This window comes from Henckelia pumila, chromosome 3, assembly GCF_033568475.1.
Source record: "Henckelia pumila isolate YLH828 chromosome 3, ASM3356847v2, whole genome shotgun sequence".
NCBI classification, from domain to species: domain Eukaryota; kingdom Viridiplantae; phylum Streptophyta; class Magnoliopsida; order Lamiales; family Gesneriaceae; genus Henckelia; species Henckelia pumila.
The window spans coordinates 30065723-30137811 of record NC_133122.1 but is presented as its reverse complement, the minus strand read 5'-3'; the positions used below and the strand labels follow the sequence as shown (position 1 = coordinate 30137811).

Below are 72089 nucleotides of genomic sequence, written 5' to 3'. Positions count from 1 at the left end.
TATATATACAGAGTAGCTAGCTAGCTAGCTAGTTGTAGATACAGTGATTAGGTCATATTTTAAGATGTAGACAGGCATGATTGGCGTGGGTTGGATGATGATGATGGCCTTGTTGGAGGGTTGTGAAACTGAAGAAATGGGAACAATTCCTACCATAAAAAGGATGAAATATCCACGTATGTAAAGGAAATCACATTTTTGATCGTGTAACGTGTACGTTTTTCATTTTTTATCTTGTTGTTCGTCAAATTACAATTTTATTTCATTCATTTGTAATTTTTTTTTCATTTTTTAGTCATTTTTGACTGAAATCATGTTGACTACATGTCATCAAACACAATCATGTCATGACACGTCATTATTTTTTGATGTTATGTCATTAATTAAGTTCTTCCAATGAAAAAAAGACAAATCTAAGGGGGGAAAAATATACAAATTAATGACGTTAAGTTCATGCTAGTATAACTGTATAAGAGTAATTTTTTTTTGAGAGAAACTGTATAAGAGTATTACTCTTACTCTAATGCATGATCCAACTATCAAAAAATGATTTGGACGTGTATATCCATATATAATGGACCTAACATAAGCATATTAAAACTTGATAGTTAATGTAGTGCGAAGATACTATTCTTATGGTAACATTTTATTAATCAGTTAGTGGACTAATTAAGATCGTGAATTGACTCATAACATGATTAAAAATAAAAAAAATGGACGTTACAAAACGAAAAGATATGTATATGTGTATAGTATGGAATGTTATATTAATATAAGGTGACAACTGTAGAGAATGTGGTGTAAGCAAGAATTGGTCAATAGTGCATGCATGTGAGCGTTGGAAACATGCATGATGGCCTAAGATGAGTATGTCTATATATTTTCCTTTTTCCTTTACAAATTTTTATTGTGAACAGCTCCACATTAAAGATAATATAACTCACCCTATAATTTAAGCACGTGATATATTATCGGTCATGACCCAATGATACCACCTAGCTCTTATCCACATTGCAACTCATGCAAGTCAATTTTTCAAAGATATTATGCATATCCAATCATGATTTCAAAATGTCTCTTTTTCTCTAAAAAGAAAAAAAAGAGTAGGTTAAACTATATATAGTTTAAACATGTTATCGATATTATTTTTAAAACGGTTCGATCCAGGGGAATTTTAATATTTTATGTATCGAATTATTTTTATACGTATATATACGGATAGCTCACCTCGTTGAATACCATCTTATAAAGAGCTACATGATCAAGCTAAGAAGGTAAGGACCATAGGTGGTTGGACATTAATAAAATTCTTCAGTATTTGTAGGGCTGATGCAGTCACCATGTGCTATTCATTTATGTATGGTATATATATTATATATATATATATATTATATATATATATATATATAAAGATTTGTTGAGGAATTTATCCATTATATAATTTGATATATATCCAAAATTTATAAATTCCACAAAGTAAGTGGATTTTATACTGCCAGAGAGATCTGATTTTGGGAAGAATGTGAACGTTGTATTTCAAGATTTTGAAATCTATCATGATTACTAATACAAGTGATTAGTTTGATAGTGAATTTGAAGTTAACAAAATCATGCTAACAAGTCAGATGGATCCAAATTAATTCATCATTTAATTTACGCTACAAAATCGCCGGTGGAGATGGGACTAGCTAGTAACACACCACGATTCAAAATCTTGAATAAAATTACTCAAGTTTAGGATTGTTGATTTTTTTTTTTAAAGTGAGTCTGAAAATTTAAATAAATAAACATAGATCCACCTATTTTTGGGCTGATTTGAAAGCAGCAATAGAGTCTGTGGGCTATCAACATACCATTTATTTGTTTCCTGTATTCGTTGGGCCCCAAATGTTTTGGACTGTTGAGACTTTTTGCGCCCACGTATTAGGCACCATAAGGATTACAGATCTTCGGAGGCACCATAATTCTCACGTCATAAAATATATATATATATAGAATGGTAAAGCAAAAGCTGATCCATGCTGAAAGCCCATATTGAATCGTATGATTTATTTAAATTATTTCTTGGAAAAATGATAAATAAGAAGAATTAAACATAAATCAAGGTTAAACTTCGAATTGACGAGGTTAAAACGACGCGATAATTAAACACTCTCTTGAATACAGAGAAGTTCCGATACCAATTGAAGGAAAATACAATCAGATTCCACCCCTTTTTATCCAGATAGTATTTGACAAAAATGGAGTCATTATTTGTACATATTATTACAAGATGAAAACTACCTACTCATGTCAAAGGACATGATCTCCGATCTGAACTAACAACCTTAATCTTCTAACCTAAAATAAATCTAAGAAATATTCCTGATCTAATTATAATTTGAAGCACAATTAACCATGCATGTATATTAATTATTAACATCAGCATGATGCATGGATCATATGTTGACCCATTCGGATCCATCGATGAATGTAAGAGAAATAAAAGGCTTGGCTTCTTCGTCGGTGAGCTCTCTGGACCAAGGCACTCTTCCTGCATGGTTTGCCCCTGCTCCCGTGCACTTGTATTGCCCATAGAACACAGTCCTGCAACCACCCACTCATATGTTATGAATTTTATAATCATTATTATACAAATTAAAACAACTGTCTCAAGAACGCAATTTATGTGTTACATCAATCAATTCTTGTTGTGTTTGTGGAGAGACAAAAATTGAACATTGATGTGATGAAGAAAGGGACACATGCCAAAAACTAATTGGTGTAACAGGCATTGTTACTGCACCAATTTGTTATAGAAGATTTTCGCTCCGAGAAAAGATATGGACAAGAATTTGAGGGGTTTATTAAGGATAATTTCATCCAACCTTTACAGGTATTACTCCAATGATATATGAGTGATGGTTTATCAATATTTGTGGAATCCACTGAAAAAATAGTATGAACCCATATTAATTAATTGTAACCAACTTTGTAAGATTTAGTTCCAAATTAAAGAAACTATGGACATAGTGACAAATGATAGATCAAGATTCGAGAATCATATCCTTTCACTTTCACGGGTGGAGATGAGTAGATAACAAACACCATTCAATTTTATTTCTGTTTTCAACAAAATAAAATAAAATCATATCATTTTCATATAACATATCAAAGAATTACATTACTCAGATTGTTATTTTAAAAAAAAAGAGGAAATGTTTTTTTTTATCGAATAACTTGTCCACTTTTTTATTTTGGTTCATTAACTTTTCAAAGTTTGATTTTGGTACACTAACTTTTATTTTTCAATGATTTTGATCTAATTGCTTACGTAGCAGCTAGACACATCATCATTATGGTGTCACGTCAGCATTTTTCGGTGTCACGTCAGCAGTTGGATCAAAATACCCAAAAACTAAAAGTTAGTGTATCAAAACCAAAATTTAAAAAGTTAATGGACCAAAGCAAAAAAATGAACAAGTTAATGGTTCCATAACAAAAATCGTCTCATTCGATTTTTCAAATCTTTGACAACCGAATTTCGATCGAAAATCAAACAACCGGATGTTTGCTGAACCGTGAGATAGCATCACAAGATATGATCTTGGTCAAATTAGACAAAAGGGTGCCTATATATTAATTTGTACGTATAATTTCATTGAAGGGAAATATAAACAAAAAACTTACATTTCTCTGGAGGGATCTCCCCAATTATACCATCCTTTTTGAAGGATAATATTGTCCATATAAGTGTAGGCGAAGACCACCCTAGAGAATGCTCCCCATGCTCTGCCCAGGTACAGTGCGCCTGATCCAGTCACTTTACAGTTCACGAACGAAAACCCACTGTCGTCTAATATGCTCTTTCTTGCTTGTGCTGTCACTGCCCCTATCGCCCCTGCTATTGCATGCACCGCACAGTTCTGCACCGTACGTACGTAACCAACATTATTAATTTTGTTATTCTTCAACCATATACATATGCATCATATACAAATATTATTAGGAATATTTTTACTCGTGTCGACTAGCTTCTTGATTTCAAATTTCTGGTTTTGACACATGGTACATAATGAATTAAGTTAAAATGTGACTAATGGGATAATGTACGAATATATATAGTCGCAACTCGCAAATCATGACCACCTATATACATGGTTCAATCAATAATTCAATTATATATGTATATGTCACGTGAACGTGACAAAATTATTTGATTTTAGGTAATGAATTAATTTTACCTCGAACATGGAGAGGCCATTCCCAAAGATGAAGTCGACGGAGCCTTCGATATAACAATCTTTGTAATAATGCCTTCCTAAATGATCATATAGTGTGTCCTGTGCACCCAAGAACTTGCAACCAAGTAACGAAGCAGTGTCCGCGGATATTCTGAACGCCACTGCTTGCTTCCCCACCGCACCCGGCGGGGGAACCGGTGCCGTATTCTGCAATAATCATTATTATTCGTGTAATCAAATTTCAGTCTTAGAATTAATGATAATAATATATAGTAATCATAATTTAAAATATATAGGATTTAGATAATTACCTTGACTGTAATATTTTTGGCGATGAAGTATGGAGAATTGACAGCAAAAGTAGCGGAACCAAATGTACCGAGAGGCTTGCCGAGGGGGCCAATAGTCTGGGCAGTATCGCCCCATTGGATGATTGTTTTGTCGGCTCCGGCTCCTTCTATGCTTATAAATGATTTGGTCGCTGGTATTGATACCTTCTCCCTGCACCAGTAGTACTCCATCAAATTAATCTCTCTCTTGCAATTAATTTGTTTTCTATTTTTTTAATTGAGGTGACTTTAAAGACAAAATCAAACAAATTTGACACACTGTTTTCCCCATCCTCTGTCCCCGTTCAAAAAAAAATACAAAGAAATTAAATATGCACGTGTAAAAAGACAAAAAATATATATATATAAATTTGACCACATCAACTAATAGTGCATGTGGATTGTGGTGTGTGATGTCAAAAACAAAGGGTGCGGTATTTTGGGTTTTGTTTGTGGCCTTGATGTGATACGCATAACTAAAATTGTAAAAAAAAAAACAAAAACAAATATAATCTTCTAAAATTAAAATTTAACATTAATACATATGATCAAAATCGCAAACAACAAACATACAAACAAAAACATAATTTTTCCATGTATATATTACCGTAATTGATGAAAATGGAACACACATGAACAAGAAGGAAGGCGAGATTAATAACATAGACAAATGAGGATATATACTCACGTGTAAACTCCTGCATGAACCTTGATGACAACCCGAACAAGATTGATGATGGGCAACGAGTCGATGGCGTCTTGGATGCAAGTAAAGTCCCCGAGCGCCGCGTTCTTATCGACGGTGAGAGTGTACGAAGGGTTCACCCTATTCTTGGCAGCCTTGAAAGTGGTGTGCTTCAGCTTCCCAACAAAGCTCACCCATTTCATGAATTGTTGCTCCGTGTGTTGCGCTTGCACCTCCACTTGCGCATTGCTTTTCTTCGTTTGCGACGTCGTCTCGTTCACTTTCGCGTGATGATCATCGCTCTTCTTCTTCGCGGGGAACGGCTGCTTCAAGTGGCAAAGCGTGTGGCTTGCATTTAGAAGTAGAACGAGGAAAGTGAAATACGAGATTTGCTTGAAATTCAACATTTTTATTTTAATGGTGGTTTTGATCAATTTGGAGAAGTTACGTTGTTGCTTCAAGTGGATTGGGGGAGGGCTTATATATATGAGATTGTGGTACACTAACTAAAGATTGGTTATCCGTATATATTTATTGAATTGGTCGGTATATATTAGATTATATTTATAGAAGAAAAAGATGGCTGAGATGAAATTGGTTTTATTGAATTTTATTGGAGATCAAATTAAGCTAAGGGATTATATATATTGTGAGGTGGGATAGAGGGGTCACGGGTGGTGCAAAAGTACGTAAATGGAAGTGGGGCGGGGGCTTCGCACGAGTGCACTTTTGAGAGCTTTTATTTGGCGTATGAAAAGGGTTTGGTGTCGTATATTTTGCCTTTTGTTGTTGTGGGTTTCAGTATCACCCGTGACTGTGTGTGGTGTTTGTGTGCGGGGGTGAGTATACTCGCACTTGGAGGTTATTAAAAAAAATTTATTTTATTTTTTTGGTCTTGTAATTGTGGGTTTTTAAGTTTTTGGTTCTGGTGTGAGTCAATTAAGTCTTGCCACTCACTCTTATTCTCTTCTCAAATTTTTTAATTTTTTAATCGAGCATAACATCAGTAATCACATCAGCATTTTTCGACGTCATAAGAAATGATTAAAATAGAACAAATATAATTAATAGACTAAAATCGTAAATTGACTACAATGGGACAAACAATAAAAAAAAAATTCTCTTTAAAAAAACATACTAATTATTGGACCAAAAGTTTTATTTTCCCAAAAAAAAAAATTAGTTCATTTTGTGAACTTGAGAATATAAACAAATCAGAAGAGACTCAAAAAGTGAAGATATGGTTATTTAAAAAAAAAATGAAGATATGTAAGGAGCTTGTGTTTATTGGTGAACTAAAACATATTTGACGTAGATTTGAATCATGATGTCGTAGGAAAAGGACTAATTTGTTATTTTTTGAAAATATAGGTATAATAAATGTTAGATTTAATATGTTTAGAAATTAAAAATGTTAAAATATATAGGAACTAACTAATCTATACTTGTAAATTAAATTTGAGTCATGAAAACTAATCGACTTTAATCAATCAATGCATCACCGATCTAAATGTACATTTCTAGTTAGCCTCCCTATTTTAACTAAATTACTAATACAAATATAAAAAAACAAAAAATGGAACTACTAACCACCCTAAAGAAGAGGAAAAATATTATTCTCTCATATCCTCATTAACATATCTCGAAAACCATTACATTAAGTTTGAAAAAAGACCCAAAATAATATAACACGCGTCGTGTGTGCTGATCACTGGTGATAGATAACAAATATTAGCACCTTCAGCACAAACACATTAAGGGAGTGTTTGGTAGAGCTTCTACAAAGTGCTTCTTAGCTTCTAGCTGTATAGAAGTGCTTTTGACTGTTTGTAAATGCTGAATTCTGCTTTAGCTTCTACAACTTTTACCCAAAAACATGCAAGAAGCTAAAATTTGATTTTTTTTTAGCTTTTGCTTTTTTGTTTAATGTACAAAAGTACAAGTTGACATATATATCAGTAATAAACCTGTCATATTACATATCTTTTTATTGTTTTTTTACAATATTATTACAAACAGTTTTTTTTTTTAAAAAAAATTTACATTATTATTACAAGAATTTTTTCAAAAAAATATTTTTTTAAAATTTTACATTATTATTATTACAAACATTTATTTAAATATATATATTGCATTTTCATACATTTTTTACATATCTTGTATATTTATACAATTTTTTTTCATTTTTCATTTTTAATATTTTTATTTTTATTAATCTTATATATTTTTTCAAGTATATATTCATCTTATAAAAAATAAAATATTTTTGATACAAAATTCATAATGTAAAATAATATAAAAACTCATTTTTTATAGTGTGAGTATAAAAAATTAAATAATCAAATAAGGATATGGTTGTCATTTAGTTAAAAAATTAAGCTTGCAAGCACTCCAAACACTAAATTTTAGCTTGTATTAGCTTTCAACTTCTATTTTCAAACACTCCCTACTTTATCTTCTCACCAACTTCAAAATAATCTCTACTAAAATCACTTTTAAATAAGTAAAAGCTCTCAAAAACACTCCATAAAACCCCCACAAAAGTTTCATAAAGAACCATCTCCATGGGATCTTGCAAAATCATAGAAAATAGCAATTAGCCAAGTTCAAATGATTTATTATTTGTCTTCGTAAGACCATGCCAGTCTAGATATGGTCATATATATGGGACAATTCGAAAAACATGCATGTACAAATCAGATGCGTATTCTCTGTTTTGATTTTTTTATATTTTGATAGTGTTTGGAAGAGTTTTTAAAAAACACTTCTCAAATTTTTCACAAAATTTTGAAATTTTATGAATTTTTGTTAAGGAAAAGTTGAAAAGTGCTTCCTAAAAACTCTCCAAACACTACATAAATATTGTATGTGTCACATAATTATAAATTTGATCAAATTTGGCAGTATCATCCATGGTTTAAAACATGAATATGTGTTTACATCATCAACATATATCGATTGTTGATAGAAAGCACGTCCATCCCCATAGATGAAAAAGTATAAGTAGATTAAGCCCACAGGGGCATAGGCGAGTTGGTAAGGCCTGATGTGACGTGGAAAGAAATTCCCCAGCTTTGCGGGTTCGATCCTCGTGTGGAGCATATTCCCTGCTGAAATATTGTGGGAGGTATGCTTTGGGAATTGGGTCATGTGCTCCCTCCTTCAGATCCCTGTCGCTCGTGCACATCCCTCGATTTACCCTCCGCATGAGCCAATGGGTCTCTGACTTATGTGGAATGGGGTCCCCTTCGGGGACAACCTTTTTAGAAAAGTATAAGTAGATTAACAATTAGTGATTCCATATTATACCCTTTTCAAACATAAATGGTTAAAATTCGAATGTGTCTAAATCAATTATAGATTACATGTTCAGATTTGACTGAGAGTCGAATACTACCCTATATATACTTAAGCAAGCAATAAGGACACAAAGCAAATCATTTATGTTCCATCTGTCTCACTCATTTGAGTTTGTGTATATTTCACATAGAGTGTAACAATTAAAAGGAATTAGTTCAATCTCTATTTGAGCTTAAATTAGCTACAATGAAAGAAGAGTTCTTTATTCTCCATGGGAGTGAGTGCCTCAGCATCCACTATTGGTTCAAGCCGCCGTAAGTTGTGATGTAATTAGAAGAACAAAAGTTTTAGAATAATAAATTGGCAGCTTTCGGTATATACGTACATAATTTGTTTATATGTTTGGGATTATGTCATGTGATGATAATGGAGTGGTTCTTAATTTGGAGTAGGGTCGGATGCACTGTATCAAGCTTGAGTATCGACCCGATTTAGATTTTTTCAGTTGGAACTCCATCGAGTTTTAGTCACGATTTCGATCTCAACTAGTGAAGATATCGATTTATTTGAGCTCGTGCTTAAAATGCTCAAAAATGTTCACAATTTTATGATTTGAATTTTATATTTGTATTGATAAATTACCCTTAAATTGCATATCTTCTAAGAAAATTAATATATAATAATTACTCGCATATATCGTGTATTACTTGACATAAACAATTAAAATTCGAACTCGAATCCAGTGAGGATTTGATCTCAGTCAATTAAGCTCGAGTCGAGTTTTGAACAAGCCGCTGACGAACTCTCGTGCACCCCTAACTTGGAGTACATATGTATTGTGCATTTAGCTACATCAAATAAAAAAATTAAGTATGAATTTTGAAAGATTGCATGCGGGACAAAGTGCTACATGAAGGGAGTCACCTCTAGATCATTGGTGTTGGTGGATCAAGAAAGTGCAACATGAAGAGAGCCACCTCTTTCGAACCTGGTGTTGGTGGATCGAGAAAGTGCTACATGAAGGAAGTCACCTCTTGAACCCGTATGAGTCACCTCTAGATTCCCGGTGCTGATGGATCGAGGGGTCAGGTCACCATTAAGTGTCCCCCTTATAGAGTAAATAACTTATGTCGTTCTCTAGTTTATGCTAGAGGGTAACTAGGATTAAGGTTTGCGCCGAAACAGGGTTGGCAATATGTGTATACTAGATTAGATCTTATACTTTTAATGAAATTCAAATATAATCTTATCTGCACGTATAAAATCCTATGAAATAAGGGGTTTTATTCTCTTATTTCTATGCCTTTCTCCTGCAGATGACAGCTTGCAAGGCGCAAAGGTGTCCTCTCATGGTAGGAGTGTTCTTTCCTTTGGTACCAATGGTAGTGACACATGTTCCTATAAGATGGGAGCATATCGTTGGTCAGATATTAGATAAGTACATATGATAGGAACGTATCGTCAGATAGGTACCTATTGTAATTCTTTGAATCTTATAAGGGATCCTTTTGTGATTCCAGTTATAGAACTAAACCACCTTTTGAACCCGTGTGAGTCACCTCTAGATTTTTGGTGTTGATGGATCGAGAGGTCAGGTCACGACGAGGATGTCGCGTTTTGAAGGAGGGGTAAAATGAATTTCGTAAAACGAAGATGGATACGAAATAGTTGTTATAGGAGCTCATTATACAGTCGTACAGGTGCGAGCCTAATTCTAAAGCGTGGGAGTAAGAATTCTTATTTCAGAAATCGTAGAGAGAACCGGAATGAGTGGTCATAATGTAATTATAAGTCAAGGGGGTTGTGACTTGTGAGTCACTCGTGATGCTGCCAAGAGATGGTAAAGACATTTTCCATATGATCAAAGCCCGTCAAAATCGGTTAGTGGGTGGGTCAACTTTCAACTCACCTTTTGGGTGGGCTTGAAAATTATCAACTCAATTGTCTATTTGGTTTGGGGACTAACCCAACATAGTTAGTTCATTTTGACACTAATAATAAGAAGAAATTTACTCTTCACCACTAGCCATTTGGTTAAGTGGTATGTTGTTACTAGAGCTGTGAAAATAGGCTAAGACTTTTCTGTCTGGCTCGCCTCGCCTCATAAAACTAGAGGTTAGGTTTTAGTTGTAAGACGGAACGCGACGGGCGGCCCACCAATTCAACAATACATAAATCATTATAAATAATATAAATTTTTCAAAATTCATCGATAAATCATTATAAATAATATAAATATTTCAAAACTCCCAATCATAATCATTTCAAATAAAATAAAATTTCTAAATTTTCATCAACGTTCAACCATACATAAATAGAAACAATATAAGACAACGTTTGGTTCAATATATATGATAATGTATGGATAACATGCATTGAGCTTATTGAAAGGATTTGATAGGATTACATTAAATAATGATGTGTTTGATTGAAATGATTAATATCGAGATTGAGATAATGATAAACTAAAAAATTATCTTTTTACCCTTATCATTATAAAAAAAATTAAATATTATATTAATTATTAAATTTTCATTAATTTTAAATTCAAACCACAAAAAATAATTTAAAATATTAATAAAAATAGAAAATAATAAATAATAAATTTAATAATAATATAAATATGAATTTATTTTGATAACTAAAATATTGATAAATAATTTTAATATTAATTTTAATGTTAAATTTAATTAGTAACAATTACAATATTAATTAATATATTAAAAATTATTATTAATTAAAATATAGTGAATATTAATTATATTAATTATTAAATTATTTATATTATATTTATTATTTATTATTATTATATTCATTATTACATTTTTATTATTTTTGTACTAAAAATAACTAAAAATATTAATTAAAATATACAAAATCATTAAATTTAACGATAATATAAATATAAATTTATTGGAAAATAATAATAATATTCTGAATATTAATTTAACGTTAAATAAAGATTGATAACAATATTAATATTATTGTTAAATAAATAGTATACTAATAATTATTAAAATACGATGAATATTAATTAAAGTATTATTAAATAAGTTATAATTTGCCCTATTCTAAATTTAAATATTATTAAATTAATAATTTTTATTTTTATTATAATATCACTAATTTTAATTTCCAAATCACAAAAAATTACTAAAAATATTAATTAAAACATAAAAATAATTAAATTTAATAATAATATAAAAATTACTTTTATTTATAATTAAAATAGGAATACTAATGTGAATATTTATTTTAATGTTAAGTAAAAATTAATAACAATTTAAATAATATTAAATGCTTTGGGAAGATGGAGGACAAAGGGTATAAATGTCAAAATCTCATAAATTCTCAACACGGTAGACATGAGATTTCTAATACCACCTCGGTAGTGTGGATTGTAGTCTTCCAATTTTCAGATGGCACAGTAATTTAATAGTGGGCCCTACGTTATCTTAGTTTTAGTTGAAAACGTACCAAACATGAGATTATAATGCAATTCTTGTTTAATCCAAGCTACCAAACATTGCCTAATAATTTTTGTTGGGTCAGCCAGACCCGTATCCAAACCGGTTGTCCAAATCGTTACCCGACCCCTCCTCTCCAGTGACGGGGCGGAATGGCACCCAAATTATTGATAATTTAAGGAAAGCTAGTTTGTTCTGAGAAAAATGAGAATATCGTGGTTCAAAACTTCCCCCATGCGAGCATTTACACTCTCTTCCGAGAGCTAGGCCCGGACTTGAGACATACCCCATTGTCATAGGCCTAATCATTTTGGGTTTGGCCCAAACAATCTAGGTTTCTTTAGTTTAGTTAAGGCCTAGATGGTTTGTTTCAACTTTTAAATCTCACTAAAGTAAAACATACATAGGGCCCAAAAATATTTTGGCTCACCCATGTGCCCTAATTTGTTCTTCTCCGGTGAATGTATATGAATATATCATGGTCGGATAAATAACAAACTAGCAAGGACTTACTTTCGTCTTCGTAATGAAGGTTTCGTTTCTCTTCAAAAAAAACAAAAAACAAACTAGCAAGGATGTAATTGAGCCGAGTCAAATTTTGAATTCTTGGATTTGATTTGTTTATAATCGAGTCGAGTTTCAGCTATATTTAATAATATATTCATGGTTTGAGAGTTTATACGAGCTTTTATCGAGGCTAAACGAGCATAATAAATATAAATTATAATTTAATATTCTTTAAATTCTTTACAAACTTACTTTTATATTTAGAGAAAAGTATAATATTCTTATTAAAACTTGTAATGGTATTCTAATAAATAATTTAATATATTTTTATATATTTTTCATAAGTAAAAATGTAAGAATTAATGAATAAAATATTAAAACTATTATTTTTCATTTAAGAACTGACTCACAAGTCTAGTAATAAACTTGTTTATAAGCTAACGGATCGAATATTGTAAAGTTGAGCTTGATTTGTTTGTCTTAACAAGATTCATGAAAAAATTCAAACAAGCTTTCATTGAATCACGAGCAGTTTGGTTCATTTATATCCCTGCAAACTAGTATCATAAACGTGATTCATAAAATAATTAAATGTTTGTTAAATTAGAGATTTTAAAATGAAAATAATCACAGACTAGACAATAAATGTTTTTATAAGTAGATCGATAATCGATAAATCCTTAAAAAATGATTCAATCGATCTGACCGATTCAACCGAATTGGTTTAACCGAAATGTTGGACCAGAATATTGTTATATATTATATAAAATAAAGTATAATATAGTAGTTGATATATTTTAAATTTTAAAAACTTTAAATGCTTATATATATATAATAAAAATATATTTATCAAAGTTTAAAATCTAAACAACATATATAATCAAAACATCAAATATGATTATTTATATATTTTATAAACAAAAAAATCAAAATAACTTAAATACTATTTTTTTTAAAAAAAAATTAAACCAAGTAATCATGTATATATAACCAAAAATAAATTTTTTTAATTTTGAATATAGAAATATTTTTTTTTTGGAAGATATATAAGAAACTATTAAATTTTAAAAAATAGGTGAATCGGTCGAACTGATTTATCGGTTCAAGGCCGATCCGACCTGTCCTTGATCAGGTTTGACCAAAAAAAATGATTTTTGAGCTTATTTCGAACTGGACCATGACCGTTTTGGTCAAGTTCGATTTTAAACACATTGGTCAATAATAAGCTATTGTTGGAAGTTCACCGGAGCTTTGATGCTATTATCTGGTACATTCCGAAAAAAAAAATAAAAAAAATCATGCATAAACCATCGATTGGAGCAGATGAAAATTATGAAACTAGTGGATCTGATTATTATTATTGGTTCTCAAAGAAATCTCCAATTATTATTATTGAATCTCTACACATGGTTTTCGTGTAAACAGTGACAACTACAAAAACAAAAACAAAAAAAGGTGTACAATTTGGCTTTCCATCAAACTTTTTAGATGTAATAATCAACAAATGAATGCATGAAGACAAAAGAGTATCTATGGAAATCTACGCCTCAATCAACCCAATCCACACCCAAAAAGATCCCAAGAAAGATCGAAAGTAACCCCACAAAGCCACCCCAAAAACCCAACATTTTTCCTACAACCTTCGACTCTGTACTATGTTTGGAGCCGCCATAGTTTCCAGCTCATTGGCCATAGCCACTTCCATCTGTTTCCTCTTCTTCTCCACCCCACACAAATCTTTCTACCACTCCCTCTTCCTATCTTCCACGTTTTCCACCAACGAATCAATCTCCAACCACCTTTACACGCTCACTAAACGGCCCCACATCGCCGGCTCCGCCGCCAACGCCGAAGCCGCCGCCTATGTCTTGTCCACCCTCGAGTCTTACGACATTCGATCGCATGTTAGGCCTTATTACACCGCTTTGACTTACCCGGTCCGCCGTTCTTTAACACTAGCTACCACCGTACGTGATCCGCCCATTGAACTTCGTCTGGAGCAGGAGATTTACGAGGATGATCCGTACGCGGATGTGGCGGATCAAGTCACGCCCACATTCCACGCTTTTGCAAAATCAGGAACCGCAGTTGGGCTTGCTGTGTACGTCAATTACGGGCGGGTAGAGGACTACTCTGTTTTGCGAGAAATGGGAGTGAATGTTTCGGGTCGGGTTGCGTTGGCGAGGTATGGGAAGATATACAGAGGGGACATAGTTCAGAATGGGTATGCAGCGGGCGCCATTGGGGTTGTGATATTTACAGATAGGAAGGATTATGGTGGGGATGGAAAATGGTTTCCTGATGAGAAATGGATGCCTCCTAGTGGGGTTCAAGTGGGATCCGTTTATAGTGGAGCAGGGGATCCGACTACGCCTGGATGGGCTAGTACTGAGGAATGTGAGAGGATTACAGATGAAGAGGTGGAGAAGTCCGGGGACGTGCCGTTGATACCGTCTTTACCGGTTTCTTGGGAATCCGGGGATGTGGTAATGAGGTCGATTGGTGGAATGGTTGCGAATGAGGATTGGCAGGGAGGAGAAGGTGCCCCTGTTTATAGAGTTGGGCCAGGACCTGGAGTTTTGAATTTAACTTATGAGGTGAGGAACAATGGTCATAGGCCATTTTGAGATGCCTGATAATTTAAACGTTTAGATTTGCCATGTTTCCTCTAACTAGGAACATTGAAGTGGAAGCTTTTAAATAAAGAAAATGTGTACTTTTGTGATGGCTGAATCATGTTGCTGGCTTTGCAGGGGAAACAAGTTATAAGCACTATTGAGAATGTGATTGGGATCATCGAAGGAGTCGAGGAACCGGATAGGTATATTCTTTTTTCATCTGTGATGAAACTGGAACTTGATTGGGTGTGAGGCGAAAATCTACGTTTCTAAGTTAATTACTGCTGCAAATACTGTGGTTACATGTTAGATTGCCTTGTCATGCAAAATATTACATGAAACTAGGAAGATTTCAGTTGAAGGCCAAAGAAGGGGAGATGTGCAAGTCAGTCATAAATGTACTTCCCTTAACGAGTTCTTTTCACTAGCTAAATTAGTTATCATTGCTAGATATGTCATTCTGGGCAATCATCGGGATGCATGGACATTTGGAGCTGCTGATCCTAACAGCGGCACAGCCTGCCTTCTCGAGGTAAATACAGAGTTATACAAATACATCTACATCATTTTACAAGCGAGTGATTTCATCATGTTATGCATCCAAACTGGTTTGATGCCAAATTATTAGGTAGCAGAAAGGCTGCAGAAGCTGCAGAAAAAAGGATGGAAACCTAGACGAACGATAATATTGTGCAATTGGGATGCTGAAGAGTATGGCTTGGTCTCTCTCTCTCTCAAATGCTACTAGCTAATAAGTCCAATTAGCAAGTAAATACAGGTTATAAGTTTATTTGCTGTTTGTAGATAGGATCAACAGAATGGGTTGAAGAGAATAGACAAATGCTGGCCTCGAGGGTTGTTGCTTACCTGAACGTCGATGTAGCAGTTTCAGGAGCCGGATTTGAAGCATCCGCAACTCCACAGCTTGATGAACTGATCATACAAGCTGCTACACAGGTACTGCATATGGTGACACAATCTGTTTGTGATTGTGAACAATAAAACACAGCATATGGCAGCATAGTTATTGTTCAAAATTTCATTTTTGAAGGTTCAAGATCCAGATAACTCATCGCAAACAATCTATGATTCTTGGATTAGCTCCACAAATAGTTCTTTGGTAAGTGCTTTATAATACCGAAAAAAGAGAAGTTACATTTTTCCTCAGTTTTACAGCCTTTCACCTGTGATGCTCCTGGTTATCCTTTAAGGTTGGGAGACTAGGAGGTGGGGGATCAGATTATGCAGCCTTCGTGCAACACATAGGTGTTCCATCTGCTGATTTAGCCTTTGGAGGAGGCAAGTAAAAAGCTAAGCATCTCTAGCAATTCATACATCGTCTGGATAATCACTTGACATCCTCATATGTGATGTCCACGAGTATGTATGCTTCCATTGAAATAGTCCAGACTATAGGATTATAATGCAAAGGAGAAAAAGGCGGTAACAGAATCTTGTAAAAATTTACTATTCATGGGATTTAAATCCTTTTCTTCTCATTTCATTCAAGCATTGAAATGTTATCATATAAAAGCAGAAATAAAATTTTACAAACAATTGTGCTTGTTCCCATTCTAGTTTCTCTGTTGGCAACAATCAAATAATTGGAAACAGATGTTGGAATAACCTTTCTCACTAGTAGCTCAAATGCCAGCTTTTAATCGGTAGCATTTAGATGGATTGATCCACAAAAAGCACCAATAGGGTCTGCTTATTGTTGATAGAACTTGTCACTTGCAGGTTACCCTGTTTACCATTCAATGTATGATGACTTCACCTGGATGAAGAAATTTGGCGATCCATTGTTTCAGAGGCATACAGCAGGTTTGTTGCGCCTTGTATCCCTTGATCTTAGATTCTTGTTCACTCCACCATATCCAGTGACCAGTAATATTATATTATACATCAAAAAATTAAGAATCTATTGATGCCAATGAAGAGTGGATATCTCTAACAGTACAAAACATGCATGACTATTTGTCTCATCTTTTCAAATACATAACAGCCAATAAATCGGTCCCATGAATATTCTTTCCGTCAAACTTTATTATTACTGAGAGTTTGTTTTCCGAATGTATCGGTCAAAACAGTGGCAAGTCTCTGGGGTTTAGTGGCGCTCAAGCTAGCCGACGAGGAAATTTTACCTTTCAATTATCTGTTTTACGCCCTCGAGCTCCAGGTAGGTGTTGGAACTATTCATACTGATTTTTTATGGATCACCGAAACACATAATACATATGACTCCCTTAGTAATGTTTTAAAATTGATGGAAACAGAAAAGCGTGGAGGATTTGCAAGGTGATGTTTCAGGTAGAGACATAAAACTTGCTCCCCTATTCAAGTCTATTGAGGAACTGAAAAAAGCAGCCATAGAGATAAATGACAAGAAAAAGGTGATGCTTACTTTACAATCAATATTTGCGTTTAAAATTGGATAAACTGAACTGTGTGCCATCTTACAGTCATTAAAAGGAAGAAAAGGTTGGACATGGACGCGGAAAGATAACCAGAATTTAGTTCGAGAGCTGAATGATCGACTTATGATGACGGAGCGTGCTTTTACAGATGGGGAAGGGCTTCCAGGAAGATTGTGGTACAAACATTTGGTATGTTTATGATTAGTTTGCATCTGGATTGGGAATATGAGTTAATAGTTATCTAATTCTACATTCGGTTGATTTCAGATATATGCGCCATCAAAGTATAATGACTATGGTTCGAAGTCCTTTCCCGGGATAGACGACACTATCGAAAAGGCAAAGAGCTTGAATACTGCAGATTCATGGCATTCTGTACAACATCAAATTTGGAGAGTTGCAAGAGCCATTACACAAGCTTCCTTGTGCCTTAGGGGTGAACTAAAATGAATGCTCTGAGGCAAACTAATTGGCTTGGTCCTTTGGTATATACATCATGATGAATGGAAAATGCTTTATATGACTCGTTAGGAGTACTAGTATCTGGCATGTTCGGAGCAAAATTTATGTTCATGTATGTTTAATTAAGTGTAATTAACATCGTCCGTTTGTGTTAGTTAAAGCTTGGACTCTGTATTTTGATCATTTTATGTGATAGTATGGTTCGTCCAACAAGGCATTTATTTAGAAACTTTTTTTTTTTTGAGATGTTTATCTAGAAACTTTCAAATGCTGTGCCGGAAGAGGATAAAGAAATTTAAACCTTAGATCTTCATGACACATTCAACTACACAAATGGTGTACACAAATCCACAATCCATGGGTCGTGGTGGATTGTTTTGAGCGTAAGGTACTGTGCAGATCGCAAGGGTTCATATATATTTTACATGTAACGTAATATGATCATCGCATGTATGTTTAAGCTAATGTCATGATGTTTCCAGGTGACACAAGTTGCAGATGATTCTGGATGGAAATCAAATCAGAACATACAATAAACAAAGTTTCCAAAAAGTAGGATTGCCAAGACACTATAAACAGTTAATTTGATTTTCTGGAAAAAACTTTCCAATGCATTTTTTTGCTATAACTTAGTTCAATCAAACTGTACAATAAGTTGTAATGAGATGGCCTGGGGGCTCGATTTCAGAGCAACCTTAACTATTAGCTTTTATATCTTAATGTACACATTTTTCCTTCTAACTAAATATGTACAAAAAAAAAACAGTAATGCATGAATGTGAAGGTCCTTTACTTCCATACCTTCATGGCTCCATCTCTACTGCTTGATATCAGAAGTCTCTGGTTCAATTTCACAGAAGCCAAAGAGAGGATAGAATCATGGTGACACCCCGCAGAATCTGTGGCGGCAGCGGCAATAATAGCTTTTCTAGTCAATTTGGTTGCCAGTGGTCGCCTCTTTGCTTCCTGCTTGGAATTGCCCCAGAAAATAGTCAAAGTACATGTTTATGGATTATATGGAGATAATGTTTTTATCATTCAAACAAGGAAAAAATTGCAACGTGATTTAGTAAATAGGGCATGCCAAAATAATTTATTTTAAACAGGAGATGACATTTAAGGGGTTCGAGCATTCAGGACTCATCATCAAAGGAAGTTCTGGAATTATATAAATTACAAGTGACAGACCAACTTTACTTAAAATTTCTCTATTCTTTCCTGCTGTGATTGTAACCAAACTCGGAAAGCTGACATACTAAGATGCAAGTCCCACAAAGAAGATTTTGTGAATCAGAGTTCTAACACTTCAATTACACCACTAGCAGCAAAAAACAGAAACTGAAATCGAATATTTCTTTAGGCTTTAAAAGGTAAATAATGAACAACTCTCACAGATTTTGCTTTGTCAAACTTGGTCGTGATGTGCAAGTGGAACTCTACCGTAATAAGATGCAAATTCCCTTAGAAAAATTATCTGACCTATTTAGATTTAAAGAACGTTTACTGCACCAATACCAACCGAAACACAAAATAAGTGGCAGATCTTAGCGTTTGATTACCTGCACAACTTGCACCCCAAAGCTAGATTTTGTCTCATAAAAATCATCGTTTCCAACTCCTTTAACAGATGGTCCACATACACAGTAACTCCGATCAGGGCTACATATACAAACAGTATCATCAATAAGACGAGCAAAATTGTATAAGAAGTAAATGGAATACAAAATAGAAACCTCAATATCAAAAGAAAAGAGAAAATGAGTACCTGCAATGGTCCCATCGGCGTATCTTCAAGTCAGTTCCCCCAGTTAAAAGATCTCCACCAGGTAATGGAAGCAATGCACGGATACCAGGAAGACGAGGGGGAGGTTCATTCAGCTCATCAATCCTATACTTCGAATTCAAATTTTGCCTCAATTCTGATTTAGTGTTGGTCTTAGCAGAAGGTCTGGCGAGGGCCCATGGCGATTCATAATTCTCAGCTTCACTCTCATTGTTTGCTGCTCTCAGCACCTGCAAATTTTTTTTTTAATTAGAAACGATAATATTATATAAATAGAATGATCTGACATCAATACCTGCAAAAATGAGACTAGTCATAGGTTTCTAGCTAAAATTTCACCTGCTCATGGCAATTGGTGACAAATCTAATGAAAGTGGACATCTCAATTCTCATGCAACTTTTTTTTCTACGTTCATTCTGTTCCTTTTGGTAAAATCAATATGCCGTATACACCATGTTAAAAAAAAAGCGGCAACACCCATGTTTATTCAGTTTCATAATTGAAACAAAGAGCAGTGTTACTTTAACCTCAATTTAATACTGATATGCCTCCCTCGAACACATAGTCATGCATCATACAGGAAAGCAGACGCGAATAAAATGGATCCAATTACACAAAAATAATAGATATCAAGAACTAATTTTTCATTTAATGTTTGTCAACATCATAGTGCTGTGCAACGAGAAATAAAAGGCGAAAATTCCAGAAAACTGGAAATACATCAAGATGGAATATTCTATACCTGATGGCGGCTTCCATTTTCTGCATTCCAAAGTGAAACCTCATTACACCCAGCCGCAACATATACCAATGGTCTAGTAGCCACAGACAAGGGCGTACCAGTAGGAGGAACAAAAAGACACATCTTTTCAATAGGACATGCAGGAGAATATTGCCATGAGTTAACAGGTATGCAGAATCTCAGATCCCACAAAGTAAGCACACCCCTTGATGATCCCGACACGAACCAATTACCACAAGGGTCTGCCACCAGAGAAGATATATAACCCTCCTCAGGAAGCACTTTTGTACGCCAGGCACGAGAGATTGTTCTTGTATCCCAGAGATGGATCCCACAATTTTGTGTGCTGCATAGAACCGTTTTGCCAGTACTTCCATCTGCAGAGTAGTTCAAAAGGCTTAGTATAGCACCTTCTCCAAAACCATTCCTTTTAACATCTGTTATACCAGAATAATTTTCAACAACATTGCCGAGCCCTCTAGAGATGTGATCAACAGAAAATAAATGTATCATCCCATCACTTTCCCCAACAACAATTTGAGTAGAACCTTGAAGCACAGCACAACACAGTGCTCGACTACCGCCCAATGAATAGGTTAACCTAGACCTAAATGAGATGTCCTTCTCCAGCTTCTTGCAATCCCATATCTTTACAGTAGAATCTTCAGAAGCACTAACAAAAAAGTGGTGGTCCATGGAAATAGAAATATCGTTGACAGCAGATCTGTGCTCCTGGAGATGTGCAACCAACACACCACGAGGCCTCCAGCCTGAATCTGGAACAGTGGATGACCAAGCTGCCGGGGATGGTCCTGCAGCCTGTGTGTTTGTAGAGTGATTTTCTATTGCAGCAGAGCTCCTCTTCGTCCTATCCGATACTCCGACTTCATTAAATTTGCTAGTAATATGGGTAGTTTCATCAATTTCTCTGTCTTCGACTTCATGCACCACTCTCCGCAATAATGCAGGGCCATTACCAACATGAATTGATCCTGATACTAGCTTAGGAGCTGGGATCGTACTGGCTAAGCTAAATGATTTATTTATGGGATCCATCCAAGGCAAGGAGGAAGAACTAAAATCTAAAGAATTTTGCGGAAATGAAGAATCAGATGCGGCAGGAGCAGCGCTACCTGTTCGTTTGTTGTCAACCTTAAAGTAGTACAAAGGTATACTTTCTGATGATTTATCAATAAAGCTGTTCATGCAACTCATTTGTGGTGACATAAATCCAGACAGCTGAGACTTTTCTGAGGCTACACGATCTTGGGCTTCATCCAGGCTCGAATCATTACGTATTAATCTTCCCATGGGTTTGAACTTACTGTCGTTATCATCCGAATCAGTTAAATCCATGTGTTCCCCTGTGTTACCATTCAAGTTATAATGTGTATCATCATGTTTAGTCTCGGACCAACACTTTATTGGATCCAAATCCTTGACGGTTTTCTGGATCAATTCTACAGCTTCCAATTGCTTTGATTGTGATGACGTACTGTACCAAATCTTTCTCTGTCTCTCAAGCATGTCTGAACTTCTGGTATTTTCTAAAACTTGATAATACAATTCTCTTGAGACCGATGGCTTCAGACATGAGAGGATAGCTTTTTCTGAGGCTAAAGATGCTGGTTGTCTACGTAAGAAAGGACGTACGAGTGGGACCATAAATACATATGAATCAATTGCTCCTAAGTTCTCACTACATGATGCAAGGAAGGTAACAGCTGACCTCTTGACCCACTTACTGGGATAGCATAACAGTGGAACAGCACGCTCTATCATCTCAAGCAGTATCCTCTTCCGTAAATAATTGCTTCGGCACAAGACAGCTAAGCAAACTAGTGCATTGACAATAACAGACTCGGTTACATCATTCAGTGCTTGTTCAATGTAAGGCAAGAGATATTCCTCCACACTTCGCTGGCCCACAAAAAAGCAGACATATATTATTTGCCCATAAAATACAGCCCTTAGTTGTTCATCTCGATCATTCAAAAAGGCTGGGAGTATAGGCAGCAAGAAGTCATTGCTCTGCTTCTGGCCCAAAAACCAACAAAGGTTACCGATTTCATGCAAGAGTGCTCTCCTAATGTTTGGTGTTTGTTTTGGACCCATTACAAGTTCTTGAATGACCTCTGAAATAGATTTTCTCAACTGTGTAAGCTGTACGTCAGCACTCACCCTCCGTGGCTCATCAGAACTTCCTTTGGTAATATATGACTTCTGCGATAAACTTGCTTCATTAAGAACCCCTGCCTCAGTCAAGCTTTTAGAGTGAATAAGGAACCCATAAGAAGTCAGTGCAAGCTTAGATATATTGCTGGCATAACAAATTCTAACACTTTCCTCGGGATCATCGGGAAGCATGGAAAGCATTGGAAGAATATATTCGGGAAAAATTTTGGCATCACTGGGAGGAAAATCTCTGACTAGAGGAAGAATGTCGCACAAAGCCTCTAAGGCAGCACAGCGTACAATTGCAGCTGAATCTGAAAGCAACGCTATAACATAAGGAAGGACACGTTGTAGTCGATCTTCATCATCGATATATAAAGAACAAGATTTCAGCAGCAGGACAGCAACCCGCCGAATGAAAGGGACCTTGACATTTCGAATGCAGGAACAAAGAAGCGAGGCAATCAGTACCATACCCTCACAGCTTATCATATCATTAGGCAATGGAACAAAAGGCACTCCATAAGTGTCTGATTGATTGTCAAAATCCAATATCATTGAGTTCAAATCTGTCATCGTAATCTTTTTCAAGAAGGGAAGGTGGCTTCGTTGGAATACAGTGGAAATGCTTTGAATCAACTCCCCAGGTAGTTGCAATCCATTTTGCTTCTGATTTTGGGAATAAACTGAATTAACCACAGTATCTGGCACTGGATTCATACCAAAATTACGGTTGTTTTGCTTCACGTCCCTGAGCAGCGTACTCACATCACCAAGAAGATCGAAATGACTATGTCTTGAGCTCTTCTTGGTCTCTTCACCTTTGCTTGAAAAATTATTTGCCTCGTTGATATCTTGTTTTGCATCTATCACTTGAAGCAATTGACTCGTATCATTCGGAAAAGTTTCCGTAGGAGAGATGATATCATTGCCAGTCCTATTGCCTATCATTTGCCTAAGTATTTCTTGGAACGAGGTCTCACAAGCTAGAACCTGCAACGGAAATAAGTGTTTACTAAAAACCTAGAACAGCAAACCAACAATACAAAGAGCATAATCCAAGTTCCTTACCCTTGCATCAGAACTTAGAGGATTTAACAAGGAATAGAATTTGTGAAGAAAAGGTGAAAAATAAGTCGGAAACACAACACCCGCATAGTTCTGCAGGTAGCTCTCAGCAGGCAGTCTTGACTCTGAATCTAATTGAATCATATGAAGAATCATTTTACGAATTCCTGAATCTGGAATCTGCAGCATCCAACAAATCTTAGTATTCTGGGAGTCCAATTCAAGAAATTGTTTTCGATAGATTATAGTATCGCAATTAAAGATGAGATGTTACTTGCAGAATTATTGGACAAATTTAATTTAACCAGAGATAAAAAGTGGGTATGGTTAAATAACTGAAAAAATTGAATGGAAAACTTAACCAGAAATAGGGTACCTATGAAGAAGGTACCTTTTCCAGAAGCTGGCTAGGGTCATACTGTCCTCTTCGATATGCAAGAAGTTGTGATAGCTCAAACAATGGTTGACCTTCAAGAAAAAGCTCAGCAATCACACACCTAAAAAGAAAAGGTCAAAACTTCAGCAATTGGAAACCAAATATGATATATTTCCAAAATGTGACATGAAAAAAAAACACTAAATTCAAGTGGTTATGCTGGAAGATCATGGTTAAAAATTTATTCTAAAACTAATAGCTCTTGACAATAAATCCTCCTAAAAATGTCTCATATCATCCAAAAAATATTTAAAAACAAATTAAAGACAATTAAGTCCATAAAATAATGAATTGGCTGATAGAGGAAGCCAGGAAGGCATTGGATAACTAAAATAACCTCTTTCAAGCACATAAAAGTTTATAGAGGATGTATTCCCGAATTCTTCCAGTCTGCAGAGATCATTTTATAGATTTTGTTTATACTATTTATCGAAATTGTAAAACGATGAAGTTACAAATGCAGTAACTTTGAGATATGATAAAAAAAAAATAACCGGGATAATTACCATGCTAATGCGGAAAAATGGAAATGCAGAATTAAAATAATTACAAAGCTAAATGTTTCAGTCTCCACCAGGGGCGGAGCCACCCCAAAGGCTGGGGTGGGCTCCAGCCCAGGGTCAATTTTTTTTAAAATTATTAGCTATAATATATGTGTACTCTTAGCCCAGGTTAAATTTTTTAATTAGCCCAATATTTGGTCCAACTTATTTTCTGAAATATATTTGTGAGTTTTGTTTGGTTTGATTTATTAAAAAAAATTCAAAGAAAGAGAAAACAGCTCTCTTCCAGTCATGTTTCTTTCCAATTGCTCTAAAAGTTCAATTTTTATCAAGACTTTTGTATTTTCTAAAATTATATTTTGTTATTTTTGAACTGCTTGATTTTATTGATGTGTGTAATTGTGGGTTTCTTGTAAATAATTGTGAAGTGGACTTTTTAAAATGATTTAATCTGACTTTCTATGACATTTTTGTATTTTTTTAATTGGAAAATGGAAATGGTATGTATTTTCAAGTAATTTATTTTTAGGATTTATATATTTAATGTTTCTTCATTTCTTTGATCATAAATGAGGTGTTTTTGAGTAGTTTATGTTTAAATTTTTTCATGATGTATTATATTATTTGAGACATCATATTTTTCATTTTGAGTATATTGTAAGGATATCAATTGAATGCGATGGTTTAATATATTATGTATATAAAACTTAATTTTTTTACAACCACCAACATTTTTTCGAAATCATCTCACTTGTAACATCGATCACATCTTTAGTAGTTTATATTTTTTGTCACTATATAATATTTATAGTTATCATTAAATGTTTTGCGAGTGTTCTTTGATTATAAATTATATTTTTAATATAATTTACTTTTTAAATATTTTATTTAATTTTAATTTTTTCATGGAATCAGTCAGCCCAGGGTGAAATTTTTTTCTGACTACGCCCCTGGTCTACACTACACTAACACGTGTCATTCACCGTGATTTAAAAGCTCTAGGTGGAGTTATCCAACTAACCAAGGAGTTCTTCAAATGCTAGATCACTTGATCACATCACACCTTGCAAGTAATTAAATCATGTGTTTGATGAGAATTTCAACAGAGGTTATCGCATCAAGCAATAGAACTCTCACCCTACTGAAAAGATATCCATGGCAGGCGTCAAAGGTGCATCTTGTGCCATTTGCATCTTGCCTCCATGCTCATAAAACCTCTGAAATGTAGTGTATTATTTGGAAAAAAAAAAAAAAATTGATCTCATGGTGTAAAAACAGAATTCTCTAAATATCGGAGAAGGGAAAATTCAATGTAAGCTACATAAAACCCCACAGGGATCCACATTATTTTTTGATATAATTCATCGCTTGATAGATGATGGGCACTTCATGGCACAATTGCATCAAAATGTCGATACCATTCGATTGGTGTACTGACAGAGGGCAATGGTAATCTTTGCAAGAAAAAAGATAGTATACACAGAGTTCTTTGTGGAACATAACTAAAAAAACAGAGCATGAACATGTAGAAGATAAAACAGAGGCGTGGAAAGAGGAGATGAGATAGAATGCAAGTTGGCATTATATTCAATAATAATCATGTTGGATGTGAATGAAACAGTCATATACCACAGGCAAGAAGTCTCGAACTACAAGCCAAGATAACAGGTTCAAGATCTTGCGAAATTAACATAGAAAGTCCACTCATCAACAACAAGATGATTTTCATCTCACTTGGACATCAAACTGAAGTTAATGTACAGGGAAAGTTATGGGTAAAAAGAACCAACGTAAAAGCAATTGCAAGGATCAGAATAAGAAACTAAGAAGATAATCAGGCGTGAACAAAATGGTAAAAGTGAATTGGTTATGCTCACATTTGCTTCCGCACTTGAAAGATCATGAGTTGATACCGACCGCCACATGAATATGGAATATGTCTCTTAGAGAAATAAATACTACAACATCTAAAGTCTAAAAAGATTTTCATAGCATCAAACCACTAAAACATATAAGCCCTGTAGATATAAGATATGAATTATTCAGCACGCAGGCATTAAAGCTTTTCTACATAGACTAAAGTTCTATGTGTCTATAAAGGTTATCATCGTCAACACATGACCAGAAAGGGTTCAAAAACAAAATAACAGAAAAAAAAAAAAAAACAAACCTCAGGTGCAACATAACAGCGTCTTCTTTCTCCAGTATCAAAGAAAAATGAAAAATCAGAAGGATCATCATGTGGAATATATGTGGGCTTAAATGATGCGAAATCAGTAAGGTACAGCCAATTCCAGGAAGTGACCAGCACATTCTCGCACTTAATATCGCCTGCAGTAAATTTATAGACCAAAAAAATCAGTGGACAAAGAAATAGAGACCTTGCAGCTATGCATTTTTAATTTCTGGCTTCATCTCACCATGACATACTCCATGCTCATGGCTCTGCTTCACAGCATAAAGTAACTGCAAAATGAATTGAGTAAGTTTCTAAACATGCATATGTTCGGCACAATTTTAAACTCCTACAACATCAACAAATTTGAGAGAGAGATGCGAACCTGAAATGCTAGCCATTTCTTTTCAACAAGAGAGAGAAAAGGTCGGGTGCTCAACCGATCGTGAAGGTTGTTAAAGAAGTATTGCCTCAATAAATAAGCAGCTTTATCTGTTTCAAGCCAAAACTGCAAATAAACCCAAAAATGCCATCCGTTTAACTGTTTGAAGTACGAGGAACTAATGGCAGCAATGAAATTCAATGCAACTACAAATCTCAATGCTAATTACGATAAGGCCATCTATCTGGAAACCAAAGGCACCACTTTCCAAATGAGAACAATTTAGGATAAATGCTGCTGTACTTTTCTTTCAAATTTCATGATGTAACTTGTCAAATTTTTAATTCTACAAATTAACAACCAATTATCTCTCCAATACCACTACAAGAGGGCACGACAGGGAACACTCCTCAGAGGCATAAGCTTTGTGAAAATTACCATTCATAACTTTCGTGAAAATTGTTCATCCACTAGACACTTGGAATTTCAGATGAGTGCCCTGCCCCAACAACTCAACAGCAACCATACGAAGTACATGATCGATCACTTGGTTCAAACAAAAGAACTCAGCTTTTTGCTCTCCGAGTAAACAAATTTTCAGAATCCAATCCCCCCCCCCCCCCCCCCCCAAAAAAAAAAAAAAAAGGTACACCACTCCAAAACTCCACTCGATCCTCTTCTACCTTTAACAGCAAAAACACACACAAAAGATTGCACTATAGAGCATTCTAAATCATCATAAATCAAACTCCTGACTTCCATACAACTCCTATAGATCATTACAAGAAACATAGCTGCGCCGATAACAATTACCTCAAAGCATTATCGGGCACAACACATATATCAGAAGAGTGAAATAAACGGAATCGCATCCTCAAAAGGGGTAAATAATTAACCTGGAAGGGCCAAACGTGGGAGTGATCGAGGTTGGAAAAGACATCTCGAATGTGAGCGAGGCGGCGCTCGTAGTCTCTTAGGGTGATTGAATCGCCTCTCTTGAAGTAAACCTTAACCAGAACCAAACCCTCGTCATGCTTGCACAGTATGGATTTGAGGAAACGCCCCCTCCCCAACACTTCCTTGAGCACCAAATTGTAAGACGATGGCAAATCGTGCAGATAATACTCCGTCGCCGACGCCTGAGTAGTCCGCGCGATCTTGTTCCCCATTTTCGCTCCACAATTCTCTCTATTTCTTCATAAATCATACGGATCGAATTTGATCGATAAGGGAGGGACTACACACCTCTGCTCTACCCAGAATTAGGGACAAATTCAGTTAATTCCGGTTCATAACCGGACCCTGGATCCGACCCATTTCCCATATATGTTATTGTTATTATTATTATTTTATCTATAATCAAAATTGAGGGCATGCCCCATGTTTATATTATAGATAGATATATATCATTACCTAATTTTTTTAAAAAAATTAATTTGCAATTACAAGTATATATACTATCATTATATAATTGTATTGATGAAATTTGTTTTTAAAAGTGTAAAATTCCGTTTGGTACACAAACTATTGTTAAACAATCAAATTAATACATGAACCATCTAAAATTATTTAATTGATACATGATCCAACTAAAAAGTCAATTTTATACTTTAATAAAATTTCTTTTTAATATTAAAATAAAATAGCTAATATTTTTCATAGTTATTTAGTTAGAATTATATTATTTTATTCGGTTAAATATAAAATTATAAACAAAACAATTTAATTATTTATTAAATGGGGTAATTATCTATATTTTTTATGTCTCTTCAACTCATGACATATAATTTTCTTAAGAATCAATTATACAATATTTATTAAATATTTTCACTTTATTTAGATTTTTGTTCAATATTAAATAGTTCTAAATCAAAAAATTAATATACATGAATTTATCATTTTGGTTCAATATTTTGATACTTTTAGGTATTTAATATTTGTTTATGAATGCATGATAAAGAAGTTGGAAACATAAAGTGAGTTTTATAAAATAATGATAGCGAGATGAAGTAATAATATTTTTTGGTAGATTAAACAAATTAATTAAGAATAATAAATTAAAAATAAAAATTATTAAAATGAAAAATGTTGATAAATATTTTATAATTAGATTTAAATAAAAATTGTGTATGAATAGATTTAAAATTATGCTATAGGGGTCAAAAAAAAATTTAAATATTAAACAAGGTTATTTGATGGAAAAAAAAAACTCCAAATGTTTGTCCAAATGTATGAGCAATGAGCGCTCAACTAATCACTCATATGAAAGAATATGTGTGCTAATTTTCTAAAACGTGAGGGCTGAAAACGTTTATTAAAATTTCACAAGTATGTATTTTTAATATTTCACAAAGATATTTGAGATTTTCAATATTTTATAAGGATATTTGATACAAATAACTCAAAATATTATATATATATTTTTCAAACAAATTAAAGAATTTAAATTTTAATAATGAATATTTTGCTTTTGAGGTCAAAGATACACAACTTAGAGGATGTTTGGCTAAGCTTATTAAAAAGAGTTTACAAGCTTCTAGTGCTTAAAAGCTGTTTTACGAGCTTATAAGCTGTTAGAACTTATTTTAAAAATAAGTTGTTAAAGTGTTTGGGTAAACTTATTTTAAACAACTTAAAGATGTTGATATGTTTGGTATTATAAGATATTTTTATTGTCAAAATTACCAAAAAGGGTATAATTATATGAAAATAAAATTTTGAGTTATACACATACGAAAATAGTTTTAGAATAAACATATATTAAAAAATAAAATTGTTTTAATATTTTACTTTAGAAAAATTTATATGATTTGTAATTTTTTTAAAAAAATAATATTTAATATTTAATGGGTGGAGGATATGATGGAGATTTATGAAAATATTCAAGGATATTTTAGAGAGATAGAATATTAAAATAAAATCTTTTTGAAAAAAGTACCTCCCCCTTATTTTTTTAAAAACAGCTTATAAGCTGTCAAACAGCTTATTTTGACAGCTTATAAGCCATTTTAAAAATTTTTGCCAAACAAAATTTGAGAGCTTATAAGCTGTTTGCAAGAGCTTACCTCTTAGTTTTTTCTCTGTCTCTTCATTTTATAAGTTGAGCAGATATAACCAATGAAATCAATCGCTCATCGCCGAAAACAATATGAAGGAGGAGACATGACGAAAGAAAACAATCCAACTTTATAAAAAGAATGGGGGTTATTACATTACATATATACATAAAATGCTAAAATCCTCAAAGAATAAATTATCATTAATCACTAAAAAAAACAAATATTTTCTCATTTATACAATTTGAGCTCCAATCCATCAATTAATGAATCATGTAGGTGATAGACGAAGCAACCAGCATCAACACATAAGCCACACTTTGATCAATTGACACCTCCACACAAAAAACCACACAAAACCAAATAAATCGAAACCCACCCAAGAACTAATACCAAAAACCAATGATTTCTTAAAGTTTTCGAAAAATTCCTATTATATGCCTAGAAAAGAGCCAAAATTGCCATCAAATTAAGAGCACAATCTTAAAACCTCCATATATATTATAATCCTTGGCTTGATCCATCTTATAGTTTTGATTAGAAGTTGTCGTGTATATTATATTTGGTTTGAGTGAGAAACGGAGAGGGATTTGATGACTTGAAAACAAGCCAAGAGAGATCACCAAGATTCTTGGTCGAAAATCTGATCATGTCCAATTGAGAAATGAGACAGGGTACGTGTTTGTCACTTACTGTTATATATTAAGATATCATCCACGTACGTAAACCAAAATATAAATATAGCAGCATGTATTCGATTAAATAATGAAGCGTCAGCCCGAGAGTAGCATATATCTATCCGAATAAATAAAGAAGCATGAACCCGAGAGGCCGCAAAATGCCTTGATAAAACTAAGCACGAGGTGCTTGTTTAATTAAGGCCATTATAAATAGCCTTATGAAGCTTACAAACGAGAGGAGTGTCACCATTACTAACTTCGAACCCCCGGGAGGTTGCGTTGCTTCAAGTATATATATATATATGAGGAAAACATTATTACATGGAGTTGGTTAACCGTACGTCCAGCCCTTTTTGACTGCATATTATATGGGTTAGAATTACGAATGGTAAAAGTTTCCGTAAAATCAATCCTTGGAGTTCGAGAGTATCCCTTGACAACAAGTCTAGCTTTGTGACGAGTTATAGAAGCATCCGGATTGATCTTGAGTTTGAAAACCCATTTACATTTAATCACCAGAGACTCGGACGGCTGCAGAACCTAGGACCACGTACCATGCATTCTCAAGTTAAGGCCGCGAGGAGTGTATTTCGACTTATCTAATTGTAGCTGATTAAACTGATCACCAAATGTAGGCAGGCAGGCAGACATGCATTTGTTTAATTAATTGGCAAAGAATTATGAAATTTTTTGAATTGTATTATACTTATCACGTTTTATTCATCAAATTGGGATTGTATTTGTCCATGTTTCTGTACGTATATTTTATTTTTACTGCCGATCGAAATGTGTTTATTTGTGTTTTACTTTCGATATAAGGATATATGTCCAATTGTTCCATAACTCAATGACAAATGTTAAAACTAGCTCTAAATTGAAATATATATATATAAATAACATAAATACATTCACACACGTACGTATCGCACACGTATATACATTCGCATAAACATTTACACACGTATCGCTACTCTCTCATCAACTCCAAAGTTAACATATATCTTAAATTCAAAGAATGTGGATATTGTTATCCCCAAAATAGCTATGGCCACCCACATCAATGTTACACCGACTCCAGAATTTGCTGGATCTGGACTCATAGGGGCAGGATTAATGGACGTCGTACTTACATGATAAACGCAATCACCATAATCTATATATAATATGATGATATAATAAAATTAGTTAAACAACGGCTCTAAGACGCAACAAGTAAAAATGTGCAACATATATATACTCACTTGGATTGATGTTCGATATCGAACCGCAGCCGTGAAAATAGCAATTAGTCGGCGATGGTTGCTTCTGATATAGTGCATTAAAGGCGAAAGATGCATGCATATATATAACATCCGGATAAAGGCAGGAACCACCGGGTTGAATGGCGGAGCAGTCGACTCCACCATCTCCGCATGCATAGTCTATTTCTGCTTGCAATATTGTTTCGTTGCATTTGTACAACGCAACACACTATGTTGACTCCGCAGTGACAATCAAACGAACGGATGATATCATAATACATATCACGATTGGAAAGAAGAAACAGAAGCTCGACATGATATATATTGATCAAGATCAGATATATTGAATTGTATATTAAAGTAAATAATAATCTTACTGACTGACTGACAGTTTATTATGAATCAAGGCAATGAATTGCTCGTATTTATAGTGTAGTTAGGAATTTTTTTTGATAAGACGTACATACCATTATAAACAACAAATTTGATTTGTACGTAATATAATTAATCAACGTACACTAAGAAGGAAATTTATATTTTTTTAAGGCTACAGGAGTTGAGTATGTAGTGAATTATATCTTACTTTAGGGATATAAAATTTTTTTTTTATGCAAGATTCATCTAAGTGTTTCAAGAAATTTCGCCTTCTAATAGAAGTTGTATCATTTATAACTTGACCTTAATTAACCCCACCTCATGATGTAATAACAATTGAGTAGTTACAAAAAAAACCCATTATAAACAACAGATTTACACACGTATCGCCACTATGTTGTCAAATCCAAAGTTAACATATATCTTAAATCCAAAGAATATGGATATTGTTATCCCAAAACAACTATGGCTACCCACATCAATGTTACACCGACTCCAGAATTTGCTGGATCTGGACTCACAGGGGTAGGATTAATGGACGTCGTACTTACAGGATAAACGCAATCACCATAACTGTATATAATATGATGATATAATAAAATTAGTTAAACAGCGGCTCTAAGACGCGACAAGTAAAAATATGCAACATATATATACTCACTTGGATTGATGTTCGATATCGAACCGCAGCCGTGAAAATAGCAATTAGTCGGCGATGGTTGCTTCTGATATAGTGCATTAAAGGCAAAAAATGCATGCATATATATAACATCCGGATAAAGGCAGGAACCACCGGGTTGGATGGTGGAGCAGTCGGCCCCACCATCTCCTCATGCATAGTCTATTTCTGCTTGCAATATTGTTTCGTTGCATTTGTACAACGCAACACACCATGTTGGCTCCGCAGTGGCAATCAAATGAATGGATGATATCATAATACATATCACGATAGGAAAAAAGAAACATAAGCTTGACATGATCTATATTGATCAAGATCAGATATATTGACTTGTATATTAAAGTAAATAATAATCTTACTGACTGACTGATGAACCAAAGCAATGAATTGCTCATATTTATAGTGTAATTAGGAAATTTTTTTGACTTTTAGTATTTTTTTTTTAATCAAGGAGCGGGTATATGGTTATACAACCGTTACATCTAAATGACCCTAGGTACTAATTCTACTTCAAAATGGAAGAAGTATTTTATGTAGGCTTTTTGTAATGAAAACTAAGACGTCAATTTAGATTTTTAGAACGACAATAACTGAATGATGTTGTGAAAGTTTATTCTATTTTACGTATATAAAATTGATGTTTTATCAGTCCAAGTGTTTAAAAAAACTTCATCTTCTAAGTGACAATATCATACATGCATAAGCAAAACTCACACACACACACACACACAAAAATATATATACACACACACTGGATGAGATGCACGTGAAACGCACGTGAGAAAATATTGATTATAAACATGTTTATAAATTTACCATCATTTGGAAGTGAAATTAATCATTTAAAGACGCCTAGAGTCTATCTTTTTATACTAAATCTTTTTATTTCCTTGATTAAAAAAAAATTTCGAAGAAAATAATTTTAGAAAACACAACGACAATAAATTTTATGTTGTTCAATTACATCATGTATTATTTTATAAACTTTGTCTTCATGGTTGATAAAGAAATGCTAGTCAATATAAGATATGCACTAACTCACTCACTCACTAAAAGCTAAATCTCACACACACATATTAAGATCCGGCGTTCCTCTTTCACGGCTCACCCAACCAACCAAATCATATATATTGTACGTGATATCAATACTCTTGATTCGAATAAACTCTATCCTAAAAATAATTAAGAATCATATTAGAGAATAAATTTATTTTAGCCAAATCATTTAAATATGAAATTACTGGACCCTTTTGTCTCATAATTAATTAAATAATGTGGTGATGAAGTTGGTTGGGCTCTGCAATTATTAAGATGTATGTTTCTTAATTGAGTTTGAGTTTCCCTAAACCTTCGAGGGTTATGAAGAAGGGAAATTTATTAGTTTTGGTCCCTTGATAAAGAGTTACAAAGTTTTCTCCTACTTTGTCTATGGCTAGACTTCAAGCACTAAAAAATAAAAATAAAAGAAAGTAAAAACCTATACAACAGGTTAATATATTTGTGTTTCTCTTATTAGTTTATGTTAATTTCGACTCCTAAATTCTAAGGGACCTTTTAAATTATCATGTTCTCCATAATATGGTGGTACATTAGACTCATCAAGTTCCACGAGCTCAAGATTTTATCATTCGAATTTGGGGCTCTTATGATAAGATTCTTAGGATGTATTATTTATTTCAAATATCAAATATTATTCTTTTGGGTCTTTTGTGTCTTATACTATATATATTTGTCAAGTAGTTTGTGCATAAAATCTCATCAAGTTAATAATTCATTAGAGCTCTTCCAGAACTGCATAGAAAACCAGTTTATAAACAAGCTATCAAGTATCAAGTGAAGCAAAAAAACAAAATTAAAAATTATTCAATAGTGAAATTCTAGTCTTTTTTTAGAGAGAGAGTGAAATTCTAGTCCTAAAGTTAAAAAATGGATGCAGTTCGCTCCAAAAATAATATTTAATTAACATTTCGAGAAGAAAAGTTTCTATCTTTGATAATGCACACTACAAAAAAAATTCGACATTTGCCACGGTTTTAGCGTCGCAAAAACCGTGGCAAAATTGAGTTTGCCACGGTTTTGCCACGATTTTAGGAAACCGTCCGAAAACTAATCGTGGCAATCGTTTGCCACGACATATTAACCGTGGCAAATTATTGCCACGGTTTAAGAAAAAGCGTGACAATTTTAAAAATCGTGGTAATGTTTGCTACGCTCTAACTATACCGTGGCAAATTATTGCCACAGTATAATAAAAAAGCGTGTCAATACATTGCCACGATTTCCATAAATTGTGGCTAAATTTTCCACGATTTTCAATAACCGTGGAAAAGTTTAATTTTTTATATTAAAAACGTTTACTTATATATTATTATTAATGAATAATATTTTTTTAATATTAATAAAATAATATAAGTGCAAATTGCTCAAAAATCCCCAATGCAAACATGTTTTGCTCTGCACTCCCTAGCCACTTTTTTGTACCACAATTTTTGTTAATTTGTACCACATTTTGTATGGTTTTGTACCGCATCTTGTATGGTTTTGTACCACATTTTATGACTAGGGATCTCAAAGCAAAAAATGTTTGCATTTGGGGATTTTTGAGCAAATTGCCCATAATATAATTCACACAATCAAAAATTTGAAAAATAAATTTATCCAGATAGACACAAATTCAGATATTAACCCAAAATACACAAATTATCCAAATTTCAATACATGTAGTAATCTACTGAAGGAATTGTGACCAATCCGGAGGTGGCTGTGTCTCGTCGTCGTCGTCGTGCCGTCGTGCTCAGTAGGTTCCTGAATACGCAACGAGTAAGATGGAACGGAAGACGAAGCAGCACGTGTGCCTTCTGCGGATTGTTTCTTTTTCTTGTTGATCGCAGAGCAGATAATAGCCATCATCTTCTCCATCTTACTCAGGCGTGACTGAGTCTGCTCGTGCTCTGCTCGAAGTTGCTGCGTCTCCAGTCTTGCTGCCTGGGTCTCCTCTCTTGCAGCCCGCGCCTCAGCTATAGCGGCCTCTATCGCCTCGTTCTGTGACGCCATCGTCGACTTCATCTGACTACACCCGCGAGGACGAGGTGTCATCTCATCCGATAATATGGTCTGTGCGGTAGACCCGATACAATATACCTGTCGATGACACATACCACCGACAACGTCAAAATAAATTGCATTCACCTCCTCAGGCGTCGGGCAGTGTTGGGCATCTCCAATATGCCTCAATGGGAAGCTCTCGTTGATTCGACGCTCGACCTCCTCCTGTTTTCACAAACGATAGATATACATTTATAAATAGTATTCAGTTGTTCAATTTATTAAAAAATTAAACTCAAGAATTACGACGTACGCTGATCTGTCGGGACTTGCCATCGGCAAAGGTCCCGTTCTGCCGCCTGTGCGTCTTTAGATGAAGCTCGTAACTGTTCGGATCTCTGTTAAGCTCCTGATGCTGCATTGCACGCACGTGTACAGATATTTACAATTAACGAAGAGTTAATATTAAAGTAATATATACTTGAAATTTTGCTTACTAGGCTCGCAGCGTGCACCGCATAGGGTCTCGAGCCGGCAATGTGCTTTGTGAGACCACTCCCTGGTCCAGCAGGCTCGCTCCGTCTGTTATTCTCGTATGCCCTCGACGGCTTCTGCCACTCTTTCGTCTCCCAATAAGATAGATAGGTAGCCCAAATCGTCTGATCTATAGTACGAGGCACGCTGCCACGCTGCCTCCAGGGATGCAATGTGTTGCGGTACGTATCAGCACACATTTGATGCCAAATTTGTCTAATTGTATGTTGATGGTGCGGCTCCCACCTGTACGCAGCCTGTTATTGCAACACAACAATAAATTAATTTAATCATCTTGCATGTTAGATAACTAAGAACCAGTATAAAATATTGTTATCAACTTTGGGAAATTACACAAATAACCACAAACTGATCCCAATAGAAGTCACGGTGAGGCTGCGTCAAATACCTCTACGAGTAGCCACTGGGAAAAATTTGTCGCTTAAACAATTTTTGGATGAATGTACTTACGCCGTTCTTAGCTGGAAGAAGTCTGCAAAACATATTCGATAACATTTATTAAATATTAATGTATATTTATTGAATATCTGCTTAAGTCAATTGACAAATTACTTACCCTCCAAACTCAGGCCAAATCAATATACGACCATTTGGTGGGGGAGGGGGGGAAGATTACTCCCAGAACCAGAAGCAACATGGTGATCCATCTGCTTTCACTACGATTGGAATAATATATTTATTTATTGAATAAAACATTAAGTGATAATGAGAATTAATTAAAATATGGTTATTCTTAACATTAATAATTAAAATATTTATTTATTTATAAAAGTCATAAACGTTATTAATTTTTTCTTGAAATTTATAAAGCAATGTCTCCATTTTAATATAATATATTTAAAAAATATTATTCGTGACCTATCCAATTTTGATGTGCAACTGCATAATAATAATAATAATAATAATAATAATAATAATAATAATAATAATAATAATAATAATAATAATAATAATACAATTCGACATATTAAAAATAACAAACTAAGAAAACATCAAACAACACCCATTAATTAAATAGATAGAACATTATTCGAGTTAATATACATTAGATTAACAATAACATATTTCATTCTTAAAAAAAACACTAATTAATATATTTCTGTCCGGTTTATTTTTATTTTTATTTTTTAAAAATTAAAGTAAATTAATTAGCTTTTTTCACCAAAATAGCTAAATATCTTCAAATCATAGTTAGTATTAATTAGGATCAAATGTTTATCATTACAATAAAAATTATAATTGTTAGAAGAGACATGACTTTATGCTCTATTTGTAACAGAGTAGAAGTACTCCATATTAAACGACAAGAGGACATGAGAGGTGTCACACGTATCTTACGATTGGTGGTGTCTCCACCTAAGATCAGTCTTACTTATTAAGATCCGGCGTTTTCTTTCACGGCTCACCCAACAAAATCAAATCATATAGCAACTTAAAAGCTTGACATACGAGAGGCGCTTCCGAGAAGGTCACGCGTATCGGTACTTCTTTTGCTCAAGCACTCTCAATCAACCAGGGATTATTTCATATGAGTGAATTTAAATGCAACTCAATCGGCATGGGCAAGAGAATAATGACAGATATCGATGAATTGAGGATGGTGAATTATTTACCATTACAAATTACGATACGTCGGCCCATCAAATATTTTCATGTTGATTGGTGTGCTCACGTAAATATTAACTTTGAAACGATTCACTAAATGTTTTTTTAATAAAATGAAAACCATGTAAACGAATTCTTGGAAATATCTATGCGAGCACAATTGCATGCAATAATTAATTGATCCACGCGACCACTCATCCTCTACCTGCATGCAGTGCGCGCTTCACTGGCTGTTGTTCCATCTCCAATCTTCACTGAATTAAAGAAACAAGTATTTTTCTCATCAAAAGTTGTAAAACGAAGCTCCAAATAAAACAAAAAAAATTTAAATTGAATTAAAGTGAAGCAAAAAACAGAAATTGAAAACAAATTATCATTAAACAAAGAGCAAATGAAACCCGCCTCCATGGACTCGTGTAGAATGTTTCATGCCCATCAGCCCATGGTTTATCCTCTTCCCCGATGTTGCCAAATGCCCATAGTCAATATCCAAAGATATTTTAAATGCAAAACAAATTTTTTCCATTGTAAAGTTGAGATTGAGAAGACGTATAGTCATCTTAAATGAATATTTAATGATAGATATTAATCATTGAGGAAAATCAAGATAAGCATCACAAGCAAATAAATCAAGGCACATGAGTGTAAAATCACAAATATATGAACATATAGTAAATATCCAAAGATATTTTAAATGCAAAACAAATTTTTTCCCTTGTAAAGTGGAGATTGAGATTGAGAAGACGTATAGTCATCTTAAATGAGTATTTAATTATAGATATTAATCATTGAGGAAAACCAAGATATATAAGCATGACAATCAAATAAATCAAGGGACATGCATTAGTGTAAAATCACAAATAAATTAACTCATATATTTACAAGGATATAGATATAGATATAGAATATATATATATATATATATATATATGGTGAACATTACAATATATATATTTCTACATGGCATGCGTACGTCCATGTATATTTTCAAGAATTATTTTCTAAAATATGTGTCAGAAAAAACCAAAAATAAATCCAAAAACTACAAAAAAATTTTAAATTTAGCCACGTTTTCAGTCACGATTAGCCACGGAATTAAACCACGGCTAATTATAAAACTGTGGCTATTTTAGACACGAAATTAAAAACTTGTGGCTAATTTAGTCACGAAAGATCAAAAAACATAAAAACCAATCAAAACGTGTATCAATAGAAAAAATATCTTGCAAAACACAGAAAATCAAAATTCCTAAAATCATTAGTTTAATTCCATTCAAAATTGTGTGAATGAGATGAAGCAGCTAGCATACCTTTCCAGATTAAATGATATGAGTAATTCCTAAAATCAATGACATGCATCAAAATGCGACGAAATTAAGAAGAAATAACTACTACATTCTAGCTTCAATTAGAATATAAGAGAATTAACTTGTGCAGCCAACATTAGTATCCAAAAATACATAATGCATAAAACATGCAATGTGTTTCAAGTCTAATGGAATAAAACACAGAAACCTTATCAACTACCGAAAAAGAGAGCTACCGCCGATGCTCTATCATAATTCAGATGGATGAAAAAAATTAGGAACTTCGATAGAGGGCTGGCAACCAGAGTCAATCTAAAACAAGAAATGTAGAGGTTAAGCTTTCAGAATTATAAGGGTTAAGACAAAACTTGAAATATAAGGATGTAGCAAAAACTCAAAATTATAAGTTCGTCGAAAAATATCTCAAACTCGACCGACGATATAACCTACAACATAAATAAAATTAATACATCAATATATATAGTGTGATAAACGAGTTGAAAATGAATTAAATTCAACGTGTTTGATACCCATTTCCGGGTAGAGTACAGTACCTCACAAAAATGGGAAGCAACCAAGCTGGAAAAAGCCTAAAAACATTCAAGAAAGAAACTAGAAAAAGCTGGATCTGAACTGGCATCTGTTCATGACGGTCGGCGGTGGCAGCTCACCGAAATATTTCCAAACACGACTGAAATGAGCTAAAAGCGAGGACTGTTTCAGAATATTCTAATACCATAAACACAATTCTAATTAGACTTCAAAGCAATGTAAATGGTTTTGAATCCACACTTAAAAAGATAAAGGTATACAACAATACTGCATAACAAAGAAATATGAAAAATGGATTTGCTCTCTACTTTCTTCACATTGTCGTCTTATTTTCTTAATTAACATCACAAATAAGAAAAGCTATGTTGTCAATTTTGTGGACTTCATGCGGCGGTGACCAATGAGCTTCCAAGGAGAGCGCTGAGCCGATATGTCAAGAAGATGAAACACCAATTTATTCTCTGTCAAGTTTTCAGCTATTTCTCAAAATTGACCTCTAAAACTTTTAATTTCTGTGATTCACATTAAAACATATCCCTATCCATGAAAACAAGCTGAATTTTACCTATCTCCATTCCATATCTTATGGTTAATTATTTAAAGACAGAAACTGAATGAGATATATAAAATGTAGCATTCCATTAAAACAAGTTGGCATCCCTAGCTAGTTTGAAAGATGCAAAGAACCTAGAACATGGCGTGGAATCAGCTAAAACAGTAACAATAATTGGCTAGGGAAAAATGGCGTTGTACCAGGATCTCACAAAGCATTACACGATCACACAATGCATAGACAACACAACGAAAAAGACGACACTCTATCAGTTTCAGCATCAAGTGCCCTCAATGTCATGTAGTAATACAAATTTATTCTCCTAATCTTCCAAACATTCTCGATTTCAGAAATTATTTCGCTTCTACCTTCCAAAAAAAAAGAAATTATTTCGCTTCAACCAAACCCAAAAATATGTCATCATATTGAAATCCAAAACCAGATTTACATCACACATGAGCAGAGATTCAAAGTAAAGATTCAACATTCGTACGAAAAAAGACAAAAATTCGAAACACTATGACTCAACATATACCTAAAGGATTATAATTAAAGCTCGAAAGATCCTTAACCCAAAGCTGTATAGCTCCAGCAAAATCAAAGGCGGCGACGGACGACGGCTGCCGAAATTGGGATCGACAGAACAAGCTCAAAAATAAGAAAAATAGGTACTAGATAAAAGCCCAAACAAGATTATTAGTATTCGACCCTGTTTAACAACCGCTACCCAATATTTGGAGGATCCTTTTCTTAAACCCATATGTGTTTCAGCAGGTCTTATGGTAATTGGTTTGTCTGGAAATATACGCACCCATATTTTTCCCCCACGGCGTGCATTTCGTGTCATTGCTCGTCGACCGGCGTCGATTTGTCTAGATGTGATCCACGCAGGTTCAAGCAACTGAATATCATATTTATCGAAACAAATACGATTACCTCGATCGATAAGACATTCCCTTCGTTCCTCCTCTATGTTGTTTACGGAATCTAGTTCTTTTAGGGTTATAATTGATGGTTGTATTTGAATTCCATCTCTACTACTAGAACTGGACTTGAGAGTTTCTTCTCATTCAGCTCCTCACGAAAAAAAAAAAAGATTCCAAATTTAATTTCACTTAAATTTGAAGATATATTAAATAGATATTCACATTTTTTAAAAATTAGATTTTTTTAAAAAAGTCATTTTTCTATAACGTTCGAATAAATCTTTATTTTTTTGTCGATCTAAATTTCGATCACCGCCATCAAACTTATTGGCGATCAAAGGTGGCGAAATTTTGAAGAAAGAAAAGGAAAGACGAAGACAGAAGAAGCTGGATCGGGAAGATGGAGTATATCCTCTTAAAATCCATTATATTAGCATTATAAATATTTTTTAATTTTTCTGATATTCAGTAATATATTAATTCAATCTCAGCTTCTTAATAGGGTATCAAAATTCAATTCAATCTGCCAAATCGATACGAGTTGACCCGAAAAATATCAGGTTAGGGTTGGGGTTTTTGGGTTTGGGTCGAATCTGGTTGACTCGAAATTTAACACGAAAAAATTAATCGGATTCGGGTCAACCCAGGTTGACACGAAATGACCCAAAAATTTTAATTATTATAATTTTTATATAAAATTAAGATAGATTTACTATATTTTTATGCGTTGTATGTTTGAAAAAAAATTATTGTATATTGAAATAATATATTTTCATCATTTAATATTTATTTTGTACAATTTTTATTTTTAAAAATAATATTTTATATTTTGTAATTAGTATACTTTAAATTTTCTACAACTAAAAGTACAAATTTAAATTATATATAACCTTAGAATTTTTTTATTATGTGATTAAATTAAATATTAATATTATTATTGTGTGTTTTGAATTTTTATTTAATTATTTTGTTAAAAAATAAAAAAAAATCGGGTTGGTTTGGGTTGATCGGGTTAGGCGGATTAGCCAGGTTCGGGTTTGGGTTCGGGTTCGGCATTTTAGGGTTGGTTCGGGTTTTGGTCGAGTTCGGATTGCCGAATTTTTTAGAAATTTTTTTTCAACCTGGTCCGAATCCACCCGACCCACCCGAATTGACACCCCTTGTAACACCCGAAAATTTGCCTACATAAAACCGCATGCATAATTAGGGGATTTAATGATTTTAAAAATTAAGAGTAAGAGGTTAAATGTTTTTTTATTTGATATTATGTGAATTACGTGATTTATTTGCATGTTTTAAATTTTTATAGCATTTAATACAATATTATGGAATTTATGAATTTGTTTGATAAAGGCTATTTTGCAATCGCGTAGACGGGACAGTGATAGAAGTTTTTCATGAAAATTTATGTCTAAAGTTTTCAAGAGCCATAAAATATTATTTTAAAATTTTATTTTCAGAAAATGGTGTTTTAATATATTAATGTATTTAGAAACATTTTTTTTTTTTTTTTTTTACTAAAATAGGCCATTTTATGGACTTTTAATATACTTTTAAAAATAGGGTCTTATTAATTACAAAAATTAATAAGGTGAGCCCACGAATTTTTCATGGGCCGTGTGATTCATGAAAAATATTGGGTCAAGTTGTGTCGGGTTTAATAATTTATTGTCTAAATTTTATATTAATGGGTCACATGTGTTTTATTAAATGAGATTTAAATAATTATTTAAGTAAGTCCAATAATTTTTATGGGTCTAGGGCCCATGGAAATTATTGAGCCAGTTTTTGGTAATTTGGGCCCATTGAGCCATTCTAGGTGATTAATGGGTTTTGATTTAATATTTAAGTTAGTCCATTAATTTTTCATGGGCCTAGTGACCCATGGAAATTGATGGTCCAAGTTATAATGGGTTAAATTTTATTTGGGCCCGATTAGGAATAAATGAGCCAGTGAAAATTTATGGATTAAGTTAAATATTTTGGTGTAGTTTAAGTAATTGGACTTAAGTCTAAGGGGTCAGTAACTCGAAAGAATCCATAACAAATTAAATGGTTCGTGAATATATATTTAATTCATGAATGTATTTTAAGTATAAGTATAAATTTTATGAAAAATAATTAAATATATATTTACGGACAAATTTTAATGAAAAGATAAAAATATGAATATTTTTATGCTTATTGTATTTTAAGTCCATGCATCAAGAAATGGTATGAAATTTATGATTAAGGACAGTTAAGAAAAGAATATTTTTTTATGAAAGTTGAAGTAATTAAGTCTAGCCCATTATATACCCTAATATATAATAAGATTTCACCTCATTCTTTCCCCTTATCACGGTAAACACCATCAGCCACCTCCAACAGATTTTTCAGCCGCCTTATCACTCAAACACACACACACTACACGTTAACTTTGAAGAAAAAGCAAGGCTTCATCGTCCCGTTTGTTCCGGAGAGCTTCATACACATCAGTATCGTATTTTTGAGCGTTTTAGACGCAAAGGCACGTTTTGAATCTATTCTTGGCCACCGTTTAAATCATATACATTGTTTTTAAGCATGAATGAACTATTAATGCATGTGTTTTCATATTTGAATGAGATTATTCATTGTTCATGCACAGTTCACGTTTTTTTTGTTGTATGCTCACGTTTCTTCATGTTTCTAAGTAAGGACTGTTCGAGGGGCTGGACCACTGGTTTGGGGTCTGAGTTAGGGTCCATAGGGTCGAGCAAGGTCCTTGGAGGGTACTAGCTAGCCTGCTACGTGGAGCTCAGAAGTAGTACTGCTAGTCTGTGAGTTTTAAATGTTTTAAGGTTTTTTATGTAGGGGCAAATGAATCAATTGTGAGACCTCGGTTCTAAACATCTAATCTCGGATAAAACAACAATTAAGCATACACGATCAAATATTAAAAGCAATGAATTTTTTTTAAATAGTGCTCGCTCGATCGGTAATACATTACCGATCGAGCGGGCCATCTACTCCAAGTCTCTGCCGAGACTTAACAAAGGCCCTCCGCTCGATCGGTAAAATCTTACCGATCGAGCGGACACAAAATGCCCAGCTTACTACCTCAGCTCAGGGGTGCTCGCTCGATCGGTAATAATCAACCGATCAAGCGGCACAGCTCTGCAGAAAATAAAATCAGAAAGCTCTCCTCATCATGCAACAACACACCTCAAATCTCAATATACAACATGCATAACTAACTCCAAACGACATGCATAAACCAATACAAGGTAGTCTAGAGTTATACAAATCTCAAACTAGTAGAACATGCTACAGTCTAGTTTATTCAGTACAATACATAACGAGTTCGAATACAATCTAAGATCGATTACATATTCGACTTTTAAGCCACCAAGGTCTCACTCTATCAACTCGACCACCTAGCCATGCGATCTCTGACTCGATCATGCCCCACCTGTCGCCAAACACACATACAAAGACAAGACAACAGCCGGATAATCCGGTGAGAATAATATCAACTAATGATATATAATCTCAAGCATGATACACAAATCTCAGTCATGTACTTCAAGAAGGAATCTAAACTGAAATGCATGACTTTAAAATCTGGGATTATCAAGTTTGGATAATCAAAAGGTAATCAGCTCTTCTCTTCCTCTATTGGGATCCCGAGGAAGAACTATTACACAAATCGCACCGACCCTCCACTCGGGGTGGATAGTGTATAATTCAATCCTCTAGACTCTGAAACAACTATAGAGGGTTAAGTCGGTCATTGCAGTAAATTGTCTGCCCCCTACTATAATTCTCAGATCGTCTAGATCAAAATGAATGAATTCAAATGGCTCAATATGAATACAAGTGCAAAGCATAACTCATTCAATAATCCAAGTAATCTAATAACATGCAAGTATGTGATTTCTCCAGAATACTCGAATCAAGTTGGATTCGAGTTAATCGTTCCTTTCAAGTCTAAGTCGTCATTTACCTCTTCTCAATACGTCGATGCTCCAAACTTGGAAAACAACAATGATTCCTCAATCACGATTCAATCTATTATCCTATATCGATAATAAGAAAGTCGATAATATACCGGCTTCAACCTTCAAAACGATTCAACTCCTGCAATCTCGCAACTCAACGGCCTTCGAACGAATCTGTAAAATAAGTAATAAAGGCTCGAGATCAATATCGAAAATCATACTTGACTGAAAACGGTCCAAATCCATTTCAAACCAAACTATAGCCCTCAACTCCAACCGGCGGAATAAAAGGTTATATTCTGATCAATCCGAAATCACAGACATCAGTATACGTATCTAATATACTCAAACCAATAACACATCATCAATAACAACTCAAAACAAACAAATCTCAAAACTCAAATTCTCAAAAATCACAAGAAAGTTCATAACAATTCTGAACGACGCTCTATTTCCAAACCGACTGAGAATAAACGATAAAAACTCGTTCAAGAACAACATAACCGAAACTCAATCGATTCTAACGACATCCAAAAATAGAAGTCTAGTTGATCGAAGAAGAACTTACTATAGAACGAAGCTCTCGCAGTCGTGATCGCTAAACTGCATTCAGAAATAAATTCTAACGGACAGATCGACCGGAAACCGAAATCACAAAGCTTGGGAAAGCTTGGAGGCGCCTTCAATGGAGGGAGACGACTTGGAGGGGAAGTAAATGAAGTTGAAGAAGTCAAAGGGCTTATAAATATCTAACAAATCCATAATTTGCATTTTAGTCCCTGAAATTTCCAAAATTTGCAAAATAGACCCTGATCAAAATCAAGTCGGCTCTTGAACTCTATAATCTCCAATTATCTTAAACAAACTCAATTAAGATAAATTTGGGGCGTTACAATTATGTTACGAGAATTTTTATGTTATGAAAATTTTAAGTATGAAAGTTTTAAAATAAAATGCTTAGTTATGCATGACAGTTACGTTTGTGATTTATGAAAGTTACAGTATATCTTCGAATCGTGTTTTACGACAGGATGACCACAAGAAATTTGGAAATTTGATTGTATTTTGTTTGAATCTAAGTTTGATATTTATGATATATGGGTTGACACTTGAATATTTGCATTAACTTATTGATTTTAAGTTAGAATGATTTAATGGATAAATTATTGGTCAAATTGATCGCGGTATTAGCACATAGAGTATATTATAAATGAAATTATTTAACTAATGAATTTGAGATTTTTTTTTAGAAATAATTTAGGACCAATGATTTACACATACAATTTATGATTTTTGAGATTTAGTTATATGACATGGAAAATAGTTGATATTGATTTTATTTTTGATTTTGTATGATAAAGCCTTGTTAAGTTGAGTTTATTATAGGAGTTGATATATTAAGTGTTATGTTTAAATGCCAAATTTGGGGAACAAAAGTTCGGCTCTCAAATATTGAGGGATATATAAATGGACTGTATAAACATATGTACTTATTCAAGTTTTGGTATAATGCGATTGTTGTATTTGGGAAGATGAGTAGTAGAGTTAATAATTGAGTTTTATGTATAAGTTGGGGTACTAAGCATGTGGTTGTACTTTCATTATAATACTAAAAATTATATGAATGTAAAATTTTGGATTATAATGGGATGTAAGTAAGTTTTAATAATTCTCTTTACTAGGTGTTTAGCAGCAAAGGTTTATAAATGTAGGCTAGATAGAGAAAAATTAGACACATGGAACAGATAAAATATGATGTTTATCAGAGTGCGCAACGGAAGCATGACTTTTGGAAAACTGAAACTTGGGAACTATGTATGTAAATAAGAATTGAGTAAATTGAATTTTTTTGAAACTTCATTATTAGAATTTGATCATTAGAATTTCGAGGACGAAATTCTATTTAGAGGGGGTTGAATTGTAACGTCCAGAAATTCGCTTACGTAAACCCGCATGCATAATTAGGGGATTTAATGATTTTAAAAATTAAGAGTAAGAATTTAAATGATTTTTTTATGTGCTATTATGCGAATTACATGATTTATTTGCATGTATTTCAACTTTTTGGCAATAATCTTGTTGTAGTTGATTAAACTGATCACCAAATGTAGGCAGACAGACATGCATTTGTTTAATTGGCAAAGAATTATGAAGTTTTTTGAATTGTATTATATTTATCACGTTTTATTCATCAAATTGGGATTGTATTTGTTCATGTTTCTGTACGTATATTTTATTTTTACTGCCGATCAAAACGTGTTTATTTGTGTTTTACTTTCGTTATAAGGATATATGCCGAATTGTTCCGTAACTCAATGGCAAATGTTAAAAGTAGTTATAAATTGATATATATATATATATATATATATATAAATAACATAAATATATACATTCACATACGTACGTATCGCACACGAAAATACATTCGCATAAATACATTCACACACGTATTGCTACTCTCTCATCAACTCCAAAGTTAACATATATCTTAAATCCAAAGAATATGGATATTGTTATCTCCAAAACAGCTATGGCTACCCTAATAAATGTTACACCAACTCTATAATTTCCTGGATCTGGACTCACAGGGGAAGGATTAATGGATGTCGTACTTACAGGATAAACGCAATCACCATAGTTTGTATATAATATGATGAAATAATAAAATTAGTTAAACAGCGGCTCTAAGACGCGACAAGTAAAAATATGCAACATATATATACTCACTTTGATTGATGTTCGATATCGAACCGCAGCCGTGAAAATAGCAATTAGTCGGCGATGGTTGCTTCTGATATAGTGCATTACATGCAAAAGATTCATGCATATATATAACATCCGAATAAAGGAAGGAACTACCGGGTTGGATGGTGGAGCAGTCGGCTCCACCATCTCCGCATGCATAGTCTATTTCTGCTTGCAATATTGTTTCGTTGCATTTGTACAATGCAACACACCATGTTGGCTTTGCAGTGGCAATCAAACGAACGAATGATATTGTAATACATATCACGATTGAAAAGAAGAAACAGAAGATCTACATGATATATATTGATCAAGATCAGATATATTGAATTGTATATTAAAGTAAATAATAACTTTACTGACTGACTGATAGTTCATTATGAATCAAGGCAATGAATTGCTCATATTTATAGTGTAATTAGGAAATTTTTTTTGATAAGACGTACGTACCATTATAAACAACGAATTTGATTTGTACGTAATGTAATTAATCAACACTAAGAAGAAAATGTATATTTTTTAGGGCTACAGGAGTTGAGTGTGTAGTGAATTCTATCTTACTTTAGGGATATAAAAAAATTGATGCATGATTCATCTAAATGTTTCAAAAATTTCGTCTTCTAATAGAAGTTGTATCATTTATAACTTGACCTTAATTAACCCCATCTCATGATGTAATAACAATTGAGTAGTTACAAAAAACCATTATAAACAACATATTTACACACGTATCGCCACTCTGTAATCAACTCCAAAGTTAACATATATCTTAAATCCAAAGAATATGGATATTTTTATCCCCAAAACAGCTATGGCTACCCACATCCATGTTACACCGACTCCAGAATTTGCTGGATCTGGACTCATACGGGCAGTATTAATGGACGTCGTACTTACAGGATAAACGCAATCACCATAATATTTATATAATATGATGATATAATAAAATTAGTTAAACAACGGCTCTAAGACGGGACAAGTAAAAATATGCAACATATATATACTCACTTGGATTGATGTACGATATCGAACCAAAGCCGTGAAAATAGCAATTAGTCGGTGATGGTTGCTTCTGATATAGTGCATTAAAGGCGAAAGATGCATGCATATATACAATATCCGGATAAATGCATGAACCACCGGGTTGGATGGCGGAGCAGTCGGCTCCACCATCTCCGCATGCATAGTTTATTTCTGCTTGCAATATTGTTTCGTTGCATTTGTACAATGCAACACACCATGTTGGCTCCGCAGTGGCAATCAAACGAACGAATGATATCATAATACATATCATGATTGGAAAGAAAAAACAGAAGCTCGACATGATATATTGATCAAGATAAGATATATTGAATTGTATATTAAAGTAAATAATAATCTTACTGACTGACTGACAGTTCATTATGAATCAAGGCAATGAATTGCTCGTATTTATAGTGTAATTAGGAAATTTTTTTTGATAAGACGTACATACCATTATAAACAACAGATTTGATTTGTACGTAATGTAATTAATCAACACTATGAAGGAAATGTATATTTTTTACGGCTATAGGAGTTGAGTGTTTAGTGAATTCTATCTTACTTTAGGGATATAAAAAAATTGATGCATGATTCATCTAAGTGTTTCAAGAAATTTCGTCTTCTAATAGAAGTTGTATCATTTATAACTTGACCTTAATTAACCCCACCTCATGATGTAATAACAATTGAGTAGTTACAAAAAACCATTATAAACAACAGATTTACACACGTATCGCCACTCTGTTATCAACTCCAAAGTTAACATATATCTTAAATCCAAAGAATATGAATATTGTTATCCCCAAAACAGCTATGGCTACCCACATCAATGTTACACCGACTCCAAAATTTGCTGGATTTGGACTCATACGGGCAGGATTAATGGACGTCGTACTTACAAGATAAACGCAATCACCATAATCTGTATATAATATGATGATATATTAAAATTAGTTAAACAGCGGCTCTAAGACGCGACAAGTAAAAATATGCAACATATATATACTCACTTGGATTGATGTTCGATATCGAACCGCAGTCGTGAAAATAGCAATTAGTCGGCGATGGTTGCTTCTGATATAGTGCATTAAAGGCAAAAGATGGGTGCATATATACAACATCCGGATAAATACATGAACCACCGGGTTGGATAGCGGAGCAGTCGGCTCCACCATCTCTGCATGCATAGTCTATTTCAGTTTGCAATATTGTTTCGTTGCATTTGTACAACGCAACACACCATGTTGGCTCCGCAGTGGCAATCAAATGAACTGATGCTATCATAATACATATCACGATAGGAAAGAAGAAATAGAAGCTCGACATGATATATATTGATCAAGATCAGATATGTTGAATTGTGTATTAAAGTAAATAATAATCTTATTGAGTGACTGACAGTTCATTATGAATCAAGGCAATGAATTGCTCGTATTTATAGTGTAATTAGGAAATTTTTTTGATAAGACGTACATACCATTATAAACAACAGATTTGATTTGTACGTAATATAATTAATCAACACTAAGAAGGAAATGTATATTTTTTAGGGCTACAGGATTTGAGTGTGTAGTGAATTCTATCTTACTTTAGGGATATAAAAAAAATTGATGCATGATTAATCTAAGTGTTTCAAGAAATTTCGTCTTCTAATAGAAGTTGTATCATTTATAAATTGACCTTAATTAATCCCGCCTTATGATGTAATAACAATTAACAATTGAGTAGTTAAAAAAAACCATTATAAACAACAAATTTGATTTGTACGTAATATAATTAATCAACACTAAAATGGAAATGTATATTTTTTTAGGGCTAAAAGAGCTTTAAATGGGGCGAAGGTGCCTTTATAATTTAATATCCTATATTATTCGTGCAAAATATAAAGATATTATTTTCTTGGATTTTTCTGTCTTACTCAACCAGCAGTAAGCCTCGCCAGGATTTTATTTTCGGGAATGCAAACTAGCAGTAAGGCCCTGATATATTTATCTTAAAGACCAGACGATCTTCCACCCTGGCACCTATTTAAAGTTCATGGGAGCCCCATGGCATCCAATCCTAAAAGCCCATGTCAGCCCCATGACACCTAAACCCAGGCGATATACCACCCTGGCACCTAAAAGCCCCATGGAACCTAAACTCAGGCGATCTACCATCCTGGTACTCGAGGCCCGTGGTAATTCACGAACACTTAAGACCAGACGATCTACCACCCTGGCACCTAAAAGCCCATGGCAGCTCCATTGCACCTAAACCCAGGTGATCTACCATCTTGGTACTCGAGGCCCGTGGTAATTCACGAGCACTTTAACCCAGGCGATCTACCACCCTGGCACCTTAAAGCCCATGGAAGCCCCATGGCACCAAAGACCAGGCGACCTTCCATCTTGGCATCTATTTAAAGTCCATGGCAGCCACATGACACCCACTTTTAAAGCCCATGGCAGCCCTATGGCAGCCAAAGACCAGGCGACCTTCCACCCTGGCATCTATTTAAAGTCAATGGCAGCCCCATGGCACCCACCTTTAAAGCTCATGACAGCCCTATGGCACCCAAAGACTAGGTGACCTTCCATCATGGCATCTATTTAAAGTCCATGGCACCCACCTTTGAAGCCCATGGCACCCAAAGACCAGGCGACCTTCCACCCTGGCATCTATTTAAAGTCCATGGCAGCCCCATGACACCCACCTTTAAAGCCCATGACATCCCCATTTCATCTAACGCCCAAGGCAATCTATGCTCTGGTACCTATCTTATAAGTCCCAGAGGTTTGAGGCCCGGGCATCTACTTGATAGTTCAAGAGGTGAGATATAACAATTTACATTTTTACTCGGGTTTGGAGACTGGTTTTCTCGGGACAGCAGAGCAGGTCCTAGCCCGACTCTTTTTGGGATGAGTGGTGTTACCCCGGTAAAATATCTCGGGTTATCACCAAACCCGAGTGGTTGTGAAAAGCCCGGACGCGGAATGGTTTCTAGATTGGTGGGTAGAAGAAGACAGGGAGGAAGTAGAACCTAAACAAAATAGGGCGGAGGAGTCTTCCATTCCCTTGCCAGGAGGAGTCTTGCCTTGCCTACCGGAGCACCCCGTCATCTCGGAGCACCCTGGCTTCGAGCACCCCATCATCCAGGCTAGAAGACCCTTCCCAGGCCAAATCAGAACACGGGTCCCACAGCATGGGCATCATCAGGGATTGCCAGAAAACTAATAAACAGGCATGGGCACTGTCAAGAAATCGAGGGAAACATCTAATCACATTAATAGTTGTCAGAAAACCCCATGCCATGTAATCATTACTCTTTCTCAAGAGTTTCCCATAAATATCAGGTTCCTTAGCCTGGCTAGGGTATGTTCTCTCAGGTTCATCTCACGTCTTCATACGTTCACGCTCAATTTCTCTAAATCTCATAAGCTCACTCCATACATCTTAATCTAACTTAAGCATCGGAGTGGCGACGCCGAAGAACACCTCCGGTGCCCCACTGACGAGTCTCCTTGTTTCTGATGTGTAGATATCCTTCACGACGAGATGAGGAAGCTTGCTGCTATATCGCCCGGGTCCTATACCCACCACCCGAAAACCCATTTTATGATAATCGCATCAACCCTGATGGCTGCGATCGATCTCTTCTGTTTTGTCATGAAATCCTTTTCTCATACTTCGTGCCAGATGTTCGATAAATTTCCCAAGTGGTGTACGCCAGATTAGCTTGTGAAACTATAAATAAAATTTATTTTCCATGTTTTTGTTTAGGTGCATGCCTCTCCATTTTTTTACTTTTTAGCTCCTCGTTTCTTCTTAGGAAATTTGTCTTTAAAAGAACCTTAATCACAAATACAAACATGAAATTGGAGAGCATTTAGACGTATGTATCTAGCTTATCAAGTATGAAAATTGTAAATGTGAAGGACGAAAGCAGACCAATATCATATCGTGGACAAAGAATTCAACTCTTTTCCCGATCAAATAGATAGATATATAATAGTCATTTTTCAATTGCTTCAAAAAATGAGTGTACTAGTGTATGTGAATATACTTGAAAAATTTTCTTGAATTTCAAATTAGATCTCTGTATGTGAATATACTTGAAAAATATCAACTAGCTAGCCAGTCGTGCGTACAAAAGGTGGTTCCACGAGTCGAGGACTCCGGCGACGCACCAGTGGGTGCAATCCATGCCTTTGTAAGCATTGTATGAGCTGACATGCCCATCTTTTCTTAGCTGAGAAAGAGTTGTGATATCAAGTAAATGTGCATTTTTTGATGATGAAATGTTATTAGCCAAAACTTCTTGCACAATTTTTGCAGCCAATGGTAATCCAGGTGGGTATGTTGACCCTTGTATAGGTGTGGTTTCCTTCGAGCAATTCTTTACTCCTGGTTCATGCCAATCTGCCCCACTGAATTATGAATAATATTTTAATGTTTCACCATAAAACGTGTACACGATTCTCATCAAAAGCTATAGTTGGTGGTAACGATAATATTTGTCGAATAATCATGATTGAAATTTCAAGATTGATCAATATGTGACCTTACTTGTAATGGGATGGAGACACTCCCCGAAAAAAAACTTTGGTTTTTGAAGGATCGACATCCGAGTTGACCCATTTTGCCCAAGTCTTCAATCCTTCCTTAAATGCAACCGTCCTATCCATGTCCTTCACAATCTTTCCCTCAACTTCAATATAATCCCACCTACATTATGTACCCAAAAACCTTCTATTCAACATATATTAGTTCATAATACAAACATTCAAATCATGCGGTGTAATATTTACGAGCTAGCCTTACGGTTGCTTATTGCCGCGCCGGTACCACCACATCCAGGTATTAAAGACTAAGACGTCAATTTCTTTCCACACATCTCCGTTTTTAAGCGAGTTGAGTTTCAAAACTCGACCTATTGGTTCGTTTACAATATCTACTAGATAATGCGAATTGGATATTATAATCGAAACGTCGTAGTCCTGTAATACATATAACGTAACATTGATGCTAGGATTCAGTGTCATACTCGTCTATGAAATTAGCTCAATAATGTACCTGATATGTGACGGTAGAAGTGGATCTAGATCCATCTCTGTGGCTTGTGATGTTTGTTCCTTTCACTGCATTGTGTAGAAGGCATACCATTGATGCCCAATGATTAGAACTTATTGAGTCCCCAACAAACATTACCTTTTTCCCCTTCAATCTCTTCAATAAATCCAGTCCATCAAATCTTCCAAGACAAAGCCAAATTTCTTAAATATATTGATAAAAATATGTCACAAGATTTCTGTATACATTAATTTTTCCCGGTTTCAATAACAATTGAAAATAAATTAAACACACATGTACATACCTCGGAATGTTGCAACCATTGGGTTGCCATCTATATTTAAGGTACAGGTGATCGGGTCGACCGTACTTCAAGCAATCGAATTCTTTTCGGATAAACGGGCAGTCGGACGAGTCGTAAAGAGGGTAGGATTCATCATACACCCATTCTCCTTCGTAAACATTGCAGCTCTTTTGCTCCCTTGTTGATGCCTCACCATTTGGTGCTGCCATATAGATATTTGAAGGCTGGAATATGAATATTACTGACAGATAACAAAGAAGCAGCAAAAAAATTACTATAGCCATATTGTTTACTTTTATATTGTCCATTGTGCTGTCTAAAGAGTTCGCATTCAACCTTTAGGCTCTCTATCTATTCATATATCATCATCATGTGAGTATAGCTTTCATGGAATTAATAAAATTAGCAACTGGAAGTAATTTACGAGATTGTTTATATAAGTCAAACTTTGACTTGAATTGAATATCTATTTATATATTGCGTGAATGTTATTTCTCTGACAAACATTTGTTTTTAAAACAAAAATGGCCATAACATATATTTTTTTCATAATGTGGCATTGTTCAAACTTCAAATTCTGTATCCTAGAAAATGTCTATACGTGTTTTTTTCTTCATATTTTACAATTAACTAAAGAAAGTGTGCTACCTATAGAAATCCATCCAAACATTAAAGGATATTAACTTAATATAATAAAGGCAAGATTTTTTTATTTATGTGAGACAGTTTAACGGATTTATATATATTCTTATTTTGTCTTCATTTCTTGTTCCAAATTTATGATGACTAAAAAAGCCTGCCTTAATTCGTGATTTTATTTCCGAATTAAAAAATTTTTTGAAGAAAGGGATTTACAAAATTAAAAGGTATCCATTACAAAAACTGAATCACACAACCAAAAAAAACAAAAAAACAAAAACAAAAAGAGAGAGAGAGAGAGAGAGAGAGAGAGAGAGAGAGAGAAATAAAGAAAGAAGTGTGAAAATCGAAGTCAAAGCCTACTCTTGCAATAAATGGAGAATCAACAAAAAATTTACCTAATTGGTTTAAAGAAAAGGGTAAGTTTGAAAACCTTATCTTCAAGATTCCACCGGGCATATATAAAGTATATAACTGCTCTAACTTCGATAAAACTTCTTAAGAATATTTTTTTAGGTTTGTGCAAACTGTTATTTTCGTAGGGTTCTTATTGTCATATGGTTGTTATATCGACCAATATTTTCATAATCGGTCCAGTGATCGAACCAATCTATCTTTAAAATATGGTTCAACCGGTAAAATTATTTTTAATCTGACCATCGAACAAGAAAACCGTTTATATGATATAATATAATGAATAATATATTTTAAATTTTAAAAAAAAATCATGATTTGAAAACCAAATAACTATATAAATATATTCAAAATATCAATTATAGTATTTTTTAAATAATAAATAAAGTAATTAAAAAATATAGTATTACTAACATAATATTTTTACTGGAGTTAAAATCCAAATAATTATGTATATATATAATAAAATATTAAATTTAAGATTTTTAATAATAAAAAATTATTTTTTCAAAAAAAAAGTTCTTGATCGGTCCGACCGGTTTTTATGGGTTCTGATCGGTTAGAACGTTAAAATGGTTTTTGAGGTGTTTCGGATCTTAATTAACTAAACCCATTCGTTGGCTGTACCAATAATAATATTGCATATCGACTTTAGCTATTAAAATTTCAATATTAAATAACCCAAGAAAGCTCGAAATATTTTGTAGTTTGCATATCGAACAACAAACGTTGTATCTTGACAGACAAATTATCAAGAACCATGCATAAGCAATATAGCAGTGCAATATCTGTAATTAAGAATTAACTCGTATCTTGATCAAATATATCATATGAGGCCAGTGGCCACGTACATTCTCTCTTTTAATTTCTCTCCTAGTGGGAGTTTTCTTCCTACAAAAGTGTAGGTTTTGACCACTAAATTACACGGCCAGGTTACGTTCATTCGAATATTCATCTTCTATTCGATTAATTGATGAAAACTTTGGTTAAATTACGTACCAACGATAAGCAACATAAATGAATTACAATAATCATATCATGGATAAACAATTAAACTCTTTTCTCGATCAAATAGATATATAGATGATAGTCATTTTTTCTTGCTTAAAAAAATGAGTGTACTATACTAGTGTATGTAAATATACTTGAGAAATTTTCTTGAATTTCAAAGTAGATCTATGTATAGAGGTATCAAAACGGGTCAGCGGGACGAGCCGACCCACAACCCGTCGTAACCCACCATTGGGCGGGGTGGTGCGGGTCGGCCCACCTTTTAGGTGGGTTGGGAAAACATCAACCCAACCCATCTATTTTAGATGGCAGGACGGGCCAACCCGACGGGTTCACGTGTAAATTGGCGGGTTTTTGCGGGTCAACCCGCAGCCCACCACAACCCATCTTTAGGCGGGGCGGTGCGGGCCGACCCACCTTTTAGGTGGGTTGAGAAATTGTCAACCCAACCCACCAATTTTGTATGGCGGGGTGGGTCAACCCGACGGGCCTAACTCATTTTGACACCTCTATCTATGTATGTGAATATACTTGAAAAATATCAGCTAGCTAGCCAGTCGTGCGTACAAAAGGTGGTTCCATGAGTCGAGGACTCCAGCGACGCACCAATGGGTGCAATCCATGCCTTTGTAAGCATTGTATGAGCTAACATGTCCATCTTTTCTTAGCTGAGAAAGAGTTGTGATATCAAGTAAATGTGCATTTTTTGATGATGAAATGTTGTTAGCCAAAACTTCTTGCACAACTTTTGCAGCCAATGGTAATCCAGGTAGGTATGTTGACCCTTGTATAGGTGTGGTTTCCTTCGAGCAATTCCTTACTCCTCGTTCATGCCAATCTGCTCCACTGAATTATGAACAATATTTTAGTGTTTCACTAGTGTTAAATCTAAATCGAGATTCACTTAAAACAACATAATCATCAAAAGTTATAGTTGGTGATAACAATACAGTTTAAACATTTTAAACCGTATAACATCCCAGACATCGAATTTCAATCACTCATGATCCAGCAAATTATATTTGTCAAATAATAATGATTAAAATTTCAAGATTCAGTATGTATATATATATATACTGTGTCCTTACTTGTAATGGGATGGAGACACTCCCTGAAAGAAAACTTTGTTTTTCGAAGGATCCACCTCCGAGTTGACCCATTTTGCCCAAGTCTTTAATCCTTCCTTAAATGCAAGCATTCTATCCATGTCCTTCACTATCTTCCCTTCAACTTCAATATAATCCCAACTATACACGAAACCCTTGTAGTCAACATATTAACTCATAATATATGAACCATTCAAATTTCAAATTATGTGTAATATATATTTACGAGTCTTACGGTTGCTTCTCTCCGCGACGGTACCACCAAAGCCATGTATTAAAGACCAAGACATCAATTTCTTTCCATAAATCTCCGTTTTTAAGGGAGTCGAGTTTCAAAACTCGACCTATTGGTTCTTTTTCAATATCTACTAAATAATGTGAAATGAATATTATAACTGAAACGTCGTAGTCCTGCAATACATGCATATAACATTGATGTTAGGAATGAGTGTCACGCTAGTCATACTAATGGGATGAAATAAAATAAAATAAAATAAATATAATATTTATCATGAAATAATTCAATATTATATATACGTGAAATGTGACTGTAGAAGTAGATTTATCCGTGCGGCTTGTGATATTTGATCCTTTCGCTGCATTGTGTAGAAGGCATGCCATTGATGCCCATTGGTTAGAACTTATTGAGTCCCCAACAAACATTACTTTTTTCCCCTTCAATCTCTTCAATAAATCCGGCCCATCAAATCTGCCAAAGACAGCCATATTTCTTAAAACCATATGATAAAATTGAAAGAGTGGGTGCCCGGTTAGCCAACTTGTGGCTAAGGGCTTTTATGACTCTATGTGTAAACAATCTTTGTTTAATATAATTTACATTCATTAATGGCATTTTCTTTATCTTTCTTCATATTGTTATATTGTGATATACTATTGTTGTTTTGATAAAGACCTTGAATATACTATAGTGTAAGTAAGATGAGATAGTGAATAAAGAGAGATCACTATTATGAAACACATCTTATAGTCACTGTATATTCTAAACAGTTCCTAGTCAATTGAGCCGTCCGCTAATAAGGATAAGGATCGCTCGAGATTGAGACTAGCATTTGTGATGCCAAGTACCACGTTTCATTGGTAATGGACATGGAGATGTTCTAAGCATGCAAATGGATATTCATATGATGAATGATCGAACTACCCTATTCGAACTTTCCAAGTGGTTATTATTATTTGAGTGGATAAGTCTGCGGTTTTGGTTGTACATCATTAGTCCTTACTACTTGAAACATCATTGAGACTCTATATGCTAGTACTGTACTTTGACTCGTTTATCGACTTTATTGGGGTCATCAGGTGTCGGGATTGGGTACAGTTACGACACATATAGGAGTCGATGCTTTGTTGTCAAGGATTCACCACATACTTGCGAGGGTAGATATCATATGCTTAGTATGACGAATCTCTGGCCAGAGTACATGATGTGTTTTAGGTTACTCGATTTCCTAGTAGCACATGCGATGTTACTATTTGATCTTCAAGATGCATTGCATAGTTATCGAATCTCGAACGACTCTCGATGCACCAATGGTTGTTGATTCGATCGGGATATATGGATGAAGGGACCGTACTGTACGCTAACCAAAATCTACTGGTTCTTGCAGGCACTATCAGTGATACCTATGGAATCATGGGGCGATGTTGCTAGGCGCTCTTACCATGATTCGATGGGTAAGTCAGAAATTGTTGTTCCGAGTCACAAGGAGTTGTGAGCCCACGGCTAGCTGTATCCCTGAACCATTGAGGGTCACACAAGTAATGGATTACTAAACCCCGTTGAGATAGTTAAATTTAAAGAGTTAAATTTAATGAAAGAGAAGTTGGACTTCTTAACTAAAGGGAGTGAAATTTCCTAAAATGACATATGGATGGGCATTTTTGGAAATCACTGAATTCGGATTCAGAAAAATTATCTTGACTTTAAAAGATGCAGAAATGGTTTCTGTGCACATTGGTGAAATCTGTTTATCAATCGGAGTCATGATGAATTTTATATTAATTTCTATAATAACAGGCTTGGCTTGTTGAGCTTAAGTTATGGATTATGAGCCCTAAGGAGTTAGAGTCATAATATAATTATAACTTAATCTAGTCTAGAAATTATCTATAAATATAGGTGTAGTGTTCGAAAATTGGAGGTATTCCATCCTTGAAATTTTTGAAAATCACTTATAATATTCTAAGGGAATTTTCGAAATTTTCTTCTCCTTTTTGAGATAATTCAGGCTGTAATTTTTGTGAAAAATTACATTCTGAATTGACAGATCAAATCTGTTTATTCTCTTCGATAAACATCTGATTGATTTCTAGTGCAATCAATCAGAAGATTTTAGTTTTTCTGTTCGTGGACCTAATTCCGGAGATTGATCGAGCAAGTCATCGGTTCCCGGGATTTACAAGAAGAGCAGATTAAATTCTGTTGGAGTCCATAATCAAGCCTTAGCTTGAAGAGGTAAAAATATTTAATTGTGAATTTATATTTTTACTTGCGAGATTTTAATCGTTTGGATTTGATACCCACGATATGGAATCGTTCCATATCGAAAAATAAAATTTTAAACTTTCGCTGCTCCGGGTATCACATCAACGCCTGTTCCAACAAAAATAATATGTCATAAAGATTTTTGGGAAAAAAATTTTTCCATACAAATAATCTTATCGAGAGTAAAGATTATTTGTATTTTCTACTGTGTTGAGAACACAACATCGAGTGTTGTGTATTTTTTTTTTTTTTACAGAAGATAATTAATCAGCTGATCATCTTGTGAACTCCACAAAGTGTCAAATAAATCGAAAAAGTCGTCAGATGAACAATTAAGATGATCAGTACCTGATCATCTTGTCTAAAAAGTGCATCAATACCATCCAAAGTTAAAGATTAATTAATTATAAACCTAAAACCTACATCTTCCCCGGTTTCAACAACGATTGAAAATAAATTAACACGTGCATGCGTACCTCGGAATGTTGCAACCATTGGGTTGCCATCTATATTTAAGGTACTGGTGATCGGGCCGCCCGTACTTCAAGCAATCGAATTCTTTCCTGATAAACGGGCAGTCGGACGAGTCGTAAAGAGGGTAAGATTCATCATACAACCATTCTCCTTCGTAAACATTGCAGCTCTTTTGCTCCCAGCTTGTTGATACCTCACCGTTTTGTGCTGCAATATAGATATTTGAGGGTCGATGGAATATTATTGACAGATAACCAAGAAGCAACAAAAATATTACTATTTCGCCAGCCATCTTGTTTACTTGTATATTTATCATTGTGGTGAGTACTGGTGATCTCAAGTTAAGAATTGGCAATCAAACTCTCTCTATATATTGATATTATGAAAATATGGCTTAACATGGAACAAACTTAGCAGCTGGAATTCATTCAGAAGAATATTATATAATTAATTCAAACTTTGACTTGATTTTATTTAATTTGTTTCTGATTCTACTTTTCATATATATAAAAATATTTTGCTGTATAGGCCATAACCCGTAACCAGTATGGCTACGAGCGGACAAACGATGACCACCGAAAATAGATTATATTTCAATTTTGTGTTTAATTTAAATTTAATAATAATAAAAATTTATTTTTTTTTATAATAAAAAGATTTTGTTCGTTTGCATATCTATTACAATCTGTTAGCATTGCTATTGAGTGAAATGATATTATAATTTATAATAGCTGTTCTTTGTACTTTAAGTGAATTTCTATAATTACCCGAATTTTTTTTAAAAATTAAATGTGTAAGTTAATAATTTCAATTGATTTTCAATTTTTGAAAAGTAACTTCTTATCATGCACGGTTGTTTTTTTAAAAATAAATAATAAATAATAATAATAACTATTATACATAAATTATCCTCTAATATTGTAATTTAATAAATTGACAATGATCACATGCAATCACGCGTAATGTGCTATACATATATTTATATTTATTATTAGATGGAGTATTATTTTTGTTGTCCAACCAGAGACGTGGGAACAAATATTGGTTAGTTCGGAGTAGCAGATGAGTTATCGGCACGTATATGATATATCATTGTGTACGGGGAATCGATCTATATTATATTGTTACGTGAAAGTTATTTATTTATTTCTCTGACAAATATTTGCTTGAAAACAAAAATGGACAAAAGCACGTGAAACATCAATATATAGTATATTTTATTCTTATAGTCATATTGTATGGCTTATAAAGGGGACGTACAAAAGCATTCTGTTAAGGCAAGATTTAATTTTAACAATTAATAAACAATTATGTCTTCTACTTAAATAGTTGTCACAACAAGATAAAGCTTACAGGATCAACAACAAAATTATTTGATATATTCTACAAAACTAAATAAGTGTAATGTAGCGCTCCGAGTTACTGCTAAATAGACCAATAATCGTGCATAATCTATCTATACTAGCGAAAGATGCACACGCTATGCGTGTGTAAAACAATGACTATGACAGGTTGACACCAAATGACAAAATGAATATAGTTTCTGCGAGGTAAAAAACAATAATAGATTTTAAAAAAAAACTGAAAAAATTTTTTTTTTACATTCAAAAAAATACATGAAAAATTGTAGAAATAATTACACTCAAATTATCTTCCAACTAACATAGAAAACATGACTATTAAAGCCAATGATTTGGATTTGGATCTGTAAAAGAAGCACAGTAACATCAAGCCACTGTTAATTTGTTTGTTCAAGACTTCAATAAATTAAATAAATCTCAAACGCTGTAAGATTATCATCTAACAATTTTTCATCATTGTGCCGCACATATCTGAATTGTTTTTCACAATCAAAGTACAAATCCATAATTCCAATTCACACATGTAAATCAATTTCCAATGGAGTTGACATAGAATAAACATTCATAATAGTCACAGAGAATAAAAAACAATCACAAATCCCACCTCATCACGTATACTAACCATATACGTAAACACACTCCACCGGAAAATAATTGAACTCACTGTTGGGAAATTTAGTTTTGGTATTTACAAATTATAAAGCTTAAAAGAAGGTCAAACTAATCAAGCAACTACAAAGCGCTAAACTGATATATGGAGCTAAACTATTTAACGCTCAATCACCGCGCTCAACTTGCCAGAGATGCTAAACTGATTTCATCAGTTTTTACCCGCTAAACTGATTTCGTCAGTTTACCCTCACCAGTCTACTACCTCGCCACTTTTGGATAAATTCTTTCGTACTCTGACACACTCTGCAGAAGGTAGTGCCGCGATGCAAAGGGCAATGTCGGCTCCAGAATTTGTTGTTGATAGTGACAAATCCAACGGGAATAAGTCAAAACCCTATTTGAAAATTCAATTTGAATTTATGACCGTAAACAATCCAAGGGTATAAATAGAGATCTTAATCGAACAAAGGAGCTCTCTTACGATCTGCGATTTTTTCCATTTTACGAGAATATTCAAAGTCCTACACGCTCAAGATTTGATCAAGGAACTCGAAGCACAAACGCCGAAGTGTTATTCTGATCATAGAAGGATCAATTTTGTGCTAAGGATTTCAAGTTGTATTCATCTTTATTCTATCATCAGTCTAGGACTGAAACTGAGGTATTGTACTAGGAGTTCTTGTTTAGGCAGTGTTAAGTCCTAAACTGGATCGGGGTTTTGCAAATTGCATGTAAAATTCAAAGTCTTCTAGTGATATCCTTCCGAGGTGGAAGAAGGGGTGACGTAGGAGTATTTGAATCTCCGAACATCCATAAATATTTGCTTGCGTTATTTCAGTTTACCCTCTTTCATCACTTAACCTAAACTGATAACCTTTGAGTGTTCAAATCTGTAATTTGACATATTTCCGTACATACTCTTGTTTGTCAAATTACATCAGACATTAAGATAAGCCTAGAACTTAGTCACTAAACTGATCGAGTTCAATTATTTTACACTAAACTGCTTGAAAGTATATTCACCCCCCCCCCCCTCCCCTCTCTACACTTTCAACCGATCCTATCAATTGGCGTCAGAGAAAGGTTCTTATCTTACTCTTGAACACTGTATCAAAATGACTTCATTCAGCAAAATTCTCATGTTCTCCAAAGAAATTTTGATGATTGGAAGATTCGCATGCAAGCACATCTATCAGCTTTAGATTATGATATGTGGTTTGTCATCACTGATGTACCTCTTACAATCACCAAGATTAACACTGATGTAGCTCTTTCTGGTGGTAGTCCACAATACATTGAAAAGCCAAGAATTGAGTGGACTGCTGAGGACAAAAATAAGGCAAATCTTGACAATGTTGCAAAAGATATCTTGTACAAGACTCTGGACAAGAATACTATTAGCAAGATCAATATGTGCAAGACAAGGAAAGAAATTTGGGAAAAACTGATTCAACTTTGTGAAGGAAATGAGCAGACTAAAGAGAACAAACTATCTGTTGCTACTCAAAGATTTGACAACATCATAATGAAACCTGGAGAATCAATGGCTGAATTCGATGAGAGAGTCAGTAGCATTGTCATTGAACTCAATGCACTGGAAAAAGACATATCCCAACAGGGAAGTCATTCTCAAAGTTATCCGAGACCTTCCCAAAGAGTGGGATGTAAAGACAATGGCTATGAGGGAATCAAAGGACTTGAACAAATTAGAACTACATGACTTGTTTGCAGACCTGAAAGCTTATGAATTTGATTTGCAAACTCGAGAAGAAGGGGTGACGTAGGAGTATTTGAAATCTCCGAACATCCATAAATATTTGCTTGAGTTATTTCAGTTTACCCTCTTTCATCACTTAACCTAAACTGATAACCTTTGAGTGTTCAAATCTGTAATTTGACATATTTTCGTACATACTCTTGTTTGTCAAATTACATCAGACATTAAGATAAACCTAGAACTTAGTCACTAAACTGATGGAGTTCAATTATTTTATACAAAACTGCTTGAAAGTATATTCACCCCCCCTCCCTTCTATACTTTCAACCGATCCTATCAATTGGTGTCAGAGAAAGGTTCTTATCTTACTCTTGAACATTATATCAAAATGACTTCATTCAGCAAAATTCTCATGTTCTCCAAAGAATATTTTGATGATTGGAAGATTCGCATGCAAGCACATCTATCAGCTTTAGATGATGATATGTGGTTTGTCATCACTGATGGACCTCTTACAATCACCAAGATTAACACTGATGTAGCTCTTTCTGGTGGTAGTCCACAATACATTGGAAAGCCAAGAATTGAGTGGACTGCTGAGGACAAAAATAAGGCAAATCTTGACAATGTTGTAAAAGATATTGTGTACAAGACTCTGGACAAGAATACTATTAGCAAGATCAATATGTGCAAGACAAGGAAAGAAATTTGGGAAAAACTGATTCAACTTTGTGAAGAAAATGAGCAGACTAAAGAGAACAAACTATCTGTTGCTACTCAAAGATTTGACAACATCAGAATGAAACCTGGAGAATCAACGGCTGAATTCGATGAGAGAGTCAGTAGCATTGTCATTGAACTCAATGCACTGGAAAAAGACATATCCCAACAGGGAAGTCATTCTCAAAGTTATCCGAGGCCTTTCCAAAGAGTGGGATGTAAAGACAATGGTTATGAGGGAATCAAAGGACTTGAACAAATTAGAACTACATGACTTGTTTGCAGACCTAAAGGCCTATGAATTTGAGTTGCAAACTCGAGAGGAAGATCAGTCTACCTCTCAACTGACCAAGGCCTTGACTGCAGTCAAGATAGAGTCACCTGCTCAACCAGAGAAAACGGCAGAACAACTGAGCAGTGATGCCATGTCCTTATTTGTAAAGAAATTTGGAAAATTCATTCGGAGGAATCAGGAGGGATCTTACAGAAGAAACTTTCAAAAGAAAGATGCAATAGAATAACCAAGAGGTTGATTCAACTGTGGAAAAACAGAACACTTCATAGCTGACTGTCCTAAATCGAAGAACTACGAAAGAAGGAAAAGCTTTATGGATGCCAATCACACTTCGAGACAGAAGCATGAAGCATTGGTCGCAAAGGATAGCAAAGCCAAATGGGCGGAAACGGACAGTGAATCAGAAAAATCCAACAACTCTTCTAGCTCCAGTGACGATGATGAAGAAGTCAAGTGTCTAATGGCAAATGATCATGAGCAAGCATCCACCAGTGAACAAGTATTTGATTTCAGTTTTGAAGAATTCACTCGAGAAGAATTAATCACAGCACTTCATGATATGGCCAATGAGTACCACAAACTGTCCCTTGCATTTGATGAAGTCAAAGAAAAGCAAGAGGACCTACAAGATGCCTCAACTATATCCCACTGGGACCAATCAGTTGAGATAAATTGTCTTGAAACAGAGATTGTTGTGCTCCGGACTGAAAATGAACAACTCAAGATCAAAATCATGAATCTTACAGTAGAAAAACAAAGAATGTATTATTTAGTAAGTTCATGGAATAGATCTTCGAGCTTGTTGACATAAATTCATGATTTACAAAAACCCTTGAATGACAAAACTGGTCTAGGGTATGGTAAAACAGTTGACATTGGTGAATAAAGTACTCTACCCAAACTGAATATGTGCAAAGACAAGTTTATAAACTTTGTACGAGCAGTTAGGGTAAATGAAGATGATAAACCACCCATCCTTATGATCTGGCAGTCAATAGAGCAAAAGAACAGGAAGAGATTGGTATTGGCTTTAATCCTCATGACACTAAAGTTGAAACTGCTAAAAGTCCTACACAGACTAACGCATATCAACCTACTCCTATGAGAGGAACTCGAGGTCAATATCATAATCAACGACCAGTTCAGAAGCGATATCGACAATTAAAGGATATTGGAAAGGGAAAACAACATATGGTATCACAAGCACATCACACTCCACAATCTAGAGCATCTAATTTAGTACGTATCTATAGGAACACTGAAACTGGTAAACTGGTCAAATTATTCCAGGTTTGGGTTCCTAAAGGATTAATCCCTCGTGGACCCCAATAGATGTGGGTACCAAAAGTTATTCAACTTTGTTAATGCAGGTGACAGGTGCTAAAGAGCAGTTAGATGAATCATGATATTTAGACAGTGGATATTCGAGACACATGACTGGAAATGATAAATTACTGTCTGAACTCACTAAATGCAATGGTCCAACCATCACATTTGGAGACAACTCGAAGGGTAAAACCGTGGGTAAGGGTAAGATTATTCACTTAACATAATTGTTCAAAATGTTCTACTCGTTGAGAATTTGAAATACAACTTAATTACCATTAGTCAAATGTGCGACTATGGGTACTCTGTTGAATTTCAAAAACTAACTTGCACTGTTAAAGATACTTCTGGTGAAATTATTCTGACAGAAAACAGATGTGGAAACACATACAAAGTAAGTTGGAACAACCAGTCTAGCAAATCAGTTTGCCTCGTAGCTTCCAACTCTAAGCGCAACTGGATTTGGCACAAGAGACTGAACCACCTTAACTTCAAATCAATTGTCAGTCTGAGTAAGCTTGAGCTAGTAACAGGACTGCCAAAAATTGATTCTTTCAAAGACAAAGTATGCTCAGCTTGTCAATTTTGGAAGCAAGTTAGGTCGTCTTTAAAAAAAAAGATTATAACTCATCATCCCGATGATTGGAACTATTGCACATGGATCTCTTTGGTCCAATATCAGTAACAAGTTTAGGGGGAATGAAGTATACCCTTGTCATTATTGATGATTATTCTCGGTTCACCTGGGTTATTTTCTTAAAATCAAAATACCAAACTGCTTCTCAACTGATCAAGATTTTTAAAAGGCTTTTTAACGAAAATCTAGTAAGATTGACAGGAGTGACAGGGAAACTAAATTTGTCAATCAAACTTTGTCTTCATTTTTAGATCATTATGGAATCAAGCATGAATTCTCAGCAGCTAGAACTCCACAACAAAATGGTGTTGCAGAAAGGAGAAATCATACTCTTAAAGAAGCTGCGAGAACCATGTTAGCTGATTCCAAAGTCTCTCAAAGGTTTTGGGCAGAAGCTATGAACACTACTTGCTACACTCAGAACAGATCAATGATATGTAAGAAATTTTTGAAAACTCCTTATGAGATCTGGAATGGCAGACAACCCAATGTATCCTATTTCAAGATTTTTGGATGCAAATGCTACATCCATGACAATGGTAAAAGTCATCTGACTGCATTTGATGCAAAGTCAGATGAGGGTATATTTCTTGGCTATTCCTCAATTAGCAAAGCTTATAGAGTTTTTAACAAAAGAACTCTAAATGTTGAAGAATTAGTTCATGTCATATTTGATGAGGATCCATCTACTGAAATCCCAACTAATGTTCATCAACTCTCAGATCTATTTCAGGAAATTCAACTTGAAAATGACAGTGAAGATGACTTTTCACCACTCATCAGGTCAATTCAAACTCCTGAACTAGTGGAACCAGCAGTTGAGGGTCGTGACTTTGATCAACCAGTTGACACTCACCAAACTCACCCAGTTGAGAAATGTGAAGCATAACAGCTTGAGGATCAGGAACATCACTTACGCACTCAAGGCACAGAATTTGACCAGGACAATGTGTCTCTTCAAACTCAATAAGAAAATGTGCACATTGAGAATCACTCTGCACCAAGACTGAAATGGTCCAAGAAGCATCCACTAAATTTGGTGATAGGTAATCCTATAGCACTACTGAGGACACGAGGCCAGATGATCAAGGAAATTCTTCATGCAGCCTTCATATCTCAAATAGAGCCAAAGAAAATTGAAGATGCACTGGCTGATAGCTGTTGGATAGAAGCCATGCAAGAAGATCTCAATCAGTTTACTAAAAACTCTGTCTGGGATCTTGTTCCAAGACCATCTCCACAAACAATTATAGGTACTCGATGGGTTTTCAGAAATAATCTTAATGAAGACGGAACTATCATTAGGAACAAAGCTCGACTGATAGCTCAATGATATAAGCAAGAGGAAGGAATTGATTATGATGAGACTTATGCACCAGTAGCTAGACTGGAAGCAATAAGAATGTTCCTTGTTTATGCATCTTTCAAAGATTTCAAGGTTTATCAGATGGATGTCAAAAGTTCTTTCTTAAATGGAAACCTTCAAGAGGAAGTCTTTGTTGAACAACCACCAGGAGATCAGCTTAGTGGTACCAGGATTGAGTTGAATTTGGATATATGCCTGGTGGTCCAAGTTCGAATCTTGGGGAGGGCAAAAACTCTTCTTTCTAGGTGGAGAGAAGGCCATGAGTATGGGCCTGGGCCCCCAGAGCAAAAGGCCAGATGGGCCATAAGCAGAGGGACGCACCCAACCCATTACAAACCCAATTTCTTCTTGAACACGAATTTACCATCGGCACAGTTGATAAGACTCTATTTAAATTCACAAAAGGTGATCACACAATATGTTGATGATATTATCTTTGCGTCAACTAACCCCAAACTGTGCACAAAATTTTTTAAGTTAATGCAGGAAAAATTCGAGATGAGCATGATGGGTGAATTGAATTTCTTTCTTGGATTGCAAGTTTGGCAAATGGAGAATAAGACATTTATCATCCAAACTAAATACACCAAGGAACTAATCAAAAAATTTGGCATGAAAAACTGCACAGTTGCAACCACTCTCATGGGTGCATCAATTAAGCTTGACAAAGACGAAGAGGAAATACCAGTTGATGCAACAATGTATCGGGGTCTTATTGGATCACTATTGTATTTAACAACCAGTAGACCTGACATTGTCTTTGCAGTATATCTTTGTGCTAGGTTTCAAGCTAGTCCAAAGCAATCACATTTCATAGCAGCCAAACGGATTCTAAAGTATCTTAAAGGGACTCAAAATGTTGGTCTGTGGTATGATAAGCATAATTCATTCAATCTCGTTGGATACTCAGATGCTGACTATGCTGGATGTAAACTGGATAGAAAAAGTACAAGTGTATCATGTCAATTCCTCAGGGATAGACTGATCTCATGGTTTAGCAAGAAACAAACATCCATTGCTACGTCTACAACTGAAGCAGAGTACCTAGCGGCAGGCAGTTGTCGTGCTCAACTGCTCAGGATACAACAACAGTTGAGGGATTATGGAATTGAAGAACAGAAATCACCCATATTTTGTGATAACACTAGTACCATTGCAATCACTTACAACCCTATTCTTCACTCAAGAACTAAGCATATCGAAGTTCAACATCACTTCATTCGTGATCATGCCCTCAAAAAGAATATTCGACTGGAGCATATACCAACAGAGCAACAGGCTGCAGATATCTTCACCAAACCACTTCCCTGAGACTAAGTTTTATTACTTTCAAAACATTTTAGGGCTTATTGAATTAACTTAACTTCATATCAATCAGTTTATACTTTGCAACTTTTTCAACAGTTTATCTTGACCTAAACTGAACATTTTTCAAACCATCAAACTGTTCATTATCTAACCAGTTTACTCATAACTTTGATCCTTAATTTAATTCATACACGCATTTTCTTTTATTTTAACACTCTTTATCTGTTTAGTAAGTTTTGGGCATATTTTAAGGGGGAATGTTGTTATCTTAATCAGTCTCTCTTAATGCAGTTTACCAGAAAGAAGTACCACGTCTAGACATATATCAAAAATACAGCCAATGAATAACAAAAAGAAGCATTCTTATTTATTAATAATGGCCTTGTACAATATCGATTTCCATTTCTACAGCCATTTCTCCATAGGAACAGATTCTCCTCCAGCATGCCTCTCTCTAGCTCTTCTAAGACATGAAGAAGAGTCAACACCCTTAACTCCTTCTTCAGGAGCAGAAGCTTAATGCCCTCTTGACTAAGGACATAAGCAGAGTTGTTGATTCCCAGCACCTATATATATTTATCCAGGCGTCGCAAATATTCAGAACTAAGGGCTCTTAACCCTCGAAACTGCATCCGAATGACTTTTGCCCGCAGTCGAGCAATCTTCTCTTCGATAAAATTTTCATGGGCTATTCTTCATTTTTCCATTTTTTGTTGTTTCTTGCTTGTTCGATGCTTGAATGATCTACCCTGGTTCCTTTTTATAGTATAGTAATTCAGACATCGAAGCGTATCTTACATTTAATATCTTGCTTATTTTTAAGTCAATTTTTTTTAATAGGAAATATAAAGCGTCACTTACGTGTATTTCACGAAAATAAGACATTTTTTATGATAAAATCTTTGTAACTTGATTGCATGTAATAATTTTCTGATAACATCGTTATTCGTGCCCATTATTACGATTGTTGTTTACCTATGTTATTCTTTATAGATAAACTAAACCAGTTTAGGTAAACAATTTATGATCAATATTCAGTTTAGGAAATTTATTTTCATTTATAGGAAAACAAGGTACTGCATTTACAAAATTTTATGATTCCTCGTCATAAGAAATATTTCATAACTCCAGTTCATCACCCATGCTCGAAGAGGGGAAACTGAAGGATCCGAAAGTTCATCCACCGCAATCCGAACCAATGTTAGATACTCTTTGCTGAGCATCATGTAGAGAACATTTGTATCCTGAAAAAATGTCTCTAGGTTCAACTGCATCCACTGTTATCATGTAGAATATTTCTCTTTGAGCTATCTCCTTCTCCTCTTCAAACTTCTTTGGGGGAAACTGAGCGTGATGATACATATGAAGCTCTTCAATCTTTAACCAAACCTTCATAACCTTCTCATACACCCTTTCCTCAATCTTCTTCTTCTCAGCTGCGAAATAACTTTCCTTGCATGCCTCACATGCCACATATGGCTCTTGACCAAAACCAAACAAGGGAACGTTGTCACTCATTTTTTTACTCTCAAAACTGAAATAATAAAATTTCTAAGTGTTTTAGCCTATTATTTATAGTATTAGTAAGTGGAAATTTTAGAGGGAAATGTATGTACTATCTCTCGCGCTGATGTGCTCTACTTATTTTGAATTTCAAACTTTTATA

The 72089-nt window shown here is 34.4% G+C and overlaps 6 protein-coding genes across 20 annotated transcripts; 1 reads left to right on the top strand and 5 right to left on the bottom strand.

Moving 5' to 3' along the window:
* Positions 1-2187: 2187 nt before the first annotated feature.
* On the bottom strand, positions 2188-5833 carry LOC140891873 (probable pectinesterase 53). Its single transcript, XM_073300542.1, has 5 exons — positions 5241-5833; positions 4535-4724; positions 4224-4430; positions 3670-3905; positions 2188-2586 (listed from the first exon to the last, which is right to left on the bottom strand). Exons 1-5 carry the CDS (start codon positions 5642-5644, stop codon positions 2439-2441), a joined length of 1185 nt encoding a protein of 394 aa, XP_073156643.1. The 5' UTR covers positions 5645-5833; the 3' UTR covers positions 2188-2438.
* An 8228-nt stretch (positions 5834-14061) lies between these two features.
* On the top strand, positions 14062-18611 carry LOC140892364 (probable glutamate carboxypeptidase LAMP1). Of its 3 annotated transcripts, none has more exons than XR_012152812.1 (14): positions 14062-15108; positions 15265-15332; positions 15580-15661; positions 15758-15850; positions 15934-16086; positions 16181-16249; positions 16341-16428; positions 16870-16953; positions 17220-17308; positions 17406-17522; positions 17592-17735; positions 17814-18120; positions 18266-18396; positions 18491-18611. XR_012152812.1 is itself a non-coding variant. In XM_073301221.1 (12 exons), the coding sequence occupies exons 1-12, from the start codon at positions 14167-14169 to the stop codon at positions 17994-17996; spliced, it is 2112 nt and encodes a 703-aa protein (XP_073157322.1). In that variant the 5' UTR covers positions 14062-14166; the 3' UTR covers positions 17997-18238. The 3 variants fall into 3 exon arrangements, 1 of the variants encoding a protein (XP_073157322.1); XR_012152811.1 differs by having other exon boundaries at positions 18254-18396; XM_073301221.1 differs by lacking the exons at positions 18266-18396; positions 18491-18611 and having other exon boundaries at positions 17814-18238.
* Positions 18567-28564, bottom strand: LOC140892363 (serine/threonine-protein kinase VPS15). Of its 2 annotated transcripts, XM_073301219.1 has the most exons (11): positions 28171-28564; positions 27278-27400; positions 27137-27182; positions 26887-27047; positions 25854-25933; positions 24169-24274; positions 23781-23957; positions 20535-23702; positions 19774-20021; positions 19568-19667; positions 18567-18974 (listed from the first exon to the last, which is right to left on the bottom strand). In XM_073301219.1, exons 1-11 carry the CDS (start codon positions 28441-28443, stop codon positions 18798-18800), a joined length of 4659 nt encoding a protein of 1552 aa, XP_073157320.1. In that variant the 5' UTR covers positions 28444-28564; the 3' UTR covers positions 18567-18797. The 2 variants fall into 2 exon arrangements, with proteins under 2 accessions (XP_073157320.1, XP_073157321.1); XM_073301220.1 differs by lacking the exons at positions 25854-25933; positions 27137-27182; positions 27278-27400; positions 28171-28564 and having other exon boundaries at positions 26887-27042.
* A 7374-nt stretch (positions 28565-35938) lies between these two features.
* Positions 35939-41826, bottom strand: LOC140890817 (uncharacterized). 12 transcript variants are annotated; one of them, XM_073298913.1, is made up of 9 exons: positions 41734-41826; positions 41458-41542; positions 40054-40518; positions 38716-38764; positions 37462-37561; positions 37294-37377; positions 36848-37141; positions 36664-36765; positions 35939-36575 (listed from the first exon to the last, which is right to left on the bottom strand). In XM_073298913.1, the coding sequence occupies exons 7-9, from the start codon at positions 37082-37084 to the stop codon at positions 36006-36008; spliced, it is 909 nt and encodes a 302-aa protein (XP_073155014.1). In that variant the 5' UTR covers positions 37085-37141; positions 37294-37377; positions 37462-37561; positions 38716-38764; positions 40054-40518; positions 41458-41542; positions 41734-41826; the 3' UTR covers positions 35939-36005. The 12 variants fall into 12 exon arrangements, with proteins under 12 accessions (XP_073155014.1, XP_073155015.1, XP_073155018.1 ...); XM_073298914.1 differs by having other exon boundaries at positions 40054-40508; XM_073298917.1 differs by having other exon boundaries at positions 40054-40129.
* An 11860-nt stretch (positions 41827-53686) lies between these two features.
* On the bottom strand, positions 53687-55242 carry LOC140888365 (protein trichome birefringence-like 43). Its single transcript, XM_073296044.1, has 5 exons — positions 54935-55242; positions 54634-54811; positions 54382-54557; positions 54127-54285; positions 53687-53987 (listed from the first exon to the last, which is right to left on the bottom strand). The coding sequence occupies exons 1-5, from the start codon at positions 55240-55242 to the stop codon at positions 53687-53689; spliced, it is 1122 nt and encodes a 373-aa protein (XP_073152145.1).
* Positions 55243-57543: 2301 nt separating this feature from the next.
* On the bottom strand, positions 57544-61373 carry LOC140888364 (protein trichome birefringence-like 43). Its single transcript, XM_073296043.1, has 5 exons — positions 61084-61373; positions 58642-58813; positions 58340-58515; positions 58087-58245; positions 57544-57844 (listed from the first exon to the last, which is right to left on the bottom strand). Exons 1-5 carry the CDS (start codon positions 61371-61373, stop codon positions 57544-57546), a joined length of 1098 nt encoding a protein of 365 aa, XP_073152144.1.
* Between the last annotated feature and the right edge of the window lie 10716 nt (positions 61374-72089).

Bases quoted from the DNA above. Each gene is read 5' to 3' on its own strand.
- LOC140891873 (XM_073300542.1), bottom strand. From the start codon at position 5,644: ATGTTGAATTTCAAGCAAATCTCGTATTTCACTTTCCTCGTTCTACTT. The intron at 4,431-4,534 runs GTAATTATCTAA...TGATTATTGCAG, and splicing joins CCAAAAATATTACAGTCAAG to AATACGGCACCGGTTCCCCC. The intron at 3,906-4,223 runs GTAAAATTAATT...CGTACGGTGCAG, and splicing joins ATGGCCTCTCCATGTTCGAG to AACTGTGCGGTGCATGCAAT.
- LOC140892364 (XM_073301221.1), top strand. From the start codon at position 14,167: ATGTTTGGAGCCGCCATAGTTTCCAGCTCATTGGCCATAGCCACTTCC. The intron at 16,087-16,180 runs GTACTGCATATG...TCATTTTTGAAG, and splicing joins TCATACAAGCTGCTACACAG to GTTCAAGATCCAGATAACTC. The intron at 17,523-17,591 runs GTGATGCTTACT...GCCATCTTACAG, and splicing joins AGATAAATGACAAGAAAAAG to TCATTAAAAGGAAGAAAAGG.
- LOC140892363 (XM_073301219.1), bottom strand. From the start codon at position 28,443: ATGGGGAACAAGATCGCGCGGACTACTCAGGCGTCGGCGACGGAGTAT. The intron at 25,934-26,886 runs GTTTGTTTTTTT...ACTACATTTCAG, and splicing joins GCTGTTATGTTGCACCTGAG to AGGTTTTATGAGCATGGAGG. The intron at 24,275-25,853 runs GTGAGAGTTCTA...TTTTCTTTTTAG, and splicing joins ATGGATATCTTTTCAGTAGG to GTGTGTGATTGCTGAGCTTT.
- LOC140890817 (XM_073298908.1), bottom strand. From the start codon at position 37,084: ATGTGTGCTGATACGTACCGCAACACATTGCATCCCTGGAGGCAGCGT. The intron at 36,766-36,847 runs GTAAGCAAAATT...CGTGCAATGCAG, and splicing joins CGGTGCACGCTGCGAGCCTA to CATCAGGAGCTTAACAGAGA. The intron at 36,576-36,663 runs GTACGTCGTAAT...TTGTGAAAACAG, and splicing joins GCAAGTCCCGACAGATCAGC to GAGGAGGTCGAGCGTCGAAT.
- LOC140888365 (XM_073296044.1), bottom strand. From the start codon at position 55,242: ATGGACAATATAAAAGTAAACAATATGGCTATAGTAATTTTTTTGCTG. The intron at 54,812-54,934 runs GTATGTACATGT...TTGTCTTGGAAG, and splicing joins AATGGTTGCAACATTCCGAG to ATTTGATGGACTGGATTTAT. The intron at 54,286-54,381 runs GTAAGGCTAGCT...TACATAATGTAG, and splicing joins CGGCGCGGCAATAAGCAACC to GTGGGATTATATTGAAGTTG.
- LOC140888364 (XM_073296043.1), bottom strand. From the start codon at position 61,373: ATGGCTGGCGAAATAGTAATATTTTTGTTGCTTCTTGGTTATCTGTCA. The intron at 58,814-61,083 runs GTACGCATGCAC...TGTCTTTGGCAG, and splicing joins AATGGTTGCAACATTCCGAG to ATTTGATGGGCCGGATTTAT. The intron at 57,845-58,086 runs GTAAGGACACAG...TTCATAATTCAG, and splicing joins GTGTCTCCATCCCATTACAA to TGGAGCAGATTGGCATGAAC.